The 69,881-nt window shown below is 40.9% G+C and overlaps 4 protein-coding genes across 5 annotated transcripts; 2 read left to right on the top strand and 2 right to left on the bottom strand.

Moving 5' to 3' along the window:
- Positions 1 to 2,777: 2,777 nt before the first annotated feature.
- CCR4 (C-C motif chemokine receptor 4) lies at positions 2,778 to 6,456 on the top strand. The gene is made up of 3 exons (XM_041466448.1): positions 2,778 to 2,807; positions 3,205 to 3,437; positions 4,690 to 6,456. The coding sequence occupies exon 3, from the start codon at positions 4,706 to 4,708 to the stop codon at positions 5,780 to 5,782; it is 1,077 nt and encodes a 358-aa protein (XP_041322382.1). The 5' UTR covers positions 2,778 to 2,807; positions 3,205 to 3,437; positions 4,690 to 4,705; the 3' UTR covers positions 5,783 to 6,456.
- Positions 6,457 to 20,187: 13,731 nt separating this feature from the next.
- On the bottom strand, positions 20,188 to 61,375 carry GLB1 (galactosidase beta 1). Its single transcript, XM_041466480.1, has 16 exons — positions 61,252 to 61,375; positions 51,141 to 51,310; positions 45,399 to 45,549; positions 45,042 to 45,102; positions 44,142 to 44,236; positions 42,724 to 42,904; positions 41,475 to 41,533; positions 40,470 to 40,591; positions 40,348 to 40,388; positions 39,773 to 39,885; positions 36,871 to 36,945; positions 31,324 to 31,413; positions 30,212 to 30,325; positions 29,028 to 29,159; positions 25,472 to 25,711; positions 20,188 to 21,743 (listed from the first exon to the last, which is right to left on the bottom strand). The coding sequence occupies exons 1-16, from the start codon at positions 61,303 to 61,305 to the stop codon at positions 21,483 to 21,485; spliced, it is 1,959 nt and encodes a 652-aa protein (XP_041322414.1). The 5' UTR covers positions 61,306 to 61,375; the 3' UTR covers positions 20,188 to 21,482.
- Positions 53,929 to 61,380, bottom strand: TMPPE (transmembrane protein with metallophosphoesterase domain). 2 transcript variants are annotated; one of them, XM_041466481.1, is made up of 2 exons: positions 61,252 to 61,380; positions 53,929 to 58,489 (listed from the first exon to the last, which is right to left on the bottom strand). In XM_041466481.1, exon 2 carries the CDS (start codon positions 58,398 to 58,400, stop codon positions 57,084 to 57,086), a length of 1,317 nt encoding a protein of 438 aa, XP_041322415.1. In that variant the 5' UTR covers positions 58,401 to 58,489; positions 61,252 to 61,380; the 3' UTR covers positions 53,929 to 57,083. The 2 variants fall into 2 exon arrangements, with proteins under 2 accessions (XP_041322415.1, XP_041322416.1); XM_041466482.1 differs by lacking the exon at positions 61,252 to 61,380 and adding an exon at positions 60,808 to 61,174.
- CCR9 (C-C motif chemokine receptor 9) lies at positions 61,304 to 68,983 on the top strand. The gene is made up of 2 exons (XM_041466504.1): positions 61,304 to 61,516; positions 67,823 to 68,983. Exons 1-2 carry the CDS (start codon positions 61,304 to 61,306, stop codon positions 68,981 to 68,983), a joined length of 1,374 nt encoding a protein of 457 aa, XP_041322438.1.
- The last annotated feature ends 898 nt before the right edge of the window (positions 68,984 to 69,881 follow it).

Below are 69,881 nucleotides of genomic sequence, written 5' to 3'. Positions count from 1 at the left end.
AAATGTTTGTCCATCTGTGACTTTGGCAGCCTGGATCCACACAATCAATCATAATACCAAGTCTTGCAATAGTTATCCCTTTTTATTTACTGTCATCTGCTTCTCTTGTGGGCCAGCCTCTTCCAACTGAGGACTTGTCTGAATAATCCATCCCTGGCCAGCGCTGAGATCAGACAGAATGGATGGTGCACTGGCATATCAGTGGTAAGTATCTACTATCTACTTAGTGGGTTAGGCAAATGTCTATCTCCAGTTCTTCCTTGGGCAAAACTCCTATGCCTCCTGTAAAATGGCAAATTAATTATAAGACTTGCCATAAAAGATGGGAGGGGCAGAAATAATCTTTTGGTGAAAAGCAAAATTTTTTATGGTATGGATTGTTCCATTTTGCTTTTATTATGTTCCTTCCTGTTGTACTTAATGTGCCCCCACACACACCATCCCATATAAAAGGTTAATCTCCTTCCAGGCAGGCCAATCAGGTTTGGTCCAGCCTGTGATTTATTTGGTCAGTGTCACATGTCCTGATACCTGTTAGTAAAGAGTAAAATGACTCCTTCTCTTCTTCTCTTCCCCTGCAAAACCTTTAGTTTTACAGCACCATCGCTGAGAATGCTTTCCCTTTTCCCCATAATCTTGCCATCTCCTGCCATTCTCCTTTTCTTAGTCTCTGCCAGGTTCTCCAAGAAGCATCTCAAAAAGACAAGCTGTTACAAGGGACCTCAGAGCTCCCCTACTGGAGACTACAGCTGTACTCAGTCCCTTCCACTCTCTCCCCAAGCAATTGCAGGACCTGCACTCACAAGATCTTTCCTCGATTTTCTGCATTGTCTCGTTTGCTCAGAGATTTTTTTTCCGTTTTCTCTCCAGTTTTCCTTGCAGGATCTCCCAGGAACTCTGTTCATCAGAAGCCATCAGAAGGTATTTCAGGATTAATTCACATCCTTTTGATTTTCATGAACTGGCAGATAAATTTTTTCATCTTCATTTCTGGAGATAATTTTTCAGATTTCTGGAGATAAATTTTCAGCATCTGTAACTGCAACCATTTTTCTCTATTTTTTTTTTTTTTTTGGCTGAGCATTCCTCTTTCTGCAGAAACATTCTTGCTCAGTTTCCCTATGAAGACAGCCCTTCCCATCTGGCAATTTAGCATGAAGTGAGTTGGTATTATGGAAGGTGCATTTCCTACTTGAAAGCCTTCCAAAGAAGGACTTGGGGCAAAAAGCACTGTGCCAGGTAGGTGCTTTCTTCAAATTACTGCCATATGGATCATTCTAAACTGGAATTCACATGGCTGCAGACTTTTTCCCTCCTGACAGTATGCCTCAAAGATCAGAAGCGTATCTGAAGTGCAGCATGTGTGCTAAGGATAGGTCTCGAAAGACTGGTGATGATGGTCAACACATCTTGCAAAATGTTGCTGCTGATGGGAAATCATTCCTTAACCAAACAGGGTTCTTAAAGGGTCAAAGAGATTTAGTATCTGGATTCAGTTCTATTCACCTCTTCATCTGGAAATCAAGAAAAATCCTCACTGATGAAATTCAAAGAAGATATCTAGTTTGATAGAGCTGAAAATAATGAGTGGGACAAGATAAGCATGCAGATGCATGGTGGTTTATTGAGGAGAAAAAATTTACAGCCAGAACTAAGAAACATTAATGCCTAAGAAAGCATTGTAAAGAGCAAGGGGTGTTTTCTTCCTGAAAAGCATGTACTCAAAGAAAGATTTCTGTCATAGTTATTGTGGCTGAAGAGCTGAACTTGTGGCTCTAGTGCAACAACATGTCAAAGAAGAGATTAAGGAGGCCCTTAAAGAGACAAAAGAACAGCAAGAGGGACAGCTTCTGGTTTCTGTGAGCAGAACTGATGAAACGGGTACAACATTGTTGTCTGCTTATCTGATGTCCACATCCTCTAAGGACTGCTAGTAAACTGAAGAAAAAATGTAAGTGATCCGCAGAGCAATAACCAGTGCAGGAGGAACATCTCCCAGAGACCAATTTAAAAATCTACAGACACAGCTTGTGAAAGATGACTGACAAGGTCCTTCCCACACAATTGTTTTATTCTGGCAAAACCTGAAACCAGTTGGTCCTGCATTTCATGCTTCAGGCTTTTCACATCACATTCACATCAATCTTTTCAGCCAAACAGAAGTTATTGGGCAGTGTAACAGTGTCAGAGGCATATGAGATAGCAGCAGATGGCATAACTGAACAAAAGCTATACCTGCGTCTGGAATAACACCAGAGAGCAAATAAGAAAACATATAATCTCCTGTGGACAGAGATGTCTGATTCTTCCTACTCTCACTACCACCTTCTGTAGATTTCTTGTTTCTGCTTCTCATTGTGTATTTTCAGTTTCTGCTGATCACAAGAAAGCAGGCTTCCCTGTTGAGAAATGGCTTGTACTTTTGCTTGGCTGGCCTTTTCTGGGAAACAGAGGAGACCAGCACCTGCCAGCTGCCAGCACAGCTGTTCTGTTGGCAGACTCACAACCACCCCGCTTGACTGCCACATGTCCTCTGCGCGCTCTTCTCCCTTCTCAGAAGCCCCCAAAAGACAAACAAGGCCCATCTCACTCTCAGGAGAAATTCATAGAAGCTGCTGAGCTTCCTACCATGACAGAGAGCCTTGGTAAACCTCAGCACTTTGCACGCTCTGCCCTTAGACCACACGCACGTGCGCACATCCTACTTCTTATTCAGTATTCTGACCACTGTTCCATTGTGTGCTGGGCAGTGCTAGGAGGTGGATTTGCTGTGTATACAACTGCAACAGAAAACATCAAGCAAAAAGGTAGCGTGAATTAACATGCCTTCGTTTCTAATGAAGTAAGATAAGCAGAAGTCAGGAAGATCAAGCAATAGTGATTAACTCTTCTACAATTACATAATGCAACTTGCAAGATTAGTTATCTGTCAGAGAAGGACTAGAAACACACTTCCCACACACCCACCAAGCGCCTGCCTCCTCTCTGCTCTCTACCGAGGATTCTTTCATAATTTTTTTTCTGAGATTAAGAAAATAACAAAGTTTCAGTTGAATGAGAACTGAGTGACATCTATGCTTAGTGACATCAGTTTTAATGATTGTTGGATGAAATGAAAATGCTTTAACTTAGTAATCAGTCTCCCAGTGGAAATTGTGGAGGTTTTTTTAACATCATGTGTTTAATTCTATTTCTGACTTAAAGGGACTATCTCTGATGAACTCTGAGGAGAGAAGTAGTTGTGATACAAGTCTAAGGAAGTCAAAGCTTCCGCTGAGAGACACAGCTACCTAGTGATATCTGCGTTTTACATCTGGTGAATACTGCTGTGTGGGTAACACCTCCCTGGCAGAGCTACCTGAAGAGGATCAAGAGATTCTGCACACTTAGAGCAAAGAAGATTCTTCATATCATCTGAGCAGAAAAGACGAGAAAAGGTAAAATTCATAAAATGATTTTGCTCAAACTTTGTTTATCACATGGACTCATGATATGCGTGAATGTAATGTTTTCTCATTTACCTTTTATAGTTGCTCAGGTAATTTTTTAAGCAGTTTTAAGAATTCTTGCATCATCAGAAGTGGGGTGTATTCTGTGAGCATATGTTTTTAAGTATTCAAATGTATTATGCTGAACCTAGATTAATTTCAGGTATGTCTGGGCGCAGTTGCTGTAAAGCTGTCATTTCTACACAACTGGTGTCAAGTAGTTCTGTCCTTTTGACTTGTAAATCACATTAAATTCCTCTCTGTGTAGAATGGAACAGAATTGTAGGCTGGAAAGGTGTCATGCTTGGGAACACACACAGCAGGTCTCAGATTAATGATAATTAACATTTAATGGTATGCAGCAGCAACACACAGGGCTAAGACAAGTAAAGCGAAGAAATTCATTTCTCTTCTGCTTTCCATTCATGAAATGAAGACAAAGGGGAAGAAAATAGCACAGGCTTAGAGTTCTGATATGTTAGGCTAAAAAAATGCCACTTGTGATGTTAATAACACACACAAGTAAGAACAGAACTCAGACTTAAATTTCTGGTATATTAGGCTAAAAGAATGATGCTGTGATGTGAATAACACATACACTCAAAAGTCAGCAAGATATTTTCCCTGTGTTCAACTTACATCACTTAAAACTCTGTATCTGCCTATTAGAAAAGAACATACGTATGAAGATGACAAATTCCTGTTATTCATTTAGCCACTGAAAATAAGCCCTTATTGAAAGCTCATGACAGCTTTCAGTAAAGGTGATTTCGTAAGAAAAGTCTGATGCATATTTATCACTGTCTTCCTATGGTGGGTGACATATACCTGATGGGAAAGGTGGGCGAGTGAAATTCTGAACTGCTGTGAACAGTGAGTTTGCTTTTTACTTTGCTCAGCATGGAACTTAACCCTCTCTGATCTGACACTTGCGGCCCACTTCTTTCACTCCCATTTGCTTTCCTGTCATCCATTTGAACATCCCTTTGTGCTTGACATGCAAGTTGCACAGCGCTGCAAGGACATGCATGCTAAGGACAATACTTTGTTCAATGCATCCATCCCATAATGCTTACATAATATCTGACAACCTGCAGTGAGTCGTGTCCCAAGCTGTCACTCGTGATTCAGGTCTGTGGAGTAACCATGAGGTCTTGACACACTGAAAGTCACTGACATTTTTATATTCTTGCCTTCTCAGAACTGGGGGAAAAAACATGAGTTCTTCAAGTACAGAGTCCCTTGAAGTCGAACCCTCAACCTTTTATGAATATTACGACAGTTACTACGATGCTCCAAAACTATGCAGTAAAGAAGGCGTCAGGAGGTTTGCAGCCTCCTTCCTACCCCTTCTGTATTCCCTGGTATTCCTGGTCGGGCTCACTGGAAACATTCTGGTCATCGTGGTCCTCTTCAAATACAAGAGGCTGAAGAGCATGACTGATGTGTACCTGCTAAACCTCGCCATCTCAGATTTGCTCTTCGTTTTGTCCTTGCCGTTCTGGTCTTATTTCACAGTAGACCAATGGGTTTTTGGAACTCCCTGGTGTAAAATCATTTCGTGGATCTACCTGGTTGGGTTTTACAGTGGGATATTTTTTATTATGCTTATGAGCATAGACAGATATCTGGCAATTGTTCGTGCAGTGCTTTCCTTGAAAGCAAGGACCACCTTCCATGGCTTGATTACTAGCCTTGTTGTGTGGCTAGTAGCTCTTTCAGCCTCAGTCCCCGAGCTTGTATTTAGAGAGTCTTTTAATGAACATAATTTTACTACCTGCAAGCCGAGATTTCCAGGCAATTTCACAACATGGAAGCTTTTTTCCACTTTGGAAGTCAACATTTTAGGGCTCCTAATCCCTTTTATAATTATGACATTTTGCTACTCCATGATCATTAAAACATTAGTTCACTGTAGAAATGACAAAAAGAATAAGGCTGTGAAGATGATTTTTGTTGTCATGATTGTGTTTTTCTTTTTTTGGACCCCCTACAACATTGTTATTTTCTTACAACTGCTGGAATTTATGGGAGTCATTAAAGACTGTCAAGTGAGCAGGAGTCTGGACTATGCTTTCCAGGTAACGGAAATCCTCGGCCTTTTTCACTGCTGCCTCAACCCAGTCATCTACTTCTTCATGGGGGAGAAATTCAAGAAGTACCTGAAGATGCTCTTTAAGAACTGGCAGTTGCCAGGGTATTTCTGCAAGTGGTGTGGAGTTCACATCACCTACCACACTGAATCTACCAGCTCATTCCACACACAGTCTACAGGGGACCAAGATGCTCTGTAACACATTTCAGACCAGCCACTGAACTCAGCAGCAAGCAAACTGACAACAGCAGGGACTTTGAAAAGCTAAGCAAATGCAGACACATTTAACAATAAGCTAGTGCCGGATAATTACTTCAGCTTTATTTGTGCCTCTAGATTTTCCGAGTATTATGACAGAAGGTGTCCCAAATGTGGAAGATTGAGGATGGATGCAAGCTTTCTCTGCTGTGATTACAAATCACTGCTCAGCTCTGTGCAAAGCACTGCACTGCGTGGCTTCTTTTTCACCAGCATCAAGACATTGATGGGCAGAGGTGAGAGAACACCTTGTCATCAGCACATGCACTTGGAAAACATATCCATGTATTCAAGAGGGATGATTGTAACCATACTTTTTTATTCTGCAGTTGATCTGTGTAGGACTTGTTCACTTGTGACTCTTAGGCAGCTATTAGCAGTACCTGCTACATTTAAATGTTTCGTTTCAGCGGGGATGATATATCCCCTGTCATTAAGAAAAAAGGACAAAATATATTCTCTATGTGCACAAAGACTCAAAGCAAAGACATTACTTTTCATTGTAGGTGCATTTTCTTTCAGGTTGACATACATGCCCATATAATGTGTATATATAGGCATTTTGAATTACTTTATCACTGTAATTCAGGATAGCACTTCTGTATTTTAATTAAAATGGAAAATATTTTGAATATTTTTGAATAAAAGTGTTTAAAAAAACTTATTTTCCAGCATGCATGAATAAATTTGAAGCATCTTGGTTAAAAGCATTTATTTTAAAATGAATATCCTTTCTTCCAAAAATACTTAACCCCAAAACTCGATTTTAATTCGCTGGAGATATATCTGGCAGAACAAAAGAAAGTAAAAACAGAGATTGTGTAGAAAGGGTCTGTCATAACTTAGAAACCACACACAGAGACCTTGCATTTGATAACAGCAAAATGCAAACAATGAGATACCCCAGTAGCCGCTCACAGGATATTAATTCATCAGAAATCTGTGACAGGAAGGAAACTCACAGAGCAGTGTTTAGATTTTGGCACAAAAATTATTTTAAAAGAGGCAAAAAATCAGTAATGTGGTGGCAAACAAATTAAGAGTTGAAAAATATGTATTAGAAGATGCTTCTGGTGTGTCTTTTTCCTGGACAACAATTCAGATTTCTTACTATAAACCAGATGCATTCTTTTCTTACACTGTCAGTAATAAAGTGCCTGCATTCAGCCAAGGCTGCAAAGAGCAAACAAGGCATTAAAATGCATCAGGAAAGGGCTGAAGAAGAAATATTAAAATATTGTAGTGCCATTGTGCTCATCTCTCTCAATGAGAGATGTAAGTTGAAGCTCATCTCCATGTGACCTCTCTCATGAAATAAGACTGAAGATAAAATGCAGTACTCTGAATTCTCACACACATGTGTATCCATCATAATTTTGGGAATGCACTACCATTTGCTGAGGATGACAAGCAAGGGTCTGCATTAATGCAGATAATCATAATAGCTGTGGAAGACATGACTTGAAGTAAGATAGAACCTTTATTTTCAAGAAAAATACTATAAATTCTTAATACTCAAAACCTTAGAATCCACTACGTAAATCCCTTGGGGAAAACAGATAGAAAGAGTGGGTTATGCCACCCATCACCTTTTTTGTAAAGGAAGACAAATTTCAAGTGTGAGGTGCTTCAAATTCTCCCAGATGACACTGAAGCCATCATAACATCCCAAGGTGGCACGGCACATCATCCTCACAGCTGGTGATGCTGACAGCAGAGGCACTGGGAACTGCCCTGGAAGCCAGACAGCTTCCACTGCAGCTTCTTTTTTTTTTTTTTTTGTCCTGCTCTGTGATCTCTCTAGTCAGCAAGAATGGTCCTTGCTTTCCAGACTAATGGAAAGGCTGCCTGTTCTAGGCTGGCAAAAATGAGGATCAACAAGGAACAAGCAAGCTGAAGGCTCTTGACAGCTGTGATGTAAGAGACATCCAGGGCAAAGAGTGTTAACAGGGAATGGATTGCAGGCTGATCCAGGTCTGGGCAAACTCTGTGGTGAGGAAGGATGCTGTGGAATTAATGGGGTGCACCCAGCAGCCATGCAGCAATGCCACAAACAGAGGCAGTGCAGAGCCCTTCTCCCACAAAAAACTCAAATGTGCCTCATGTCACCGCTCAGCTTTGTACCCCATGGCCTGTGCACGTTTCCCTTGGTGCAGAGAGTGCCTGGTGCAGCCAGAACTCCTCCCAGGAGAACGTTGTCTTGCTCCTCTGTGCCAAATAGCCTCTCACAATTCTCCCAGTAATATTCACAGCTGCTCAATGCATGTGCTGGAGAGCAACTGAGCTGAGCTGAGCTGAAAGTTGAGCTCTGAGCAGCTTTGCTGCGTTGGGTGCAAAGAAGAGCTCATGTTAAATTAATGGGTTCAGGAAATCAGGTCCTGAGGCTGGAGCTCATTGAACACGGGTGGCTTCCTCCTCTGTCACCTGAACAAACCCCCCTCCCACATGCACCAAGCTGCAGTGGACAATGCTACTCCTCTTTTGAGAAAGGGTTTTGAAATCTGCTGATGAGAAAGGACAAGATAATAGTATTAATACAGACAAAAATAAAGTAGGGATTTTCAAAATGTCACTTGACAAAGGTGTTATTTCAGCTGAACAAGAGTTTCCAGCAATGAAGAATATATGTACAAACCCACTGAACCATGAAAGACGATGGATAGACATTTGAGTGAAACAAAGCTGACTCATTCTTAAAGCCACATTTTTACATTAAGGTTCCTCAGAAGGCCACCCTGCATCCTCCCTTCACTTATGCTAAGCAGCCACAGAAAGGTAGAAGAAGGGGGAAATCAGCTAATTAGATTGAATACAAATAATGATGAAAAGATAACAACAAGTTGATTGGTTTTCATAGCGTGCTTAGGCCACCACAGTCACTCCCTAAACAAAAAGCTGAATTACACATTTGCTCTGGAGCACAGCTTTACCCCTTTTAATCGTGCAGAAGCAGCATCATGGTCAGCAGCCTGCTCCCAGACAATCTGCTCCTCTCAGTCTGAGAGCCAGTGAGGAATTGCAATTCTCCTCCTAGCCTGCAGCTGCTTGTCACTGTCCTAGCACCAGTCTGCACACCTGCTCTGAAGGGGAGTACAATTCCACAGGCACCATAATGCCCCTCTGTAACCAGGATGCTTCTAAACTGCCAGCAGGGACCTATATCACACATTTTCCTGCAAGAGCTCTTAATTCTTTGCAGTTTTATCCAACATCTCTCTCTTAACACCACCAGAGACCTGCTTCATCACATCCTGCCTCATGCCAACATCTCCATCTGCCTTGATTTACAGTTAGAATTCAAAGGCCATTTAATAATATCAATCAAAATAATCATTAAAATAGCACTTAAGGCAATGCCTACTGAAAGTTTAACTTTGCTACTCCAGTCATGAAAGGAGGAGACTGGAAATGATACAATAGTGGTGAGATTTGTAGCATTTGTATAACTGGTAAGACCATTCAAAGGAGAAGGAGTGGTGGTCGTATCTGCAATCATCTTACTGTGACACAGCAAGTGCCAATGGCAATCACAGAGAAATCAGTCTTAAAGCAGTGAGCCCTACCACTGAGGAGACACCAAGTTAGAAGCTCCCAGGATGATTTTCTTTCTCACAGTCATCCAGCAGCAACCCCCATCACAAAACTAGCAACATCCCACCTTATGGGACAGTCATTGAGTCAAAGACACTTCTCACAGAAATGAAGCTCAAAAACAAAGAAGCTCTTTGTCTGTTCCAGGCCAACAAAATCAACTCCTCCACGTTAATGTAGCCCAAATACATGATTGATGAATGGATCACACTCCTTTAGTTTTTGTACTTTTTACTTTTTTTTTTGTTTGTTTGTTTCTCAAGTAATGTTTGAAGGGTTGAAGTTTCTCTGAGTTTTAGTTTCTTGTTTCAAAACAAGTAACAGAACACATCCAGTATAAGTAGCTCTGTAACTGCATAATGCAAGCTCTTTGTGAATTCCAAGTGTTGCAAAATAAAACTACTAAGATGCTGGTTTTTAAGGCACTAAGAATTTTTTTAAATTCCAAGATTTTTGCTTGCTTGAATTAAACAACAATGGCAAGTAATCAAGAATCTGATCTGCAAGAACCAGATCTTTATCCATAGATATGAAATACTCATAAAAAGTATTCTTGGTGATGATAGCAACATGTAAGACAACAGAGACTGAATGAAGATTGACATTAGTAAAGGCACTCTGCTCCTCAAGAGAGACCAGTAGCATAAAATCAGCATTTTCCAAGAAGGTCCAAGCAGCCAAGTTCAGGAAGAGACTTTTGTATCTGGGACAGTGATTGGAACAATGGGTGGACATCCCTGCATGAAAAGCATACTTGTTTCTTTTGCACAGGAACTTTGCACTCCTTAAAGAACATCCATAGGAGTATTGTAGTTTGGGCAGGACAATGGAAGAGAGGGGCCCTCCCTGGCATTTAACCTGTCACCATTACTCACAGAGAGAGCAGTACTGACTCATAGTAACATAAAAGCATCTTAATCAAAGTAAGGAAAGACCACAACACATCTCTGTACTTGCTTATAACTGGTAAACTGAAATTTGACCTCAAGAAAGACCATGACTGCAGGCTGAGTGAGCGACTTGCCTTTTCTGCTATCAAAATACATGGGAAAGCTGCAAAAAGTGCATAGAAGGAATAGAAGGATGGATTTTGTGGTTGCTTATGCCCTCTTGCTCATTCACAAGCACTGGGAATGGAAAGAAAATGTCTGGATGATTGCAGGGGGCAATGACATGTTCTGCAGGCCCTGCAGACAAACAGCACTGAGAAGCTGCAGAGGACAGCTCTGCCTTTGCTACCAAAAATCTTGTTTATGCTTTCTAGAACAGTGAAACACATAGTACGAGGTGTCACACAAAACTCCTCAGTCCTACCGAGAAGGGGCTGAAGGGTTTATGAAGGGAAAGATTCTGGCTGTTTTCTCCTCAGTTCTGTTTTACCAGCCCTGCATAATGCAGGTCACTACTCGCTTCCTTTCCTCAGAAATATTAGGGAACCTCCAAAATCTCCCATGGGAAGGTTAGTGCCTGTCTGCTGATGCTCTGGCTTTTTGCATGAACCTCACATGCCACCACCTCATCTCCACAGTCACATGGAGTCACTCCATTCACTTCCTCACTGGCTTAAGATCACGTTCTCTGCACACAGAGGTCACGCAGTGGGATGACTGTCTTGTCGTGACACTGCAGAGTGTTTTCCTTTTGACAAGGCACTTCCACGAAGATGTCCCTGCTCATTGCAGGGGAGTTTGACTGGATGACCTTTAAAGGTTCCTTCCAACCCAAAGACTTATATGATTCAAAGAAAATATGGAAAGGGCAAATTTTTGATGGCAAGTGTGCTGGCTAATGATAAACATCTTTTAGCCTAAAATTTACTCTTCATTTCAGCTTCACATTAAAATGATTTTAGAGTAAGCCAAGCCTATTTGTCAACATTACTGCAACAAAGTATTTCATTAATTCTGCTCTGAATTCTTATTATAATTTCATTCTGATGGGGGAAATAATTTCAAAAGTCCTCACATAACCAAAAATTGTAGAAAAAAATTCAAGGATTTGTCTTATTTAAATAGAATAAGTCCACCACATTGCTCAATAAGTAGCTTATTACACATATCCATAGGAATGTACCAGAACTTAGGAGAAAAACTACCATTAGAAGCAAAATTTCAGTGAAGTGATGAGTGCTGAAGACTACTGAACAAAAGTATGAATTTTTCTTCTGTGTTTTTTGTTTAATCTACTGCCTATAGTGTAAAAGACTACAGTATTTTATAGACTCCATCAACATGAGACTGAATAAAATTTAAACAATCAAACATCATAATAGCATTTATGAAAGGTCAATTCTTAAGTGATAACTATTTACAATTTGCGTCAGAGACTGAGAAAGCAAGGTTAGTACTAGATACACAAGGTTCTGCTGAATTTTAATTTGCATGTTGTTTTTTTTTCTAATTCCAGGAACGGGTATGCACAGAGGCAGAGCAACTATTAATAGTGTCAGAAACAGTGGGGAAGAAAAAAAGCCCACCTTTTCTCTAAGGTAATTCACAATGAAGGCTTCAGTCATAATACAATACAACTGAATGTGACCTGAATTTTCAGGAGGGCACATGCCAAATTCTTGAATTGTCATACCAGCATAATTCAGTGGGTATATAGAGGCTTCCAGGTTCCTAGAGAAATGTGGAAAAAACCCTCTATAACTGTCAACTAATTGTACATAGATAGCTGTGGAAGAGCTGACACTGCCCAACAACGGAGCAAAGAGGCAGCTAGTATCAATGTTAATTTTAGGAACACCTAAAAAAGTCTGCCATGTTTTCTAGACCTGAGGCCACAAGATTCCACAAAGTTATTGCTTTTGCAAAAGCAAAATGAAACACAGTAAAAAAAAAAAAGAAATTAAAAAAAAAAATCAGTGGGATCCTTCACAATAAAAGCCCCAGCAGCCTGGTCAAGGAATGGCGCGGGGCATGAGTGTACTCCAACAAGAGCAGCGGCTGAGGACCCGGCAGGCGAGACCTCGTTCAGGCTGAGCAGCCAGACGTGACATTTGAATGAAAGTCAGTTTCTCCTCTGTGACTGCAAATGCAGAGTCCCACGCAGACAGACTGTGGTGGACGGGGGCAGAATGTAATTGTCAGCAGCTGTACTTGTGCAGATAATGGTCATGTTTAAAAAAAAACTCCATGTTTTATTAACACCACCTTACTAAATGTCCTCAACTGTCTGCACTGGCTTCCTTATCATGCTGGTGCAGACTTCAACCAGGCAGAAGTAACCTAGCCATATCAGTACCTCTCAATCTGAGTTAATATATCCAAACCAGACTGTAGTACCCTAGTCCATTACTTCTTCCTGAAAACAAAGGAACCAAATCTATTGAGGTTCAACTTTTAGCTTTGCAAGGGATGTTGGTCAATCCGAGTCTTGCATTTGCCACATAGAAATCAAAACTCTGCCTTTGTAAAACAAGGCATTTTGCAGATGAAAAGTACTACAATTAGATAGTATTACAGAAACAAAGATCTGTGTATTACTTGCTAGATTCCTTGCTTTTCTTGTCTCAAGACATCAAGAACCATGCACTCTCATTTACTCACAGCCCAGAAAGTTTAATCTCCTTCCACAGAAGATGAAAACAACTTCATAATGCGTTATTCTAAACACAAGTCTTCGTTTTTGGGCAATTTCTTCCAAACATTTCTCAGTCAATGGGTGATTGTCCTGAATCATGAAGGTTTGAAGACTAAACCCCTACCTCTTTTTAACTTGCTTGTCCAATTTAACTGAGGTTTTGACATTTGTAATCAGCAGGGGGTTTCACCAATTTGCATGAACACACTAAAACAGGTAACAGGAAAAAACAGAACTTCACAAGAAAGGATAGGAACATTCTTTCAAACCCAAACCAGCATCACAATTTTGCATCAAAAGGTCTACAGCCTGACAACAAATGAGCAACCTCCCAAATACACTATACACTATGAAGCACCAACCAAGACTCTTGAGCAGAACTTATACTTTTAAATTATTTCAATTGCTGTACTCGTTTGCCTTGCTGAGCTTTGGGATGTTATTTTTGCAAATTGAGTCATGGCAAGCGAGCAGCTGAATCAACAGTCAAAGCTGAGTCTGTTATACTGGAAAGAGCTTGAAAGCACTGAAATTCTAGCTCAACTTTGTATGAAAAAAAGACTTCACTTTAAATTTCCAAGTCTTGAAACTCAAAAGAAGATGATCTGATATGCTCTACTTCAAGAGAAGATACTGGGCTAGATGGACCTTAGGCAAACTCAGTGCCATTATTCTTATATGAAAAAAACAAAGTTTGTTAAATAAGATCAAATGCAACAAAAAATATGAGCTGGTCTTTGTGTATTTTTAAAGCCCTCAGCCTCTGAGACAAAAGGGTTCTTGTGAGCTGTGCCAAATCCTTAACAAACTCAGAGAGAGCATAAACCTTGGGAATCTCTGAAGGTTCCTTCACTCACCTTGCAGAAGTACAACAGCACGGTTAGGTGTCCAGAGAAGGTGCTTGCTCACCAGCAACCACGGTGAAAGCAAACCAGAGATCATCCAACCTATTGTTTCGTGAACTGAATAATAGATGATGCCTGTCAATGACTGACAGAACCAGCATGGTTTCTGCCTTGCTTGGATAAAATGAAAGACAAGATGGTGATGAGCAGGTGGGGAGAAAGTACCAGCAGAGCTGGTACTGATGGACATTCTCCATTCTTGCAGTTAGGCAGATTTTATTAGGATTTGGATGAATTTTCCCCACTTTCCACATCCAGCCAGGGGAGATGAACCTTTACTAGAGCTCACCTCACTTCTTTCATGTAAAAATTCTTCACTTGCAGCTAAGAAATCTGAAAATTACTACTACTAAGTAGCTCAGCATCATTCACCTTTGCCAGTTTAGTGAGATGCAAGGCCATAGCCTGCAGCTGGAGGTACCAGAAGGGGAAATTATTTTCCTTCCCCTCTCCAATGCCAACCTGCTTAGGTTAAAAAAAAAAATAAAACAAATACCCAAGGACAGCAAAACCAACACAAAACCAAAACCAAAAAAGAAAAGAACCCACTCTTTACCCAACATATTATTATGCCTTCCTCTGTCCTCACTAGGCTTCACATCCAGATCATGCTTTGTAACACTGAATATTCTTTTTTGCTTGTAGCTCCATAGTGCTTAAATATTCCCAGTTACAGCACTTGTTACTGTACCTACAGGAACAGGGGAAACAACCTTCATGCAAGTCAAGTAAGCTACTACTGTGATCTCTTTTCAGTATCTTTGCAGGGACTGAGTTTTTCAGAATTTAAAAGAAAAAAAACAAAACCACAACAAAAAGCCTTCTGGCTCATTTCAGCAAAGGTAGTGTCTGCTCTTGCATCTAAATTACCGGTATCTGTCCAAGTTCTCTTTATTTCCTAGGATGGGTGAAAAAACTTAGTTTTGGGATGGTAATGGTATGTGGTCCCTCTTATCACAATAAAAGACATTAAGAAGAGTACAAAATTTGGCTAATCCACACAGGATCTACCTTTTTATTTTTTTCCAGCACCTCTGAAGCCTTTGAATCAAAGCAAATAGACCTGAGGGGTTAGACTAGAAAAAGTTAAAAATAGGCAGCTTGCTGCTAGCTGCTTCTGCTAAACGTTCCTCTACTTCAACACAAGCTACGTGGACTCAATGCTTTAAACAAAGTCACATCTAAAAGTGTCTCTGGCCACAGTCAAAAGATTCACATTGTCTTGACTTCAGCTTTTGAAGTAGATACTGCTCTGGATCAAAGGATCAGCAAAGCAACACATATGGGGATGCAGGGTAGCAGAAGACAAAAGACATTATTTTGCAGGAAATCATGCTAACACTTTGTGAGTTCAGTATAAGGTTCTTGGGTTCTTCAGCACACTGAATCTACCTATTTATTATGAGTACAGACCACTTCCTAAAATTGAGGGGAAAAAAGCAAAACAGCTTAAAAGAAAATATGTAAAGTGTATGCAGGATCCAGACCCATCTCTTAAAGTCTTCCAGGAAGCCTTGATGGTACAGCAGAGTGTTCCAACATCCAGAAATAGAATTTAACATGGAAGACACAAGAAAGGAGTGCAAATTTTTCTTCTGCGCAGTTTCTATGTTATTCCATTTCTGTTTGCTGTGAAAAGAGCAACCAACACTTTCAGCACACAGAAGATCCAAAGCTCAGCAGCAGGCAAGGCATGAGAAAGGTTACGAGCAAGGTATCAGTTTATTTTTTTTCCTTCTCCTCAGCAGTTCATCCTGTGCTTTGGACAACCCCTTCTCCCATAGCACAGGAACAAAACCAGATCCCACAGCCACAAGACACAACAGCAGTTCACCCTCTCCCAGAGCAAGTGCTTTGGACAGCACTATTGGAGAAGTCCACAGCCAGGGCAGACTTCTGGCTAAATTTAGACTAGAGATCCATAAAGAGCATTCACTCAGTACACCTGACCAAGAGGAGTTTGAGAAAAGGAACCTCTGAAAGAAATTTGAAAGAAAGGAGACAGGCATAAGCAAGCTGGATGCACAGGCATCTTCATCCACCTTGCAAACTGCCAATGGGTGGGTGGAAGGACTGGAGATCAACTCCATTTTAGACAAATAAAGACATATTGAAGGAAAATTTTTCAGTTTCTCTACATGTAAGTGTAAGAGCCTGAATGAGAGATGCGGGACTCCAGGCGGCTCGTAAGTCTTCCCTACTGTGAGAGGAAGAACCAGCAAGTGTTCAGGAAGAATGAAACAGGAAATAGGCAAGAATTTCTTAGCTACAGCATCAGAGGGATGAGTTGTTAGGCATCTGCCCACTCTGGCCCAGGTCTGTGCTCTGGCCCACGTTTACAAACACTGAAAATGCTCAGTTAATATTAGTATAGAAGCATGAGCCCTGCAGAAACACCAATTTCACAAAAATAGTGCATATACTTACAGTGAAAAAGAAAACAGGAAAAACCTTTCAGAACATAGATACTGGCTGCAATTTCCTACTGAATTTGCACTGATACTCAACAAATCCACTCTACTTAACAAAGGTACCTCCAGTTGGAATTTCAAACTCAATTCTTAATTTCATAAGGGTGCCTCATAAGTTTTTTTTCCCTCTCTTGTCTACCAAAAGATCTTAAAAGGCTAAATTATGATCATGTAGCTGTAAGCACAACACCAAAGTGCAAGATAGTGATCTTACCATGATGCTGCCACAGGGTCTGCTATCAAAGTGTGCTGGGGAGCCTCAGGAACAGGTCTGTGCTTCCCAATCCAACTCTATGGAGTTAAATGTGGGACCTTCCTAAGACCCTGGCTTTGGAGCTCTGTATATACTTTCCTCCTGAGGGACAGGTGTATGTGCTAAAGCCCAAAACAGGAGTTCTTAAATATATCCCAAATTCCTTGGCCACACCATATATCCTAGTCAAAGGGGATTGCATTACTTGAAATAAGCTCTGGTTTTGTGAAATGTCTTGACCTAACACAGACCTTCAACATTTCCCCCAAAGCAGGGGAAGGTCACTACTCCCATATTTGATAATGTAACAAGCAACAGGAAACATCTTCTGAAAAGGGATTTTAAAACATACACACTTTATTCAGCAAAAGCATAAGAAAGATCCTTGTGATGTACTTTTCCAACATTTTTCCATTCAGCCCATGGCACCAAGTTCTAGGATAATCTATTTCTTCATAGTTTTGCCTTATCATTGAAGGAGAACCACCAAAGCAGACCCCATTCTTCTGCAGTTTCCAGTTTCTTTTGTCACACAATCTCCCAGCCAGGATTTTGAGGTTAACTGCTACGCCTTTAGGTCACAGCCTGCAAGACAACTTTCTTTCAATTCAGTAATTTCTATCAAAAAGAGATGCTGTAGCACCTGAACCAAGTCATTCAGGAGCTGGTTGCCCTTTCACATCTTTACTAAATCTTCTCTGTGTTACCCTGCACCTCTTAAAATTTCTCTAAATACAGTTAAAAGAGAGATAAGAAAGTAAGAGAGAGGTCACAAAACAGCCTCAGAGCACAAACACACTTTGTGTTGGCTGTGGGCAGTGAAAGTGGTAACTGGCTTACACACAGCAATGATGGCTTTGGTTACTGCTAACAAGTTTCCCAATAGTAAACACTGGAATAACTTGCCCAGGAAAGACTGGAGTCTTCATTACAAGAAATCTTGAAGGCTAGGTTAAAGAAACACACTGAGAATATTTAAGAATATTCATTTATAGAAATGATGTTGCCTTAGGGTAGAGAGACATAGGGCTAGATCAAACCTTTCATCATGTATTATCTGTTAAAATGTTGTCACCTTCTCAGACAGTACAGTAACAGCATTACCTCCTTCAGAGCACACTGCAAACCACAGGATTATCCTTCTTCTGTAAATGTAATTTCTGAACACCTGACACATATCTGTCAGGTAAATAGTGCTTGCTGTCCAGGCAGAAGGATTACTTCTAGTCACTCCTGCAAGTATTCAAACTGTGCAAACAAAAAATTAGTACTTCATCCAAAAAAACTGCAAAAGAAAACAACAGGCACTGTGAAGCTCCCTAAGAGATTGGATAGCAGGAGATTGGAGAGCTGTCTGCACCACAGAATTACAAAAGGCACACAGAGTCTGAAGGAGGACATGGTCAAGTCTCAATCCTGTCATTCAGGGACTAGAAAATGTTGACTAAACTTAGTAAGATAGTGACATTATGAAAGAGTCTCATATATAAGTTAAGAAATATAATTCAACTATATAGCACACTGCCAGTTTTTGTTCTTCTATTTGCTCATTCATCCCAAATAATCACATTTAAATACTTTCATTCATGCATAAACAGGATTATAGACTAAGTCTACAAACCCCACTCCAGAGCTGGAAAAAAAATAAATCTGTGCTAAGCTGAGACACTATAGCTACTCTACAGGTAGATTTCAAAGGGCATCCCCCTACAGAATTATAAGCATTTGCCTACCTTCCAGAGGGGATCAGTGTAAAACTTCTGGTTTTTATTAACTAATTCTGACCAAATACCATACTTGTACTGTCTGCCAAAATCAGAAAACACTGTGCTCATTACCCAGCTCCTGTGCAAGAAAAGCACTTACAAATTCCCAAGAAGATGCACCAGGAAAGATTTGAGCACCCACAGTTTTAGCATTAGGAATATCCCTTCTTGCCAGGCCTTCAGGAGGCAGCTGGCTCCGCCAGAGGGACCATCCTGCTGAACTCTAGCACTTGGAATAGTTCATACAACCGCACCAGATACCAGCCAGGAGTCTGACAATGCTTTCACACCTTGCCTTTCAAAACCAAATTGAAACTAGGCCCACCAGTGCCTTGCCCACTGGGTCAAAGTGAGCCAGGCAACTTCCTATGGCCCCTCTTCTCTTACTCATTTTCCCTCAGTCAGATGGTTTCATTCTGATTACATTTCCACCTTGGACATGGCTGAACTGCATTTGAGGATAAGTTAAAATCACTGACCTGCCCGAGGCTGCAAAGGAGGAAATGCCACGCTGTCCTGTTCTGCATCACACTCAGTCCCAGCAGGACTCCATGCCAAGGCCAGGAAACCTAAGGTAAGTCCCAGGCATGTGGTGTGGGCACAGTGCCCCAGTGTGGGCACAGGCAGGGCAGAACACTCAGCTGCAGCACCTGCAGACACATCCTTGGTAAAGCAGCAGCAACTGGCAAGAGATTCCTCCTGCTAGAGTTGTACTCTGAAGGTCCTTTAGTCACAGGGACCTCCCTTCTGCATACTCAAATAATATCTCCAGCAGCGTTTCCATGTAGGTAGAAGAGGATTAGGAATTCGGGCCACAACTTTCAGCTCTTTCCCATGGACAGGAGACCACTTCACTGAAAGCAGTAAATAGGCATGTATGCTAAAGAAGCTATGTAGAGCCCTACTTGAAACACCTGAAACACATTCTTTACACATTGTTATTGTTATTCTTAGAACTAACTACATGCATGTTTATAATTCTTGATGCAAAGCCTTTCTGCTGGTAATATTACACAGTTGTGGTGAAAAGTGAAGTCTCACAGATCACACTATGTTTTCACAAGTACAATGTAAAGAAGTTAGAGTGAGAACCAGGAGTTCCACTGCCCTTACAGCACTAACTGCCATACAAATAAAAATACTGCCAGCTGTAACAGAACTGAACTTAAATAATACATGAATAGTACTGTCATTCTGCACACTCCAAGCCACAAAACCCATTAGTTAAAAATGAATTCTGTTTCATCCTTTACTTTCAAGGCCTAGCTCTGAGGTAATGAATAACTGATAATTAACTGCATGCAGAGCACACTCCAGGTTCTCCATAGGGATGGTGCCAAGAAAGAAAAAAATCTGGAGTCAGAGCAGACCATTCCAAGAATCAAGCATGTCTGGGTATGGAACACACAGCCCTCAGACCCCGGAACTGACAGGAATGGAAATGTCAGACCCTGACATTTGAGGTCAGAATTTAAGAGCAGAACCGCTCTTTCCTGGATGGGCCACATTTGTCTCCTTTGAAAGCCCATCAAACACACCAAACATGTGGCAGACATGAAGTGGGTGGTGCTCTTTTACACCCTCTTCTCCAGCGAGAGTATTGGTCCTCATCAGAAGAAATAGCCAGGATCTTGCACTGGCCATCTCAGAAAAGGGTGGCACCTCCAGTGTATGTTCAGCCCATTATAGCTGCTTCAATTTTTATTTTGTACAGATCTTTGTAACAGAGAAAATAAACAAGACATTAACAAGAATAACTCCTCACCCACTGAGACTTTACAATCTCATTTCTCCCTTAATACTGCTCAAAATTCTCGTATCTTTTTTTTCCTTCTCAAACACACAGAGGAAGAATTTAATCTTTAAAGAATCACTTTAATAATGTCAGACAAAAATCAAAGGAAGAAATCACAGATTACGAAAATACTTGATTTGATCATCTTCTATTTTTTTAAATACCACCATGGAATTTGCATGACTGACACCAAAATCACAAGAATCAAAAAGAAGATTCTGTCTACAGGAAGTCAAATGTACTGATGGAGTTTGTGCATCTTTGCAAATATCAGGCACTTACAACGAGCATCAGTTTACTGAAACAAAACAATTGATGTGAATTAATGACTAAAAGAGAATTAAAATTCTTTAACTTAAAGCATTCCACTTCCAAGGTGATGGCCTATGAAAAGCAGGTACACCATGACCAATAGGGAAAAAAAAGAAATAAAACAAACAAACAAAAAAAACCCCAACTCAAACAAAAAAAATTAAAGAAAAAATTCATCATTTTAAAACCACATTTCGCAGGCAGGTTAGTCAGAGGTTGTGGTTCCACCAAAGCAGCCTAAATTTCATGTCCTTGTACTTCTTAATTTACTTTAAGTCTTCAGAGATAGCAATTGGGAAGCAGTAAACTGGCTTTCTGAGAGGGGACAGATGCAGACTCCATGTTACTGCTGTTTGGACCAGCTGGGATTTAATGCTCACTTCCACAGTTTTTCTGTGGAAAAGTCCTGTAAGAAGTCAACTGAAATTTTCTGAAAGTCACTTGCATTAAAAAATGAGGCCCGCTTAATGCTGGCAGTAAGCCCAATGAAACTAAAATGATGTTGATACTCCCATAAGGTGATTAAGGAATCTGAAAGTGTCTTGTTTATTGGCAGCTCTGACTTAAGTCCACTTAAATTAAACCAGCAAGGTAGAGGGGGCTGCACACCTTTTGTAGGCTCCTCTCTCCAGTTGCAAAACACAGTAAAAAATAAAAGCATAGAAAGGTTACTGCAGTATAAGCGGAGTACAAGGACTACATTTTTACTAGGCTGATGGAAACATTACCTTCCAGTTGAGTTCAATTTCACAGTCCAAGGCAAATTTCAAAGCTCCAGCTTTTATTTTTAAAAAGAAATTCAATATTTAACTGAGAGATTTAAAAAAATATGTCTTTGAAGAATTTAAGAAGTTGCCTCACCCAAACAACTTCCCTTTTTCGAAGACCCTGTGTTACACGGTATGGTTTTAGGGAAAGAGAAGCAAAGGCCTGAGGATGGAAGATAAAGAAATACTCAAATTATTATGGATGCTTCATCCATAGTTCTCTAACAAAGAGTGGGGGTTTTTCAGTTTCATGCTGCAGGGTTGCATTGATATTAGGTTCATCTACAAATTCTATTTCGCACGCCTGGGCGCTGCAAGGAGAGCGCTCCAGCTCCAACACCGTTATGTTGTTCGGCACCGAGGCAACAAGTACATTCCTTGGAACATAAAGGGTCAGCTGAGGACCACGGGCTGGCCAGTAGCGACCAAGATTAAAGCCATTGATCCAAATTTGCCCCTGTTAAAAGAGAAAGAAAAAATAACAACATTTTAATAATCTGTCAGAGGTGAAATGACAAAATCGACTTAAGCATAACATTCTTGATATAGTAACTGAACTCCCTTCACCTTTCAGTTTGATTGAACATAAGGATAGAAAATCTCTACAAGACAATGCTAATGACAGTCAAAATAACTTAAATTCCCTGAGCACTTAAAGCCATTGCTAATATTTAAAAAGAAAGTGGTAAAATACTGCAGTAATTCCAAATTTGACAATAATTAGAAAAACAACTGCAGGCTTCTTGCACTGACTTTTGCCCCAAGTTTAAGACCAAAACAAATCCAAAAACTGTATTTGCTTGAAGCTAATTGTTAAAAGGAGAATGAAGTCACATAAGAAAAAAGCAGATCATAAGGCTCTTATGGTTCTCTGTACAAGTATAAGACTACACCACCTTGGTAATCCCTGCTCTGTGATTGTGAGGACAAGATACAGCTTGTCTAGACACATGAAATTCTGATCTCTCTTTTACTTGTAATAGCTTGGTCGACAAAAATACTTGTGAAATCACACTGCAATAAAGTACTGTTGTAGTTACAACCATTAAAAGCCTTGGGATCTCCTAGTATTATTTGAAGTACAATGAAATTGTAGCATACAAATTTTTAAAATTGCTTTTTATAGTTCAGGTGGTCAGAACCTGTAGCTCAAAATACTGTACTAACATCATAAGTACCTTAAATGCAAAAGATTAAAAAAAAATGGGCAAGAAAAAAAGGAAAAAAGTCAAAACACTAATTTATCTATAGACACACTGAAGTGACATAACTGCAGATTTTTCCAAAAGTCCATAAATTGGCAGGCTGCAGAATGTTTAGTAAAACTGTAAACTGACTCCTACTGAGTTGAGCTGAGTCTTGGTTCTTAAGCAAGACAGAGGGAGGATATACTGCTGATTTGCATAAATAATTTGCTTTTACTCCTCCAGAGTGTCCTTTCACTGTATATCAAACAAGAGTTTAGTGCCAAGAAAAGGGATGGAAACAGATAACTGCATCCATGTTTCTCCCTCTTGCTTTGGTCTTTGGTAATCAAAACAAAGAGGAAAACCAGACTCATGGTATGGATGTACACTGATAAACATAATAAAATTGTCTGAATCAGTGGAAAGTAGGACTTTTACTGCATTCACTGATTTCTAAAGTTGTCTGGGATAGCTGAAATCAGAATATTTTAACACAATTTACAGAAGCATAAATGTAATATAACAAGTATTGCCATTCAAGCTGTTTTATAGTATTTTTCTAGTGTTTCCTTTTTCAGGTATTTATGAAAACAAATTTTATGAAACTCACAAGAGAAACTTTTTAAGGAGTTAGTAACATACAAATGCAGTTGAGTTATTTCACCTCTGTATCCACTTCCGTGGTATAAGATCCTATCTTGCACTGTTCTGCCAAGGTGTTAATAAACGCTGACCTCAAATGGTTGGTTTTTTTTTTAAATCAAGTTTATCTTTATTCAAACTCACTACTTTCTGTAGTAGGTTTAGAAGAAAACATGGCATGAATGCAAGCTCCCCACACACAAGATGGATGAGTGAGTGTACTCACTAGACAGTGGCCCTCCTCTCACAGAGAATGACAGTAATCTGTGGGAAGTAGGTGTTTACTGTGGGAATCAACTGCACTAGAGTTCTGATGCAGGAGATATCATCAGACAGGTCTCTGTTTCTGATCTGAATCAGTTAGTGGTTGCAGCCCCTTTTTCCAGTAAAGCTAAGAGCTTAAATTTCTCAATTCCAAACTGTCTTTATTAACCTTGCAGTTTCTAAAGACTCCACACTCAGGAATTTGTATACACCAAACAAGCAAATTATGACATTATATCTACTAATAAATATGCCCTAGACAAAATAAAAGAGGGAGGAACTTCATTTTCACTAGCAAGATTTCCTTTAGCAGGGACAGCAATTATAGCCCATGATTCCACAGAAAACAAGAACAGTTCTGATTCCAAATACTCTCTTCTTTTGAAGAAAAAAAAGGTCAAATAAATCTAAATATTCACTCAGTGGCACGTATGCTTAAGGGTATTGTGATTCCTCATGTGGAGGGTGGAGTAAGTTTTATTACTACTGAAGGGTTTAAAAAGCACTGAAGGCAAGCAAGCTACAGCATAGGTCATGACTGTTAATACTGCACCTTTCCTTCCAGGCTGTCTCTCATGCTACATTCCTTGCCTTTGCAAAGGCAGAACCATCATTAGGACTTTAAGTTTTCTTGGTAAGTGCTGCTTCTGTGGTTTTTCAACTACTCAGACAGGTGAATTTTAACCCCTGTTAAGAATCCCACTCCACACTTAAGCAATTTACACAGTGCCATACAAGGAACTAAGGCCCACATACAGTGAGTGGAATTTATACCCATCTACTTTAAAGGCATTTGCTCATTTGTAAAGTTATCTGAAAGTCTCAGTTTCCAGGTGTCTTACTTAAAACTCTCATCCAACCCATATAAAGCTTGAAGGATAAATTTAACAGCCAAACTTAAGTTCATCTAAATCTCTCCCCAGGACTGCTTTACAGGGTATACAAACTACATAAAACAGAGGTCTACATAGATCAGAGGAAAAGATTTCCACCAGTACCTAAGAATTCTCGGACTACCTTGCCATTTTAATAAGCCACTTTGCCAACTGGCAGGTATGGCCACCTCGCCTCCTGAAGAAGATTTATAACTGATAGGGTTCAGCAATTGTGTGACATGCACATATACAGGAACAGGGACTAAGTCAGACTTCCTCATCTAAGCTTAGTGTCAGCATCACCAAGAGCATGCAATGAATCACAGCCTTCTGCATATTGTGAAGTGCTTTAACCACTACAATACTGGCAGCAGAGACAGATCAAAAGCAGCTCCTTCTCCCACTTTATTTCAATAGCAGTAAATTAATTGTTTCAGAAAAGATCAATTTTGCTACCCAACACTGCCACAGGCACTTCCCTAAAGCCTGGAGTTAAACACTTAGGCTTCCAAGAGAGTAGCACTTCAGTGCACACACTCTGCTCTCTGTGCCTCCCACCAGGAGCAGCTGAGCTGCTCCTCACCCATTCTGCATGCCAGTGGTTTCAGACATGGCACTGTGAAAACACACTCCTTCCTGCTCTAGCTACACTCCAACCCTATGAGAAATTCCCACTGGCAAAGATCTGCCCACAAGATTCTCACAGCAGTGCTCCCTGCCATTCAGTCCAGGTACAGATAACCTTCTCCATGCTTTAGATCCATATCTGGGGCACACCATCAGCCACAGAGTCCAACACTCTTTATGCTTTGCAACAGGATCCATAGTTCCTAACACAGCACCTCAAATATGATCCAAGAAAACCTTGCACAACCAAATGCAACACTTCTAAACAGCCTGACAGTTAATCTCTCACTGTTGAAAAACTTGGGTGGATTGGTTCAGTTGTTTTGGTTTTGGGTTTTTTTTTTTTTGGTGATGCTCCACTTTCTAGATCAACACCATGTATCTTTTGAATATGTTTCCCTTTTCTTAATGTTTTATCCCCAGATTTACTTAAAGCAAAGAATCTATTTCTTAGTAATTTAAATAAATTTGAGACACCCACTTCTATGACCAACTTCTACCCATCTAAGAGAGGTGGACTTTGATTGTCCACAGACGTTTCAATAGCTTTCTAAGTGGACTTTGATGTTTTTACAGCAAAAAACTTGTACCTTTGTCCAACCAGGAAAATTGACATAGGTGTCTTGTGGCAAGTCTGGAATCCCTCCAGGAATTGAAAGAGTACCGGTGTAAAATGTAGGTACTTCGTAATTCAGTGCTTTGACAGCAGATGTATTCTGGTGATGAAGAAGATAAATAATGCCATAGTTCACTGCTCCATCTATGTCTAGAGGATAGATTTCCCATCCAACAAGTATATCTTGAGCAAGAGTTAAATTTGAAACTAGACCCTAGGAGGAAGAAAAAAAAAACCACAAAAATGTAATTAGCTGATGTTACTGAAGTTATTTGGGTGTACCTATAAATCAGTCACAAATAAAAACTGAATCAAAGTAACAGCTGGCTGCCAATCTGTGTACTAAGAAACCAAGCATCTGGTCTTCACCAACTTATAAGCTTTTCTTAAAAATAAAGGGCTTCATTTATTCTCTGTGAAAGATCTGTTCCTCTTCAGAGTTTCAGGCTTTCATTGATACACAAGGGTTTTTATCAAATTCTTTTCCTGTAACTGGAAAAATTTCTGTTTTGCTTTTACATGGATATGATTCCAAAACCTGAGGCTTAATAAAAAGGAGAAGCAATACTAAATGTCATTAAGCCTGAGATATCATCACTTGGTAACACTGAGTCACTAACCCAAGACATTAACTTGCGCAATAGCAGAGAAAGTGGTACTTGCTTCCCACAAATCTTGTCCAGATAAGACACAGTATCATAAAATCAATGCACATGCCCGATTCAGTGAAATACTTTCAGCTTACAGCCAGCTTCAAGCCCATGGAATCCCATCTCATTTCTATGGGACCATGTACACAGTGGTTCGCAGCACACCAGGGTGCTTGCACACCGAATGCCAAAACAAGGTAAGGTCATAATTTAAGAATGAAAATAACATCAAGTTACCCCTGCACACACCCTAATTTTGTTACAGTAATAGCTCCTAAAGCGGTGTTTCAATGCAATGCAAGGGGTTGTTTTAACTGCTTGAATAGAGCCTGCATAGAAGCTGGTTTTCAGTGCAACACAAATTATGTTGCAAACATCACATGTCAAACAGGAACAAGCAAAACCACAGTTTCCATGGCTTTGGAGAGCTGATACTATGTGATATCTCATAAGCATTGCACTGTCTCCAAAAGGCTCATCATCTGTACGAGCACTAAGTGGTTTTCTCTTCCTTTACCTAATGCCCACTTTACAGAACAGGAGCTTAGTTTGCTTATGTCAAAATAAAATATCTGCAAGTGTCAAAAGTTAAGTGACAAAACTTTTCTATACAACCTAGACTCTGTCTAGCAATCCGCTGAAGTAATGCACCATAACTTTATCCTGAACTTTCTAACCTGCCTCCCTAAGCTCATCCCAAGGCACTATGAACAGAGTGATTTTTCAAATTACATTAAGTACCTACTAAACATTCTTACTTAGGACTGCATAAGAATACACATTCAGTGATCCTTATCTGGAGAAGATTTGTAGGAAGTAAATACCACTTTCTCTGCTATTGTGCAAGTTAATGTCTTGAGCTAGTGACTCAGTGTTCCAAGATGTGGATATAAATTTTCTGAGTAAAACTGAGATATAGGTGGCAGTGTCTTTTTATATGAAAAGACACATAAAATAACAGAAACCACACTCTTCCTTCCTTTGTATCTTTTAACAACATGACTTAGATCAACAGGATGTTTTAAAACCAAAATCCTTTCAAGATTCCTTCCCAAAAGCTAGATGCCCAGGTCCATTTCAAGCTTAAAAGCGATAAAACTCCAGCCAAACAAAACCCTGAAAACCTATCCTCTTTGCTAAAAAATGCAAAGCTTCACAAGACAGGAACCTCTTCCCCTAATTGGATTTTCAAAAGCACAAGGATTTTTAAAACCCAAGGTATAATTACACCCAGTTTTCAAAATCAACATGAAGGAGAGCATGAGGGATGGAGTCTACAGACAGAAGCAATGCACATGGTCCGAAGCTACCCAAGCAAGGTTGCCTTTTCTACACAGAAAGATCCTACCTTCAGAGGATTATATTCACCATGGACATGTCTCTTAAACCTGATTTCACTCTTATATGGTTAAAAGGTATAAGTGTGAATTTCAGCTCAACCACAACAACTGAGCACCTCCTTAATCCAACCTCTAAACCTCTATTCTCTTACTTTAATTTAAAACTAAGTATACAGGTTTCCTTATCATCTGGCCTGTTAATAAATAAATAAATAAATAAATAAAAGCAATGTCTCTGCTGCCTCAACCTGAAGGCAAAACACTGGGGTACCAGCTTCCTTCTCCTGCCACTCAGATAAAGGCAAAGTACCTTGAAGAGACAGTGCGAACACAGTTGGCACTACTGCTACTTACTACATCCTAATAATATCAAAAATTAAACAAAAAAGACACGCTGTGAACTGTACACAGCACAAACATAATACAAGACTCACCTCTACAGCATTTCTGTCTTTTATTGACTGTATTGCAGCACTGGGGATCCCATTAAGTCTAAAACCAGAAAAGTTTACTTTTTGCCCCTGCCCTTCCTAGTGCTACATTAGTGGTACCTTTGTGGTATGGGGTTTACATGGCAAGGGTTTGTTAGCAAGGGGAGCTGCAGTGGGGACTTTTCTGAGAAGATGCCAAAAGCTGCCCCATGTTAGACAAAGACAGTTCCAGCTGACTCTTGAACAAACCCACTGCTGAGTCCATCAGTGATTCTGGGAGCATCTCTTTGATGACATATTTAAGAATTAATTGAGTTCCCCAGGCTGAATTTGTTTTGACCTTGACAGTAATTTCTGAGCGATCCCCTTGTCTTTATCTTGAACCACAAACCCTTCATTTTATTTTCTCCCCCTCTCCTGTTGGTGGAGGAGGAGTGACAGAATGAGCACAGCCAAGGTCAACCCACCACAGTCACTCATGTATGGAGGTGACAGTCCTGAAGTGTAGCACACACCCAGAAGCACAGGGAAGCTCTCTGATAATTATCTCTAACACCTGGTCAGTCTGGGTGAACTGGCACTTTTGCATGCTGAAGTGCTCATGGACAGCCTTTCCCAGCCACAATCAGAGTACTGCAAGGGTACACTGCTGACAAATGAAATGGGACAAGAAGAAAGATACAACAGTGTATTTATGTACACATACATACATCCCCCCAGCCCCCAAAAGCAATCCCAGGATTCACAAGCCTCAAAGTGCAATCAAGTTCTGGACTAATTTCCATCCCATTTTTGGAGTTTATAGAAACAATTTCAACATTGTTATCTACAAACTCAACTGAAGTGGAAAATCTTGTGGGTGACACTTTGGCTGACAATGTAAATGAACAAACAAATAAAGTTTAAAAGCTGTCTAGCAGCTTTTAATTTCACATTGATTTTGGTGTCCTGGAAAACACAGATGCAAACTAGTGACTAGTTATATTTTAGGTAAAGTTACAGCTGTCTAATCCTGACCTTTTTGCTCTTCCTAATTCAACTCTTTCTTATTAACCTGTGGAAAAGATGAAAAGCCATCACAATCCAATAACTCAATATATTTTACTTACCTTAAAGTCATTATTGTATCTACCAAAGTTGACTCGGCCCATATTCTCTACCAAGATGTCCAGATTCGCTCCAGCCTGCCCAGTTATATTTATCTTAAGTGATTTGTCCCTTTCAAGGACACCCTGAGGTACCTATATGAAATGCAACAAGAAGAAGAAAACAATAACCACTGAAAATCGAGAACGCCCTGTTACTTATTTTTTCAACTTTCATGAAAACATTAAAAGTGACACAGGAAAAGAAAAGAGTAAACAAAATCCCTTTCCTCTCCACCTCCTACATGTGAGCACATGCATACACAAAGGGTTTCTACATCAACATTCACATTTCAGTACATCAGCTGGATGTGATAGTGGGTTTTGATGCATCTGATTCACAAAAGCAAGTTCCCAAATTTAGTCCAGTGACTGAAAAGATTTTTGGCAATATCAGTGATTTAATCATTGGCTTCATCTTCCAATTATGTGTGCAACAATATTTAGCTTTATTTATTCCTATTCCCACAACACAAGGAAAGATGAGCTTGATCTGGACACAAAGGTGATGAGAGTCAATATGTGTCAAATATTAACTAAAAGATTGACTGTAGAATGCATGAATTTATATTAACTGTCATTAAGCAAGGCCAAAATCCTGCTTATGGAAAGAAAGACTAAGTTTACATTCTGTACAATAAACTTTTTTTTTTTTTTTGAAACTGTGGTTAGAAGCCAGTTTCATAAGGTAAGACATAGGCTCAGGCTTCCTCCTTCTTCCACCCTCAAAGGAAGAAATAAGAGAAAACTAATAAAAAAATCTTCACAAATATTGCATAAAGCCACCAACTATATATATCAGTAAAATATTCCATAAACCTAGAATTAAATTCCATAAAAAAAATTCCATAAACCTGCAAATAAATCCATTCTTTAAGACTTTTATTCACCTCAGTCATGAATATGTATCAACATTTAAATATGTCAAAAATGGCAAGACAACAGACAGCCATGTTTTCTGCAATACTAATTTGAACATCTGCTATGCATTGAGTATATATTTCCTCATTTCCCTTATGTGAATAAATATGGTCAGGGTTGCTTTGGTGATCTGGAGAAAGGAGGAAAAAAAAAACCCGAGTCTGCATCCTTGACTTTCATGAAGGGCACTGATGGCAAAAATGAATACCAGCAAACAATGACTTTACCCCATCGACAGAGACATAGGCTCGATCATGGACTCCATTTAAAGGTGAAGACAGTGGCGTTGGCTCCACACAGTTCTTTGGAAGTGTAGTTCTATACAGTACATATCCAAAATACTAGGAAAAGAAAAGAAAAAAAAAGCCCCAACAGAGTAATAAACCAAGTAATTCTGTTGTCTCAATTCAGGTCATGAATTAAAAATATTGCACATTTCTGCCTACATGCCTCACTGAAATGCTAACTTTCATTAATTTCAGACAGTGACTATCACAGACACCATTTCAGGTTAGAGTTTATTTTGACTCTTAAGTAATGGGTGACCTTTAGGTAAACAGTGAAAATCCCTTTATAACTGAGTTTGTTATAAAAAACTTGTAAGTTCACTTCTCACCCAGTGCCCAGTCATAGCCATTCCTGAGACCTTAGCAGGCTGGAGAGTTGGGTGGAGAGGTAAATAACAAACTTCAAAAAAAGGGAAGTGCAGGGCCCTGCACCTGGGGAATAATAACCCCATTACCAGCACAGGCTGGGGGCTGATCTGCTGGGAAGCAGCTCTGTGAAGAAGGACCTAGGGGTCCTGGTGGACAACAAGCTGTTCCTGAGCCAGCAGTGCCCTGGGGGCCAAGGAGGTTGATGGTATCCTGAGGATATTAGGAAAAGCATGGACAGCAGGTCAAGAGAGATGATCCTGCCCCTCTCCTTAGCCCTGGTGAGGCCACATCTGGAGTGTTGTGTTCAGTTCTGGGCTCCTCAGAAAGAGAGGACACAGAACTACTGCAGCAGATCCAGCAGAGGGCTATGAAAATTATTACAAAAAAAAAAAAAAAAGCCATTTAAGACCTGAAAATTAATGCTTCAGAGAGGAGAGAAATCAATGTGAAAGCCTAGACAGCACAGACACCTACATCCACGGGAAGAAGAAAACCTCAGTTGCAAAACAGGAGCACTTTAGAACATGAAAAGGCCTCCAATGTAAAAATCCAGGATACTTTTATACTATTACTTGTGTGCTAGATAAAGTGTAAGACATGACATAAGAAGAGTAATAGCACAGAGGATTGTTCAAATAAACTCCATAAAATTACTGCAAAGTGGCCACTGAAGGAATCTTCACCTGCTTTAGCTCAACAAAGGTCAATGGGTAAGTGCTTCTCACTGGTCCAGAAGGTGACAGTCCATCAAGAATCTCCAACACACTGCCTGCCTGCAGCACAGAAAAGGCAAATAAATGAAGGTCAGTAAGTTTCAGTCCCAATATAACAGCTTGCACATCCAGCCATCAAATCAGAAAGTTAACAAATCTTTACACCATCCTTGCAGATATTTAAAATACAATATAGCAGAGACAACTGATGAACTCTGAAAGAAACATGCCACATGGAGAGCAATGTTTTAATAAAAACAGATGCTCTAATTTTGCTATGGATTCATAAAAATAAGTGACCCTTTATTATTTAACTAGAACTACCCCAGGAGTTTCTCACAAAAGTTGTATAAGCAAACACAACTGCCCTGGATGACTAACACAAAGCAATATATTACCTAAATTTTGCTCAGTTATACTTAGAATCAAGCCAAAATGCCACTGATTCCCACTGAGTTACTCCAGAATCATTCTGAGCTAAGTAGGGATATAGTTTAATTCCATCAAGAGCCATCCAAGATGAATTTACCCTATTTAGTCTTAAATTATTTTAGAAACTCTAAGGCTGTAATTAAGATGTCATATGTAAGTAGCTGGAGTGGTTTTAATGAGACTGGGAGCAAGATTTAGGCTAGTCACACACATAAATACCTTGCTGAATAAGGACTTAGATATGTACAATTAAATTGCCTTTAATTGCCATTATGGAATATTCTACCCTTCTATGATTCTCTCTCAAACACCATCATCAGTTTTAGGTTAGTCAAAATGCACACAATATGCTTAGTGTCTTACAATCTCAGAAAATTAATTTCATGCAATTTTTCATGAAAGATGCCAGTCTGTTTCCTCAGAATTATCGTCACTGTTCAGTAGTTACTACATTTTAGACATTCAAATACCTCTCATATACCAGATTTACATACAAATGCTTAATAAAAAAGAAGAAAAAAAAGGTGTTTAAAGTCATGTAAAACTATACTATAGGAGTACTCACAGCAGTACAAACTTCTGAAGGTACTTCAATAACAGAAATATTGAACTTTTGCAGAATTTACATGAAAGTTGTACTGAAATATTAAAATGTACATACAGTACTTTGCAGTGATGCAACAGAAGCCAGCATGAATTGTCTATGTACACATAATTAAGTCTGCAATTTTGCCTGGGATACAGTTAATTTTCTTCACAGTACTTAGTATGGTGTTTTGGATTCCTGCTAAGACTGCTGAGAACACAGTGATATTTTGGTCATTGCTGAGCAGGGCTTACACAGATTCAAGAATTTTCTGCTTCTCTCAGCAGAGAGCAAGCTGGGGATGCTCAAGAAGCTGGGAGGGAACACAGCCATGACAGCCGACCCCCACTGACCAAAGGGATATTTTGTACCATTGGTGTCATGCTCAGCAATAAAAGCTGGAGGAAAAAGGAGGAAGGAGAGATGTTTGGAGTGACAGGGTTTATCTTGCCAAGACACACAAATTGTTCAAAAGGTGTGTGATGTGGCACTCTGGAACATGGTTTAATGAAGAACACAGTAGTGGCAGGGTTACTGCTTGGACTCAGTAACCTTAGAGGTTTTTTCCAACATTAATAATTCCATGAAGGAGCCCTGCTTCCCTGGGGAAGGCTGAGCATCTCCCTCTGCAAAAGTAGTAGCAAATGAGCTCCTTATTTTGCTTTACTTATGTGTGCAGTTTCTGCTTACCTACTGAACTGTCTACCTCAAACCACAAGTTTTCACACCTCTACCTTTCTGATTCTCTCCCCCACCCTACTGGGGGACAGAATGCTGCACTGTGCTCAGCTGCCTACCAGGATTAAACCACAACAACCATGTAGACACAGATCTAAACAGACTTCTGAAATGAGCTTGTCTTAACTCTAGCTAGGAACAAGCAAGTCATAAGTAAATAAAAGGTAACACTGCCCAGCACTGTCTGGAGGTTGGGTCAGCCTTACTAGCCCACAGCTAAGCAAGTTTGCAGTTGGGCAAGAAGACTGCTGGTCAAACATGGCCTGCAAAATTTTGATGAAAGTAGCTTGCTCTTGTGTTTCCAGTTTAAAAGTTGTACCTGAAATAGCAATCATCTTTCATACAGTAAAATTTCCCAAACATTCCAGACTGCATACACGGTCCAATCCTTATCTTGTGCTCCTCCAAGGGAGCCAGTAATGTTACAGAAATATGCAGGACTTGCAAGGCCACAGGAGAGATTTAGCTACCATGTCTTCAACAAGAACTGTGAAGCAAGAGATGCACAAACACTGAAAAAGGTAATTCATAGAATTGAACAATTCTATGGGCATTAATAGTCTTAGCCCTAGGTGGACAGCAAAACCAGAAACGAATACAAGCAGCATTAAGATGTGGTTGTCACTTGAATGAGCTACTGAGTGGCAATGAATGCTGCTTTGTGCCTTGCTGATCTGAGTATTAGCAGCTTGTACATGTGCCTGCTGGACTTTTTTTTTTTTAGTCCCTGCTACCAAAGGGGCTTCTATTCTGAATATGGTCAACCACGTATTATTCACTCAGGGATCGGGAGAAGGCTGTTTCTTTGAAACTTTGGTAGCTTATTTTTGTTCAGCTTTTCAGTCTTCAGTGGTACATAAAAAAAAAAAACAAAAAAAACCTTCAAGACAAGATCTGGAGTTGCTGCAAATTCCTGTTGACTGCTGCTTAGGGGACAATCAGTACCACAAGAGAAATTTACCAGTAAACTGAAAAATTACAAATACTGTCAGGAATTTTTAAAAACAACCTGTAAAACAACAGATGACTGCTTAAAAAAGGCAATACTTTTTAAATCCTCCAAAGCAAAGTCTTCAAAACACAAGTGTGTAAAGTCATGCATGAAAGAAAAAAGGAATGAAATAGCTCCAACAGGAATATCAACTACAGGCAGCTGTTCACTTAACCCCTTTCTAGCCCCAACACACACCAGCACTGCCTGCTACTTGCTATTGCTTGAGCTCACCACATCCTAAGAACTGAATACTTCTCCAGAACCTATAAATCTGCAGGCTGCTCTGCTAGGGCAAGCACCTGCTTGTGACCAAGCACTTCTCAGAGCCCCCCAAGTTTCTGGTAACCAGAAACTACCACCTGCTCACAAGCCTGCACAGCCACGTGGACACACTGCAGGAACTAAGATTCATTTACTCCCCTCTGGAAAGAATGCTTCCCAAGTTCGGGGCTTAAATCCTTAAAATCTATCATCTTGTTCACACTTCTGGAGCCCACGTACTGTGGTTCTGCCTTTGCTTGCCCTCATTCCTCATCTTCAACACTTCTCTTCTGCATCTATGCAACAAGATTTTTTCCATATCACCTGCTTTCCTGCCTTTGCTCTTACATAGCAATGTCAGTGTTTCCAGCATCTTTTAATAAACTGTATTTTTCCACCCAGGAGGATTCTTTAAAATAAATCAATAGCTCAAAATGAACAACTGTCATCAGGGGAGTTGATACTTAAGGACTGAACTACTACAGAATATCTTGAGGAAAAAAAAGATAGAGAACATCCTGCTCTGGTTACATGTACCTCTGTAAAGTACATCACATGGCCCCTGAAATACTCCAGAGTCTCCTTTTTCTCATCCTTTCTGCAAAAGTGTCAGGGGAGTTGGTTTCCTGGAGTAGACACAATGCTCTCCATGGCAGACTGATTGCTGGACCTCAGCTGCAGATTGAAGACCCACACAGTACTTGTATTAGCACTGACTCACTGCAAACGACATAGCTAGGAAGTTTACTGTTACCAAAGCTAAGTGCTATTATTTAGAATATTCCCTCCCTGATATTCACCAAAATACATTAAGGCTTCTTCACACAAGGTGCATTGGAACTGGTTCCAGCTGGAGCTAGAATGGAGTTGGGAAGGCAGCTTTGGGCTGGCACAAACTCTCTGTGATTGGAGACTCATCTTGTGTTGCAGAGTAACCCAGCAGAGCACACTGCTGCTGAAGCTAAGCAGCGGGTCACAGAGGAAAAGGCCACCTTCTTCACAGAAAACAGTTCCAGAGGCTCTCAGTGCAGATGGCAGTATATGTATAATCATGACAGGAACCTTACATCTGGCAGTTTAGACATGCCATCTGCATTCCTAAAACTGGTGCCTGGAGAGTGAAACAATTCCTCTCAAAAAATCACGAAGTGTAGAAGGGGCAGGTCAGGTCAAAGATGTAATATTTGAGCAAGTTTGGTCATCTGACTCTTCAGAGTAGCACTCATTTCTTGAAGGCATGAAACAGAAATTTCTTCATTCTACTGAAACTGGACAGCCTTATCTGAGAGCCATGACCCATGACAAGATGGGAGAGTCAATATCTGATAATTGGGCTGCCAAGTGCTCACAATCAAAGACAGCAGCCATGGTGGTGGGTGTAGCGATAAGAGCCTATATTTAGTCACTACTGCCAGCTCAGTGAAACCTCATATGGGAAGAAGACACTCAAAGGTTGTTGAAGGTGATATAGATCTCTTTCAACTTCACAGACAAACCACTTTTATGCAAAAAGCTCTTCTGCCTACCACTTGAGCGGAATGACTTGAAAATGCCTGCAAAGCCTTATCACTACTAAATTTTGCAATGCTTCAGCTGCAGAGATGAGATACATCACTAACTGGAAAAAATAACTGCCAAACTGAAATTACTAAATATAAAATCAGAGCATTAGGAATTACACAACAACTGCAGTAATTCTCCATCTCAAAACTTGTATGTGCCCAACAGAAAGAATACCATTCAAATTCACACTTGCAGTCTCCTCTGTTGCCCATTAAACCATCCACTCCACTCACTGCAGGAATCTAGTTCTCAAACGCATCTCACAAAAAATTTTCCTTGCTCCCAAAATGATGGTGCTATGGTCAAACCCCTGATAGTAGTGAGCTGACCAGCTACACCACTACTGTCACATAGGCTGGGTTCTCAGTGCTTAGTTCTGTGTGCTTTTCCTGCAGCAGGAAACTGATTTAATTTCTCTCATCAGCTACAGATCCAGTCAGAAACTTTATCAATAAGATTTTCAAATTTATCAAAAATGTTCCACATTCAAAATTTAAATGCCTGGAAGTATTTAAAATATGTATATCCTACTTTCCTTCCACTTTAGAGGCATCACCAGCTACAAAAGCACTTTGTTGTAAGTCTCATGGTAACATTTCCCCAGCTACATTACTGATACATGAATTATCTTTAACAACTATGAATCTGTTGTGTTAATAATATATTCATTTCAGTTCAGCAAAGCTTCAGGCACATACTGCATATTGTAAACACTATCTTTTTACAGCCAGGTAAGATGCATTTGATCATTTTCTAATACGAGCATGATTCCTAATTCCCAAACTCTGCTCCCTCCTTCCTCAAAAATTTACTTTCAAGGTATTCCTCTTTATTTTGTAGGATATCTAGAGTGTGTTGTTACACCCTCATAAATATTTTTTAATAAAAAGCAAACAGAGAGCATTATGAAAAGATACACAGTGTATTACAGATGTTAATTTACCTTCTGCAAGCGAACCTTCCCGTATGCAAATTTTGGTGTTGTTGGAGGGATAAGACCTTCTGGTAACTGCTTATACTAGAAAGAGAAAAAACACACACAAACAAGTTAAATACAAACACACTTTAACTGAATTCTCACTCTACACTTCACAACTTACAGAATTATAACTTTAGCTAAAAGTAAATAACCTCCCTAAAGGTTACAGCTGCATCTAGTCTTCAGATGGAGGGTTGTTTTTCAAAAGAAAAAAATCTGACTTGATCACATATGGTGAACAATTTTTAACAACCATTCAACATTAGGTAAAGGTAAAAAGTGTAATGAACAAAGTGAACTACCAAAATTCCCAGTGCCCTTGGAGCCCACCTGTGGCTACAGCCTGAGTTACTCTCTCCCACAGCCTTTCTGCAGTCCTCTCCCAGTTCATGGGAGCTTGAGTGAACCTTTACTAATCTGTAAAACAGTATTTCCATCTGACCCTGTGTGAACAACACTTCCTTATAGGAATTACTAGCCTCTTGTGCCTTTCCTTTCAGTGTTACGATATCCCACCACTACCACCTTCTACCCCATTACTGCCTGGGCTGGGGTCCTTGAGAAACAGGCCTGGATACCACAGTTCCATGAACCCCTGAGGTCCCACCTTTAGCTTCCCTCTGTTCCTGTTCTAGACAACTGTCCAGTCACAGGGAAACATGACAAAGAAATGCTCTGACCACCCATCTGCTTCTGGTTGCTTCTTGCCCTATACTTTTAAGAATAATCACCAGAAATCAGTAGAGAGAAGGGATGCTGGGCCTCCACTCACTCACTGCTTTCCTGGACACCTTTGAAGTGTGGCAGACCAGACAGTGGCTTTCTGCCCAGTACCTTGGCCTTCTCCTTTCTGTGCCTACAACCTTCTTTTCTCCTTGCCATCAACCCCTTCTCCCCCTCCTGCCTTTATTTAATAGCCACTCTTCCCATCTGTTCTTTCATTAACTAGACATGGCCTGTCTGCATATTAGAGAAAAAAATTCTGCAGATGAGATAACCATGTGAACAAGCAATCCAAGCCCACATTTTAATAAACATGTACAAAAGACCAACCTTGTGAAGAGTGTCTCCATCTGCAAATTTGGTGACTTTGGAGGGTTTACCTTGTCAGGGTTTTTTTTAAAAATAAATTTAGTTAGGGGCTGAGAGGGTTTTTGGTTTAGCTGGAGCTTTGTGTTTTGTTTTTAACAGACCACAGCAATAAATTCCCAATGCTACCCTGTCAAGTGTCAGGTATGGATGGATGAAAGCCTGATTTATACTTCCAGTAAGAAGTTATTTACTTCTCCTTTGTATTGCAACACAATCAAGATACCCAGATTTAAAGAAAACAAAAGTTGTGCTCACGCAAGAGGAGAAATCAAAAGCAGGAAATTTTAGCCCCAATAGTAAAAATTAAAAGAATGCTATCAGCAATTGAAAGAAACTGTAGACTGAAATTTTTCATTTCATTTTTTTAACTAATAGAAACTGTAAAGGAAGACTTGAATGATGTCCTTGTAGCACAGCAAACACATTGCACACAGTCATTTGTAACAGGTAACTTTATTTTCTTTCATCAGTTTCACCTCAAACTGCAACTGAGTAGATCAATTGTTACAGGTTTAGAATCCACAGGAAAACTTCACTGAAAATCTATGGATGCGCAAATTAAGAAACAAACCAAGCACGCAAAAAAATGACCCAAATGGCACATGAGGTCATAGTGAACATTTCACATCTGATTAAGGCTCTCTCACTGCACTAGAATACTACTTACATCTCAGACAGGGGTCTTGCACCTTGAAGAAAACAACTCAAAATCAGGAAGTTTGTGGATTTGTCTGGTGAGAAAAGCTGTATCAAGACAGGAAACTCCCCTTGGAAAGGCCACCAAAATTATCCCATCAATTTATCCCATCAGGCTTAGGGATAGTTGGTGAAATTGAAGAAAAAAAATCCACAGCAGGCCTTCCACAGTTACAGAGATAAAGGCATTCTCAACCCTAGAGAACGTGTAGTACACTTTGGGGAGATTTACTCTCAGAATAAAAATGTCTTCTAGTGAATAGGAATGTTGCTGGTATGCAACAGGATAGTTACTACACGCCTGAGCCTTGGGATTCACATGGATCCTGTTTTCAAGCCCCATCTGAACAGCCTCCAATGCAAGACTATTCAAAACCCAGACAAAGGTTCCATGTTCTACTTCAGTCTCCAGTTTGTGGAGATAACTGTGCATTCTTACAGCAAGGCAAAGCTGGTCCCACCCACTAGCCTTTGTGAAAACACAAAACAAAGATGTGCTCTTTTGAGTAAGCCTGGTCTTTCGCAGAGGCCCAAAACCTCAACATGAAGTTTGGGTCAGACAGCCAAAGCACTAAACTGCAGCATAGATTGGGCTGACATCAGGCCATCAGCCTAAGCTGACTGAATGGCTGACTGATGCTCCAAGGAAAAAGCTCTGTAAACTCCTCCTCCATCTCTACTCCCAGCCAAACCCTTCCCACCTCCCTCTGCTCCCCTTGTGGCAGCACTGGCTCTCATCCGACTGAGTGAGCTGATGCACCTTACAGACCTTGAGAGAAAAAAAATACAGCAAAAAAGAGAGCTGAACCATGTCAGTGTCAGACCTACATCAGTATCCTCTCCTTTAAAAGGAAGGAGGAAGCCATTGGGACAGAAAGAATAGCTAGAGAGGTGCAAGATCTGCTTTTTGTAATGAGAAGCAGTTAGGTTGGTCTAACTGTCTTGTTCCATTTCACTCCACCAGCTGCAGAAAATAGTATATTGAGGAGCAACTTACACCAACACAAGAACAAGAGAGTTTGGAGTACACCAAGGATGTTTCAAATAACCCTTCTAAAAATGTCCTGGGGACACTCACCATACCAATGACTTTTCTCAAGGTAAAATACTTTTCTGTCAGATCTCCCGCCTCGCTCAGGGGAGCATCATAGTCATAACTAGTGGGCTGAGGCATATAAGGCATATTAGCACCTAGGGAAGGAGGAAAAAGAAAAAGCAATAAAAACAGTGGAAAAGATTTTTTTTTTTCCCAAAGATATCAACTGTCAGAATTCTTTCTGATTACAGCCGGATTCTGCTACATTTTTAGATTCACTGTAGGCCTTAATGTTTGGGATTTGGCACAAAAAACTGTTCCTGAAGAAGGACAATGTCCTTATGAGCTTACACCACTCTGTGAAATATTCTGAAGAGTAACACATTTATCTGTGTTCCAACTGTTTCACAGCACCAAGTGAAGCAGAAGTAGCCTTGGAAAAGACAAATACCATGTGGGTTTGGTACAACATGTTGGCAGTAAACAAAGAACAGCTAGTGCAGTCATGTCTTTTGCCATGGGCAAGTAGGCACAGCTTACTCTTTCACAAAATATATTACTACCTAATTCATAAACAGCCTGCCTCCACCAACAGTATAATTTAAATAATTTCTTACCATTCCAATAGGCAAAGTTAGTCCCACCTATAAACATGTACCTAAAAAGAAAAAAAATCAGGTTTTGCTGAACTGGGAAAAGAAATCCCCCCAAAATTAAGCTCTACTGAACACGCACTTACAGGTTAACGTTAGCACCACGTGCCAGAATTTCATTAAGTGTTTTAGCTATAGTTTCTGCAGGCACAACAGAATGACGGTGCCCCCAGTGATCCAACCATCCAGTATAAAACTCAGAATTAACCTGAAAGGAGGAAGGGCAAAAGAGGAAGGGAAAACATGAAGAGGGAACAAGAACAGAATGCAATGTGAATTAAGGTTCCTAACTGTAAGAGGGAAGGGAAAAAAGGCACCTTGACTAATTTGAGCCATTTTTAAACTGCTATAAATACAGCAAAGTACATACTAGATCAGTTGTTTTCAGCAGACTAGAGGTCAAAGGAATTAAAGGATTGTTTCAATAATTGTACAGGGACGTTTTGAAAACAATTGCTTAAGCATCAAAGAGTATGGATTTCCTGGGAACCTGGCAACAAGGATGTGTTTCAGATGCTTGGCATTCAAATAAATTACGGAATAAACATATTCTCTGCAGAATAGCATACACAAACTGGATGTAATGAAAAATATTTCAAATTGCTTTCTAAACAACTCCTTAGCACAGAGATAACCTGGTACCCTCAATGGGCCTTCTCCCTTTCTCAAAATGGCTTCCAGTGTTCTCACATCCCACTATAGCTTGTATAAAACCTCTAGGGTAGCTGAAAACAGGAAACAACTTCTAATCTGCCCTTTTAATTCTGCTTTTAACTTCTACCTACACACATATCTCACTAACTTGTCTAACCATCCTTAGTGTTTCCGCTGCTTTGTAAACACTTGTCTTAGCAAGGAAAACTACTGAAGCAAAATCATTACTTTTTGAGACTAAAATAGCATTTTCAGAGCAGCAGTTAATGTGGATTTGACAACACAGAGAGAAGCTCCTCTATTCACTTTTTCAGACTTGGAAATTATGTCTTCGTCAACAGGTCCCTAAAATTGTTCAATGCACTGCTGTCAACCCCCCTCTGATTAACAACCTCAAGATTAGACATGATACAAAAAGTTTAAGTGAAAACACATACCAAAGGTCCCTTGGGTTCACTGTTCCTTTGAGCTAAGAATGCTGCTGTAACATTGCCACCTATAAACAGAAAGAAATAAAACTGAATTGCTATAGCCATGATTTTCTGGGTCCATCATTTTATTGAAATTGGTGTCTTATCTCCCTTCCAGCCAAGCAAAAATCATGACAAGAAAGCTGCTCCAGCAAACACAGGAATCAATACTTTTGATTCTGATTGACTTGCAAAACTTATTTTAAATATATACATGCACATATGCATGCCTGCGCATGGGTCTCTGCTTTTGAGACATATCTTTTGAAAACCCAGCTTTTCTCAGAAATGACATCCTGGTACAAAGAAGTCTGAGATGTGTCAGAATTGCTATTGATCATTGGAAAGTCTAAGTATGGGGTTACGTTACCAAGGCTACGGGGAAGAGTAGAAACCAGGCAATCTCTAAAGAGGTCTTTCACTTTTGATCACTCCTAGTGGCTCAAGCCACAGTGGCTGGAAACAACTTCTCTGGTGAGTGACTCACCATTGCATATAGGATACACATGAAGACACCCACAATTTCATTCAACTTGCAAGAAAACAGATCCCTGCTAAGCACATGTGTTTGGCTGTAGAGAGAATAATGTACAGAAGAGGCTGCACATTAAAAAAAAAAAAGAAAATATCTGTCTTGGAGTTTGTTTCTTGTGCCTTAAACCTATTTTGTCAAGTCCATGCAGTATACAAACATTTAAATCCTTAACTCTCCTATCAAAAGGAGACTCTCTGATCTGACTACTAATGCTTAGCCATTCTTCAGACCTATATCACAGCAAGTTGTAGTAGTGTGCACATTTCTAATGATGATCTTCAACAGTATTTTTTTCCTAATAACCTCTGGCATAAAAAGAAATGTATTTGGATGTCTGGATTCCAGGACAGACAGAGGACATTAAAAAACCTCAACACCAAAAAGGAATATTGAAAAAATACAAGGAATCAATGCCAACTATTATTGCAAATTTTTAGGAGATATGTGTTATGAGCAGCATAAATTGGTTATTCATGATTTTAAGGTGCAAGGAAGTGATCATGACTTTCTAACTGGGTGGTCACAGGTGGTTGTTGTATGTTTAAGAGTATGTCAAATACACATAAATGCCTGTTACCCCATTGAAACAAAGCAGGCAAGTTTGACAAGTATTCAAGTAAGTTTGTCCTGCCACAAACACACAGAGCTCAGAATTTTTGGAATCAAACAGCAGTCTCCAACCTGGAGCGAAGTCCACCGTTGCATAAAGACCCTGGAGAGCCCCACATTTCAAGTGAAACTGGCTTGCACCATCAGTTGTGAAGAGCACCACCTCATCCCCAAGATGCAGGCGAAAGAGCTTCAGAAGGAAGCGCAGGTAGTCGTAGTCGCAAGCAAAGTAGCTTCCGTACTCGTTCTCTACCTGCAGAGTAAAAGCAAGCCAGTAAAGCCATAGTCAATTCAGTCTGCATCTGATAACAAAACAGAAAGCACAAGTCAAACCATCTTCTTTCTTTGATAGCAATGTTGAAAATGTCATTTTAACTCCAGATCTGAAGAGTATGAGAAGACAAGACTCATTCCTCTCAACTGTACAGTGGAGCCATCTCTGTGCAGACCTAAGCCATTTTCCTTCAAAATTCTGCCCCCCCCACAAATTATCTACTTAGCTACAGTGATCATAATACAGTCACATGATTAAACTTTGAGATCTATAACCCACCTCCCAAGCAGACCAATAAAACCATAGAACAGGTTGTGAAATGATCAAAACTACAACAAAACTGGACATTCAGAACAGAGACATCTACAAAGGCCTCACATGAACCACAAAGCCCTGAAATGGACTCAAAAGGACTCAAGGAAGAACAACTGTGCTACTACTGAGAGGTACACCTCTTGCCCCTTTTCCAAGGAGATGAACTTTTCAGCTCCAGATACAATAGGTTCCAATCCTGAAGGTTATTTCTGAAAATCCTGTTATTAAATAAGCATCTTATTTCTGCCAAAGAATAATTTTGCCCAGTGTTCTGCTCAACAGACAAAACACACTGTTCAACAAAAATATATTGGGCATATTACAAGAAGGGTCTCTTAACCCAACCTGTGCCAGCCCGGGAGTTTAAAGAAACTGAAATAAAGCTTTATTATGATCAAATACTACAAATATAGGACAATTACTCCCACACATCTATCTAGAAGGAGTTTAGGACAGAAACTACTCACCATGAACATACAAAATTGTGCCCTGAAACATTTACAACTTAAGTTAGGTGCTAAATTAGGCTTACACTATACTGCTTTTGCTTCTATCTAAGGGTATTCTTATTCCCCTTTTTCCTGTCAGATTGTTTCAGGCAACTGTATGCGTTTTGGCTTTATGTGAGAATTGCTACAAACCTCAGATCTAAAAAGCTACACAAGTTCCCTCTATTGCTTTATACAGCTGTGGGAAACAACTTTGACCGAGCAGATGAGGGCTCTCTGAGTCCTAAAAACAGTGGATTCAGTTCTTTAGAATAAGATATTTCATCAGAATCTTGCAGCTACCTGAAACTTAAGAAATACCTGTGATACCACCACCCAAGACCCATGGTATGTCTGCAAGAGCAGCATAAGCATTCATGCTGCTTGGGTTCATCTGATTTTGAGAAAGTTACCTGCACCATGATGATTGGACCTCCATTTTGATAGAGATAAGGCCTCATCTTTGGCAAAAGGACACCCATCCATCTCTCTACTGCTTCCAGGTAATCTGTGATACACAAAGTATACATGTTTCACAACTTTTCTGCCTTTTACTAATTTTGTTTTAAATTATATATGGGTCATCTTTACATAGGGTTCTAATTATGTAAATTATGAACAGCATTTAATGAACAGATTGCTCTTATACTTGAACAAATGTGCTCTTCTACTTGTTCATAAATGCTTCCAGTACAGTTTACTAAAAAATAAAACATTTAAATACTGATGAACTTGGAAAATTATCAAAAGACTTTATTATGTCTCACAGGTTGTCTCAATACATTTCAACAGGAAGACAAATTCAACTGTTGATCTATGTACTATTTTTAAAATAGATAATTTAACCACAATCAGCAGAACTGAAGTTGGATATGATATCTATGGATTTATTCCCTACATTCACTCCAATAAACACATTACTCTCCTGTCTCATCTTATTCTTCCATGTCTGGTCCTTAAACAGGAGCACATGAGAACGCTGTAACTCGTTCTGGATTGCACACTGACCAGCCAAGAAGGATCCCCATTATGAGTGGCTGTGGCAGATCCAAAAACCTCAAAGCTGAAGCTGTATTTTTCTCAAAAATGGTGACAATGATTCTCCTCTTGGCACCAACTTGACAATACCTCGGAAACTTCCTCCCCTACTTTGATCTACACATTTTTTGAATGCACACTTCTAACTAAAAGTATTGAAGATTTTACTCACAAGAAAACTTGAGCTGAAATATGAATTATCTAGTAATGGCCTCAAACAGAAAGTCGCCTTGCTGCTACAGTGTATTTTTAGTGGTCTTTTCTGATGCCTCTACCTGAATCAGAAGACCTGAGAACAATAGATTTCTTTTCCAACAGCCATGCAGGAAGACCTCCCTGGGAAAAGAAAGGGAAACAGTGACATATTTAGGAATCCTAATAAGAATTTAGCCTCTTATCAAGACATATACTGAGACAGGAAAACTGATTTTCTATAAGAAAGTAGTAATTCCTAACGAAAAAAAAAATACAAAGTAAGTTTGTATTGTAAGAAGTCATTCAGGATGCATGGATTTTAACACACTGCACCAAGACTGTTGCCTAAGGATACATCAATGAGTAAGTCTGTCTACTTTAAGAAATACTTGCACTACATTTACCCTAGAAGTGAGCTGTTACAAAAGGTTGTATACCATGTCCCATTCTGCACAGATGTAAGGTCCAGCTCTCAGGATAACAAGCAGTCCAGTGTCATTGGCAAGCTGCAGGAAATACTCTAGATCTTTGCCACCAAAAAAGTCATAGGTGCCCATCTGGGGTTCATGGTAGTTCCATGGGACATACCTATTAAGAGAGGAAAATCACCTTCCATTAGGAAACTGAGACTAAACCAGAATTCTGGAAAGCCACTATTTGCACCACCTGCTCCACAGATCAGTAACGCTACTGATCCTTCTGATCAGTAGAAGTCAGGAGTAACTCTCTGGCCTTTCTCCTGTCAGGTATTTCATATGGCAGAAGGCATTAAAATTAACACTGAAATTAGGGTTATGTCTGCAGGAGTCCCTATCAGAGCAAGAACAGGTTCTGGTAGTGCCATTGTGAAACCATGATGCCTGTTCCGAAATTAAATAAACAGTTTTTAAGCTAGCAAGGCAGCTGGCAGCTGTATAGTGGTGGGAGGCTGATGAGGAGATGAATGTGGTAAACCACTCATGAAGAAGGAGGCCAAGTACGAGAGCAAAACAACATGTGACCCTGCATGAATGGATCACCCAGCCTGCACAGGGAACACCAACCAGGCCGACAGGTCTATGCTGCTGCCACTGCAAAGAATTTGAAAAATGCCTAAGCCTCAAACAGTATTGCATCTAGGCCCCAAAAGTTTTCATTGACCAGGAACAATGCAAGTTCTGGAAAACCACCACTGGAAGAACAATTAAGTTAAGAAATGTTAAGGTGCCCAAGAGCTTGGACAAAGTAAAGCTTGATTTCAACAAAGTAATAAAGGTGCCAAACAAGCAGATCACCGTTTGAAAGAATACCTCTGTCCTACCTCTAGGACTCAGGAGACCAAAACCTCAGCACAGAATATCTCACAGAAATAAAATTTAAAAAACCCCACTAGGTTGCAAGACAACAAAGAAACAGTAATCTACCAAATACCATGAGCAGTGTTGTAGCTGATGATCCCTGCTTGACAACCGTGTTTTGTTTGCCATGGTACTAAGTGGCAGTCTAGCACAGACAGACTAAAATCAGGGATTAGTACAACCCAAGCAAGGATTCAAGGGAATGTGAAAACTCATTCCTCTAAAATTTCTAAAATTCCCAAAACTGTGTCTAGTCAAGCAAAGATCCTCTAAGGCAACACTCTCCTTGCTGCATGGGTTTGTTAACATGTTCCACATTTAATTTTGCAAAAACCACCCAAGAGGGAAAGAAAGTCCCTAAACCAATGTTTTCACTAAGGAAGAAAAACAGGAACCCTCTCATGAGTACACTACTAAAATGGCCATACACAGACAGACATGCACATGAACATCAAATACCAAAATTATAATCTTTCGACCTTTGTGAATATTATAGCATCTCAAATGCCAGAAATTTTAAGCCTCTGTTTGAAAAGATAAAGCTTAAAATTTGAGTGCCAGGATGGAGTCAAAGCAATGCACTCAGACATCAAAATGCAGATTTTTCCCTCTGTGTGGTATATTTTATTTCTGTGTCAAGCTGCTCTAATTGTTTCTGAAGCATAATTAACTCACTTGTAAAAAAAACGACATGTGCATTTAATGAATATATGAACCATGTGAAAACATACTTATTGAAAAGTTTTATGAACTTGTTCAGTAACAAGTCTTAAGGTTTAAATACACTTAATACTGCCTGAGGTGAGGATGAAAGGGTTACTCCATCTCTCTTATGCTCAAGAAGGAAGAAGATAGATAAATTCTTCCAGAAAAAGTTTTCATTGATGTCACATGCTTGACCACAACACTGGAAAAAAAGCAGATTCTAGCAGAGGAAAAGGGAAGAAGAATAAGAAAAAAAAAAAACAATTTGAAACTGTTGTTTTATATAATGAATCATGATAAAAATTTATTTTAAACACTGGTCTAAAAATTGTTACTAAGACACTTTAATCCCCCAATATATTTTCTACTGCTAGTGATGGTCTCAAATGGAATCATTGAAATTGTTATCTTTAATGAGTATATTTGTTACATACCATTGTCAAAATTTACGGTGGGTTGTTAATCCTGTACTGCTTTAGCTACAGAATAATGAACTTATAAAAGAAACTCCCATCATTTTCCAAACTTGAAATATGGTATTTATTCTGTATTTGAGTTTACTTTCCATTTACACACAATTTCTAAGCTTCATGCTATAACCTTCCTTTCTTTAGAAGTCACAGCTTTCCTCTCCTATGTCAGAAATTATAAACAGGTAAAAAATCACACTTTAACTTCCTTAATGTACAAGATAATTCTCTCTGCAATACCAGGGAGGGGTTTTTTTTAGTAGTGTAAAATTAAATAAATTGTACTACTTTCATCAATGAGCATGCTAGTTAAATTACTCATATATGAGTCCTTAGAAACAGTAATTTGTGTTTAAATTTTAAATATTCCATATTCTAAACAGCAGATCCTTCATAAAAGGACTTTGTACACGTTTACACCTTTCTGTTTATTAGTCAACAAATAGAGTAAAACAAAGAAAATGCTCAACACTATTTAACTTTCTATGAGCCTGGATTCTTCCAGGAAGCATCTCCACTCATCCTGTATACATCTTCTGCCCCATCTAGTGGCAATTGTTTATCTGCTCTGTGCAAAACAAACCTCAAACCTCCCGTGCTTTCCAGATGTCTTCACACTCATTTCCAGCTGGCAGATACTGCTCAGAAACTGAAAACAAGGACAGTTACCTGTGTGACCAGACACCTCTGCTGAGGTGGGGAGTGAGCTCCTCAGCATCCTCCTCCACCACCTTCTGGGACATCACACCAACCACAACATTAAATTTCAACCTGCTCTTTAGAAGGGGTAAGCCTTGATCTCTTAGGCTTTAATATAAGATCAAGCTTACTGTTATCTGTTTTCTTATGTTCTGTTATTGCTTAAGATGTTACCAGGTGCAGACAATTACACTCATGTACTGACTTCACCTATTCCAGAGACCAGGAGGAGCTGCTGCCTCAGTCATGAGCTGAATGATGCATCAAGGCACAGACAGCCTTTTGGAAAAAAGGCTGCAGAGAACAAGAAGGAGAACATGTCTGGTTGGCTTTATCCACAAGGTATTTACAAGCACAATCCCATAATATAAGGATCCTGCTTCCCTTGAAGTGGTAAACCTCACTGGGAATGCCTTGATAAGAACAAGGACGGTTCCCATATTTCAAATTATAGCAGGACCATTCCCTGTCTTAAGAAAAAAAAACCCCAAGCAGCAAAATCACAGTATTCAGAAGGAGTCTCAAAACTGGGAGTCCAACTACCACATTCTGCCATAAAGTCTGGCAGTGCTGCTGCCAATTCATTCCACAATAACTTCACAAAATTTGTATCTCTATCCCTTGCTAGCAGTATTACTGATCCAGGAACAAGTATGCAGAAGCAGAGAAAACAAAAACCCAATCACATAGATCGATTTCCATTTTTTTACCAAAATCACAAAAAATTATGGAGGATTTCTTTGGGATAATATGAATACTTATAGCTTTATCTTAAATAATCAAGAGCAGTAAGACTTGATTATTGGCAAATTTCAAAGAAAAACAAAAGGGGTTTTTGGTCAGTGGGGCACTTTTTTAGCATCAGGAGAGAGAGTGATTAGTGTAAAATGGAAAGACACATGGATTTGATTCTTGCAGAATATGCAAGACATAGGAGCACTTTCTGCTTCTAAAGTACACTTTCAGATTTATCTTTCACTATGGTAGAAAAAATCCAGATGTGAGCAATAATGGGGCAGAAAGTTAAAGATTCAGTCGGCTCTTAGAAAAACAAGAGGAGACTAATAAAGCTGTTATGATGTGATCCAGCAGCAACACCTAAAGCCACAGTTGCCATAAACACTTGCCAGCTGCACAGCACCTTTTGTGGCAAAACAGACACAGCCCAGCTCTCCCAAGACCAACAGAGTTCAGCTGGCACCAGCAAAACAACAAATCTTCACGCCTTCCTGCACAGCAGAAAGATACTAATGCAAAACAGTAAAGCAGAGTAAGAGGTCTCAACAAGGGGAAAAAAACAGAAAAGAAAGAAGGAAAAAACCCACCTTGATAGGGGGGGGTTACAAATGAAGAGGGAGAAAGCAACAAGAAAAAACCCAAACCAGCCCTGCAGCAATTCTGCCATTGAACAAAAGTGACGAGGGAATGGAAAAAAAATATTACTATCTCAAAATGCCAGTGATGCATCAGAGACATGAAAAGGCAATTAAAAAAATAAAAAGAAAAAAAAGGGATTGTTTGAAAAAGCTGGAAATTAACAAAGGGCATTGAAAACACATGGGTGTTGGGAGGAGGAGGAAAATTAATCAGAGACATAAGGGAAGTATGAGACACTATGAATCACAGGAGTCACTGATCATAGGGTCAGTCACAGGCTGACCTTCTAGCCAGACACCAAAAGGCATAATTTTCAGGTCCACTTTAAATTACTTTTATTTCAGCAAAAAGTAATTACTTGGGCAAATCCAGCAACCTGAGCAAGTGTGCTACTTAATCCCCTTGCTCTTATTAATGTGAGCAAAGACAGAACTTGATTCCTTAATAGAAAACAAAAAAAACAACCACAAAACCACTCACCAGAGAGTGACTGCATCATCCCAACACCGGCAAGAGTCTTAAGATATGCAAAAAAACAGAGAACCCTAAATTTGGAAAAATTCAACTTTTTTTTCTTTCCCTGCTGTCTGTTCTTCACCTAACTCTGACTAGTCTCATCCCCAAGTGTACAAAGCAACCATGCAACTTGCAGGTCTAACAACAATACAGGTTTCAAGGGTGAGAAAGGAGTGGTGGTACAACACTCTTACTGAGCCTACAGGCTCTGCACTGTCAGAAGATGAACTTCTTACAGCACAAAAGCAGGTGGTTTCAAAGAGAAGCTCTAAGCCTTGCAATGACTTAAGAAAAGAAAAGAAAACAAACCTGTTTGGGAATTACAACAAATTCCTGAAAAGACTGTGCCTTACACATGACCACTTCCCTTGTCAATGAAGCTATGGCAAAAATAAGAGAAAACCGATTTTTTTTTTTTTTTTAATTTGTGCCTCATCTGTTGAATGAAGTACACAACCAGGTAGAAAAGACAAGAAAAATGGACTAAGGGTTTTGCACACACACACACACACACACACACACACAAATTAAAGCTGTTTAAGCTTTATTTTTTTTAAAGAAGTACACCTAGTTCCCCATCTATTTATCTAAATTTAAATGCTTCTGGTGAAATATCTTGAAATAGCTTTTAAGTGTTACTGCAGTCTTCACCAACATTTTCAAGGCTTCTGGGTGATACCAACCCAGGCTGTACTAACAAGTTATTGTCTCCTCACAGCTAGTCTGCCTTTTGACCAGAGAGTACAGTATCCCTGGCAGAGGCAGAGCATGTACAATTGTTCCATAGTTGCCAATGTTCATAGTCCAACAATTTATTTCAGGTCACATTTGCACCCTAGGTTGTGAAGCCAGAGGTGTTGCCTATCATCAAGGAAACAGACTGCTGGTTACAACCTGCCCAGCTGCCCCCATTTATGTGGTCAAAAGTCATCCTGTATCACACTTAACTTCTCCAGAGCTTCCTCACCTATTACTGGAAAAATAATAAACAAGTAACAATGGCAGCATTCCTCTTAATGACTTCTCAAACAGCTCCCAGGACCACAAATCACCTGGAAAGTCAACAGCTACTCACGTTTGAATGGCATCAAGCCCTGCCATCTTCATCTTCAGCAGGCGGTCTTTCCAGTAATACGAGGGCACCCGCGAGTAGTGAATGCTGCCGGAGATGTAACGGAAAGCTTTCCCATCCTTGACAAAGCAGTTGGAATCATAATCAATCCCAAAACTCCTCTCAGGTATATTCTGTAGACAAAAACAAAACAAAAGACACAATATAATTTTTTTCTGCCTTGAAAGACACAGCGAACAGGTTATACAACATCTGTGGGTTGTCTACAATAGAAGATACAATGGTCGTAAAATAAGAGATGGTGAATGACTTTCCTTTAGCTATCTATAGCTCACCTGAGCCTTAGCACAACAAATCAGCAAAAGGGAGCCAGTGTAATGTGTCACAGGATTAAAGAACAAGGAAACTAGCAGATATAGTTCAAAGAAAACACACTCCCTCCTGAAAAATGGAGGACAAAATTGCTAAGCCAATATGCCTATCCCTAGACTGTCATTAAAAAGAGCAACTGAGATAACACTTTACAATCATTTCAAGACTACAAACTCCAAGGAGGAAGACGACACCATGTTCCATCTGCAACAAAGGCATTATTTTACAGAAAACACAAAAAACGTAGTGGAAAATGTCCTAGATACACATAGGAATTCAAAGCATTTGCTAACAGTGAACAGGTGAAATTGTGTGGTGGATGTGTACCAACAGGTATGAGAGGATACAGCAAGAAGCTGGCAGGGAAACAAGAAAAGCAAGGAGCTGCCAAGTGCTGCACAGCACAGGCTTTTTATGCTCTATTTCCATAAACATGGATCCATTCTTAAGATTACTTAACTTTATTAAGATAAATAAATCTTGATTCAACAAAGGTGTGGGCCTGTCAGGTCTCTCCAAAATCAGGACCACACAGAATTTGGAAATACAAACCAACTGCTCTGGAATACATGTAACTCAAGGGTTGGGATTCTCCATAGGAAATTATGATGCTATAGTAACTCCAGGCTGTTAGACCTCAAGCAAACTATTGCTGCAAAGGATGTACAGGTACGGACAGCTGCTTACTTCCTGTTCAATTTAAATGTATGTGACTTTTTCCTGATCTTTCATTTATAACCTGCATCTTGATGGCTGGGCATGCTGCACTAGGATGGAATTGTTCCATGTGTACCCATGAAGGAAACTATTCACCCTTACAGACACCAAGCAGATGTTTCACATTCTTCAAACGTTTTTACTCTAGGGTGCTGTGACAAGTGCAGAGCTAAGTGCTTCAAAATGATCATGACTACGTGGAAACTGAAACCAAACACAACAACACAGAAAAGAAACCAAAAAAGTCACCACTATGGATAGAAGCACCTTACACATTAAAAGGCCATTATCCTGGAAATAAGGAGAGGCAAAATAAATTGCTGTGGTGTCCCTCTGTAAGGGGATTTTAACCTCCTCATTCAGACTAACCATATCAAGACGTCTAGGGAAAAGACCGTTCCATTCATGGCAGAGAACTGTTGAGATCAGAAACCTAGGAAAAAACTGTTTACATGCCCTCAGGGACAGACACTCCTGGCAGAGAGCCATGGCTATCTTAAAACAATTAAAGGGAGGTGTTAATTATGAAAGTGGTAATCATTGAACCAGTTACCATTTAGAAGTCAGGTTTTTTAAGCTGTGACCATAGCTGTAAATCACCTTCCCAACACATACACTTCCTGACACAGTGGTACTACATGGCTGAGGAGAGGGAGGAAGCTACCAGAATACTTCAAATTCACCTCATTCATCATCCATTGTAAACAGACTTCCTTCATGATCAATTCCTCAGCATCACTTCATTGTCAGTGGATGATCCAGGGCTTGCAACAAAAACAAGAGAGTTCTCCTCATGAATCTAAGTCTGGATCTGCCAATACTGTATACTCACCGTTGTGAATATGCAGGGAATTCATTCCCACTTTGTCTCCCTAGAAGATGGGGTAGTGGCTTTGCTTGTTTGGTAAGCAACACAAACAGCACTGTTTGGGGTCCCACTGCCTTCATACCAAATCATATCAGTGTCCAGCTGAAAATTCAGATCCTTACAGGCAATGGTATCATGTTGCATCTTACATGCTCAGAGCATACTCACATGGAAATGAGAAGAACTAAAGAATTTGTCCTTGCTTAAATCAAGCAAGAGTTTATTTTTGCAACCTTAATGCTATTTCAAAATTTTATAATGTGCATGTCTCTTGACACAAAATTTTTCTTCCCATCTTCAACACATGACTATTTATCAGTAGCAAAAATCTGTCATTCTGCAAATCTACAAAACAGGGGTGGGTTTTTTTCTTATTTAGAAAGCAAACAAATGCAGGTACAAATCCTCTGTCTCTGAAGATTTTTAGCCTCTCTTAGACCAATCACAGAACACCTCTTTCTCAACCTCAAAGCTTAAGTATCAAAATTGAGTACCATAAAACACTAATTTTCTGTTCCTCCCAAAATATTCTCTTAGTAACCTTTCTGTGCCCTCTCAGTGGTCCTTTTCTCTGCATCACCCTCACCCCTGCTGTCTGCACCTTTTTCTCCTAATAGGCTTCAGGCAAACGTAACAGTGGCCTTTCCCACTTTCCACCATGACTCATTTAGCAGTAGGGGTGTAAGAGTTTACAAAACTAGTCAGGTTTATTTTTGGTAGCTTTTTGTTGGTAAATAGAATGAGTGTGTTAAAACTATTCAGCATGACTGCTACAATACATACTGGCACAAAATAAAAGGTCATTAGAGGCCTCATAGTTGATTATAAGAATAAAGTTTTATTAAATCCCAACATTTAAAGCATTTGTTATACCACAATTTACATATTTTCCAATCCATTCTATAGTAATTATATAATAAATATAATTTTCACAAAGTGACAATACTATTATATTCTGCTATTAATTCTGACATTAATTAACTTCTCCTCAGCCCCCAATGAACTGGCCTTTTATAGGACAAAATATATATGTTCATTTAGTTAAGTTCTCCAGATTAAATACATTACACACACACATAAAATTTACAAAAACAAATTTAAAAATTAAAAAATAAGGAGCACAGCAATTTTTCTTCATCTGAAATACTGAACACAGGTCTGCGTTGAGTACATTCAAATCAAACTGGAAAAAGTATAGAAAGAACCTTGAGGGACAGATAGAGACTGCTGATTAGAGAGATTACAGAAACGGTTCATTCCTTTTATCAAACAGAAAGTTGATCTAGGATACTTTCCATTCATAATTAAAAAGCAAAATAAGAAAAGGCTTTGAAGTCTTTTGGCACAGAAAGAAAGCATTTTAAGTATGAAGTAATCACCAGCAAACAACCTTTCAGAGGGAGAGATACAAAAAAAGGTGCAAGAACTAAGTTACATCAGGAGAACTCAACAAATGTATGAAATGACAATATGACCACTCCTAAAACGATGCATATCTGCTTCTGGAAGGATACATAATTATCTTCCAAGAGAGGCACATACAAAGTAATGAAGAAATTCTGGGATGGAAGGACCCCTTCAGCGATGTTTTTGCAGACACTTGATCAGAATGAAGAGAGATATAAAAAGGGCAGGAAAAAAAATGTAAATAATACTAGCAACTCAATGAGAAACTGACACGATCTAAAATCAGTCCCACAAATGCCTCCTGTTGAGGAAACTGGCTTAACAATTAGCCTTCTTAACACGGTAAGAACATTCAGTGCAACAAGTGTAAAAATCCTCCTGGACTACTGGCCAGGTGAGAATACTCTGCACCACTAAACCCAGAACACAGCTCTTAACTGAAGGCGAGCTGACAAGTAACCAGAGGGTTACAGGCAATCAAAACTCCTTCCTTACTCCTTCCCCATGTGACACTATGCCACCAACTGCAAAAAGCCTCAGATGGATCCCACACGGACAGTGGGCAGTGTTGAATACACATGGATACTTTAGTATACTTAAGCAGATATTATCACACAATCATAAAAAAAAGTTTACAAAATTATAAATGGTGGGAAATAGAAATTATCTAATCTGGCAAGCAGAGAGCATGGCTGGTAAGGTATTCAGTCTTTCAGAAGAGGACTGCCTTCTCCACCAATTCCACTAACCTTTGTGACACATTTAGAGTATTTCTCATTATTCCTCAGTAAAAATGTAAGATGTTTGTACAGAGGAGTAGGATACAAAACCTAGCATAGGAATTAGAAGCTCTGCCTGGGAGATGTTCAGAGTGGATGAACCTGAAAATTTAATTTACAAAACCCCTACACTTTACAAAGCCTACAGTACTTCTCAAACACAACCCTACTTATCTCCTTCAACATGAGAACAGAAGCTGAAGAATGGAACCAAGTGTATATGGTTGTTTGGTTCAGGATCACACAGGAAGGCAGGAAAAGACTGAACACCACAGCTCTGGTCTTCCATCCTCAGTTTCCTGGATAAGAACCACTCTCTTTTGTCCCATGCTGCGGGTCTGCCTGAGGGAAACACGGGCACTGGTGGCCAGAAAGGCAGAGCAAGGCAAACCCTGCGGCTACAGCTGCAGACTACAGAGGCAGAATTCCCTGGCTCTAATAGTTTGTGGTGTTTCATGCAGCAACAATGAGGTGGGAGAGAAGGGGAGAGAAGATGCACAGAAGTAAAGTATTTCATTAGCCTGGACAAAAGTCACACATTGTTTTATATCCTGGCTTTCTTACGTGAACACAAAGATATAGAAACAAGAATGTTCGTATCAATTATTCTCTAATACCTCAAATTTCCCATAATTATGTTAATTTATGACAAGCTTTTCTATGAAAGATGGGAAGAAATCCTCCATCCCTCATTATCCTGTAGCAGTTACTCTCCTATGTGCCCATCAGACAACCAGGACACTGACATGCAAACGTTCTTAGGGAAAGTCACCTGCTGCAGAATTTAGTCTCATTAAAAGAGGATATAATTTACTTAAATATTAAAGCCTTTAACAAATTTCAAGCATTAACTCATTTGCATTGTTTTCAAATAGCATCTACTTGCTCTTGCAAGAGAAAAATAATGGAGGAGAAATTAGGCATAAAGAAAAAAATACAAAATGAAGACAAAAGACACTGAGTATTTCAGCTTTGGAATTAGGGCCTTATATAAGGAGGTACTGTATGCTCAGACAGCAACAGATGTTAATTTTGGAATATTCCTCATTTGCTTTTATTATAGCTATTTTCAGTAAACAATTACTTGATGCCCAGCTATTCTGGGAAAAATGCCTGAGAAAGACAGCTACTTTCACCTTTTAGTGTCAGTCTCACCAACTTTTTTAACTGGACAAAACTGAATTTCAGAACTGATGCCTGGCAACTTATAGTACTAGTAAGCACAGACTTGAAGCCCTGGTGCATGCTGCAGACAGTTAGCAGGATGAAAATATCCAGCCTCAATTAAAAAAAAAAAACAAACCCTGAACTATTAAACTCTTCCTTTCCCAAGCCTCCTAGAGTTTACATACTCAGTGCACACACTTGCAGGCCTTTCTGCAAAGCATGCATATTGACTTCACTGCACAAGCTCAGAACTTCATCTGCCTGAGATGTGATAAGGCAGCTGCCTGATGGATACCAAACAGTGGAACATGAAGTAGCTGCAGGACACAGGTATTACTAAACATGCACAGGACACATTATCTCTGTGACATCAGTGTTATCATTAAATGCAGAACCTCAACAATAATGAACTCAAAGACGTAATTACTTGTAATTTAACATGTCCCAAATTTGTTTCATAGGCCCAAGATACAGTTAGTGTTTTCTGCTCAAACTTAACAGAACCTGCTGAAGTTCAGCCCAACACATCTTCTCTGGCTTCCCTGAAAAAGGATTTGCTTTCATAGTAGAAGAGCCAATATACTGGCCAAAAAAAAAAACAAAAAACAATTAGAAGTCTGTCAAACGGAAAACTCCTCAAGGAGAACGTAGAATAATCTCTGTTATTTCAGCTCTGCTGCCCAGCCTCATGGGTATTCCATAGTACATCGTCCCCGGGCTGACGTAGACGAAGGTATTCTGCCCAACTTGGTACAAGCCAACAAAGAATGGATTCAGAAGATAAGCTCCAGCATTTAGAGGGAAAATCTGCCCTCCATGAGTATGGCCAGAGAGAATTAAATTTATGTCTGGTCTCTCCTGAAGGGCCCACTTTGCAGCAATTGGCTGATGAGCTAAGAGCACTATTGCATGCTCACTGCTACAACCTCTGAGAGCTTTTTTCAAATCCATGCCATGTCCCGAATAGCGCAACACATCTGCTTCAATATCATCCACACCAGCCAGGCAGAACCAGTCAGAAGTGCTCTTTGGTGAAACAATCTTCACGTTCTCGTTATGCAATGGCTGAATGTTAAATGATTTTAACAGCTCAAACCAGTTGCTAACATCTGAGGTGTAGTACTCATGGTTTCCTGTCACAAAGTAAGTGCCCAAAGGGGAATCAAGTTCTCCAAGAGGCTCAACAGCAGGTCGTATGATCTTTGCCTCAGCATCAGATAGATCCCCAACAATCACGGTGATATCTGGTTTTAAAGCCTTAACCATTCTCACTATCATGGCAAGCTTGGTCTTCCCAACTGTAGGCCCCAGATGGATATCTGAAAGCAACACCACTTTCAGGTTGTTCATTGTTGAGGGCAGCTTGTGAACTGGAATCTCCACTGAATTCACCGTAGGGGGCTGGGAAGCATTTAACAGCCCAACAACAGTCAGCACAACAGTCAGCAAGACTGCCAGAACTGGTTTCAGTGCTGTTCTGTTCTTGTTGCCAGTGCCTGCCTTAGCGCCTCTCCCAGCCAAGAGCTTGTAAGCCTGCTCTACAGTGCCTAGAGTGAAGAGGAAAAAGATCAGAATAATATAGGCCCCCAAGCAAGTGTAGGCAGCTAAAGAAAAGAAATAGGGCTCTTCTGCAACAAGAAATAGCAATGTAAAGAAGCTTGAATGAGCCAAAGCTAGAAACATGAACACAGCTAATTTCCACAGCATGAAACAGAAGGAGCTGGCAGCTGAAGACCTGGTGAACGTGGTGACTGTGCTTCTCCAAACATGAAGAGATCCCATCAACATGAGTGTATTAGCAAATAGTGCCATTTGCAGCCTTAGAAGCCAGCGCCGTGTCCTGAAATCAAGTTTTTCCGCCAGGTAACTCCGTGATAGCATCATGGAGAAGAAAACCACTCCTGCAGCCACTGCAGCCTTGGCTTCAATGGGCAGTTGCTTGAAGGAGATCATCTTTGCTTCCAGACTGTTCCCTTCTGTTCTGCAGAAGTCTCCAGAAGTCAACAATGTGGTTATGAAGGGATGCCTTGGGTCAACAAAGCCTGCAACCAGGAACCAGTATGAGCCGCTTTAAAATATTACACACATTCCCTTTTTCCCAGACTGCAATAAAAGACTGTTACTCTACATAATACACAAGATACTGGGTCATGCAGAATCACTGTCACAATGACATAAAGGAGATGTCCTTTATGTCATTGTGATGAAGTGGAGTAAACCAGACAACAGAAAAGACTGGATGCTGGAAGCATCCCCTTCCAAGCTCCTTGTCTGCCTCCCTCAATCATTTCTCCCCCACACCCCCTCTTCTTTTAAACACTTTTTTTCTCATCAAGACTTCCTAATGGTAGATGGCAATACATCACAATGTATCACAACAGGGATGCAATGAGTCCTGGGAAAAACCATTATAGCATTTGTAAATCCCACACACGTTCTGGGACTAAGTTGCTTCTGATATTAAATTAATACATGATTTCTGTTCTTCTTGCCAAGCAGTTGGCTCCATCTGAAAAGCAGGCATCGCCCTACATCATTCTTACCAAATGCAAGAGTTTCTACTAACACATGCTACAACAGCAGTGAAATCCCCACTGCAACAGGTGCAACTGTGGTCCCAGAAACTGCAGATGATCAGCAGATATCCTTGTCTGCTGTTGTGAATCAGATTTCTCCAAAGCCCTGCAAATCAGTAGGATCAGTGAAACTCACACTGTGTCTTGCTACTCACTTCCAGCTCACTTCCACTGCATGTAGTTTTCCAAGACTCAACACCTGTTCTAGTATACCCTGGTCTAACAGGATGCAACCAAGTTGAAAAGAGATTAAAATACCACACCCTGCTCCTTTAGAGGGGAGCACAGAATCTAATGCACGACTGGTCACAGACTGGAAACAAACAAGCAAGCAAGCATTCAAATCAGTTATGTTTGAATGGTAGCAGAATTCCCTGGTTTGCTCTGTATTTTGCTCAATCATGGTATTTCTATTAATGCTCAGGTTGCACATTTCTATTTAGAAGAAACCTATTATTTTATTTTAATCATAGATGAAAAGTTTGGGTAGTCTTTCATAACATACAACAGAGACTGTGTCTGACATAATAGTCCCATAACAGCACAATTATTTTCAAAACACTTCCTGTCTCTCAATCCACACTTAGAGAAAGCAAGCAATCATTACAGCCAAAAATATCCCAGAACTAGGGCACAAAAGCAGCATTGTAGGGCTCAGCAGTGAGCCTAAGCCCAGAAGTCTACAAACCCCAGTTTGCCTGGTTACTTATCTGCTGCATATGTCCTCTCAAGCTAATTTAAAATAACATTAGCACATCTGTGATGACAAGACCCTGATCTACTTTGAGGACTAGACCAAGTTTCAAAAAAACCCCTTCCCTTACTGCTTGTGTCAGGGAACTGTGGGCTGACAAGGGAAATTGTGCCTGCCAGCCTCAGCTCCTCAAACCCTCTCAGTTGTTACTAAACTACTCTTAAGAAATAGTGCTATTTTGCACATATGTCTCTACAGGAAACACACAGAGCTAGGAAGATAAGAGCACAAGAAATGCCCTACTGATTCAAGTCCATAGGTCCTCCAGGCACCATGCAATACTCTGTCTGGACAACAGCAGTTAGAAATGCTGTTTAAGGAAATGACAGGACCCTGGCCACAGTCTGTGGTCTGCTCCCTCATACGTGTTCAGCTGACCCAGCTGCTACACTAGGGATGTTAGAGGGAAAAATCCTTGCACAGTCATTTCTTGTTAAAAACGGATGTTGGAAAGTCTTGGATGTTGCTTGTGAGCCTGACATATTTAAATGTGGCAAATCCATTTTTTTCATCTGTTGAGTACTGTCTGGTTCTACAACCTCCCATGGCAGAAAATTCTCAAAACGATGTATTTTTACAGTATTTTATCTGCTTGAAACGAACCTATTAAATCCCCCAAAAGTGCTAATACTACCAAGTTTGAAGAGTATTTGTTCCTGCCTGCCACCTTCAAAATTTTGGAAGACTCAGCAACAACCTCACCCCTACGAAAACACACTAACTGTGACCCAATCTTCCCTTCCATAAGGTCTCACGTGATGTTGCTCTATTTTTCATACATCTTTAACCACCCGTGCCCCATCCAACTACAACATCTACCACGGTCATAGCATCACTCTGCCTTCAGCTCGAGGCATAAACCACGAGAACTGCGGAGCATGAGGATTCATCCTTAGGCTGTGGTATTGTGTGCCCCGGGACAAGGCGGCTACAACAGAATCTGTGGAGAACAGGAAAAACCTCTTTCCCTCCTCTCACACACCACAGGACGAGCATGTTTTCCCACGGGATCTACCAGCAGTGTCCGTACCGGTTCCCCCACGGCCCCGGGTTGCTCAGCGAGGCCTCCGCGATTCCCGGGCGCGCAGGGAGCCCCGGCGCCGGCAGCACCGCTCCGGCCGGGCGGCCACGCCGGCCACCACCCCCGTTAGGCGGCATCGCCAGCCCTTCCACACCTCCAGCGGGCCGGGAGAGGCCGGCCTGCTGGGGAGAAGGGCACCGACCCCTCCCTGCCCCGGCTCCGGGCTCTCCCCCTCGGCGCAGCCACAAGCCCGGCACCCGCGCCCCGTGCGCCGCCCACGAGCCCTAAATCGCTCATGCTTTAAAAAAGGACCGAGGCGAAGCGCCTTCCTCCAGCGGCGGCAGGAGGCCCCTGCCAGCCCTCCCTCCGCCACGCCGGCCCCCGCGCCCCTCAGAGCCGGCCCCCGCTGCCCCGGGCGTCCCTGGCGGAGGGGGAGGCGAGGCGGGCACTCACCGCCGCCCGGAGGAGCGCGGCCAGGGCGGCCAGCGGGAGCAGGAGCCGCAGCATGGCGGGCGGCAGCCAGGAAACGGCGGCGTCAGCTGACGGCTCCGCCGGGAAACGGCCGGCGCAGGACGGGCATCCCTCCTCCTCCTCCTCCTCCCTCCGCACCGGCACCCGGCAGCGGCGCTCCACCCCTCCGAGCCCGGCCTCCTCCTGCCCTTCCCTCCCGGGACACCCCCTGGCAGCCCGTCGGGTGCTCGTGAGGCCCTGCGGCTGGGTGCGCTGCTTGCCGTGTGTCAGCACTGCCTGCACAGTCAGGAGCTCACAGGAGACTTTGGGATACAACCTCCGATGCTGAATGCATCCAAGCATTTCTCCCATACAGAAGTTTCCAAGATGGAAAGGTCTTGCTGACTTTTACCTCCCCTGGGCAGCCCATCGTCTTGATGGGAAGCACTGGGCCTGGGACCTCTCCTTCCCATGTTAAAGCACTGTCATCCTCTTTCGGGAGCCCTGCACTGAAATCAAGAGACAGCCGCCAATGCTGAGTACATCTCCAAGGATTGCTCCCACGCAATAGGTGCCAGGACAGAAAGCTGATTCTGGCCTTTACCTCCAGTGGTAAAGGAGTGGTTTTAGACCATCATCTGCAGCACCACACACACTCCGGCTGGTCCAAAGCCAAGGACTTGCCCCAGCTCCCTAGAGGAATGACAGAACAGCCACAGCCTCTGCCACCTTGGCTGGGCAGAAAGGCAGAAAGAGGCATTTTCCCAGGGGACCTCACTAACTAGTTCCCAGAGCGGCCTGAATTTTGCTCATTTCATATCCAGAGTTGAAGTTTTGCTGGCAGTTTTCCTCCTGTCAGCAGAGATTTTAAACTTGATTGCCTCATGGTTGCAATGGCCAAGAAAGCCGCAAATCATCACTCAAGAAAGTCACAAATCATCACTTTGCCCACAAGTCCCTCTCTGTTAACAAGCAACAAATCAAGGAGGGCACCTTTCACAGTCAGTTCTCGTAGTACCTGTACCAAGAGGTATAGGTGTTTCAGGAATCCTATGGACCTGTTACCAGCTATTTTGATTTACAAGTACTTAATTGCTTTAAGACTAATTTGTTGGTGTTGCCATCCTGGCTGGGTGGCCTATAGTAGACTCCCACAATCACACACACTTTATTTGTTTTGTCCTTTAATCCTTACCTGGAGGCTCACTTCTGCCAGTGACTGTGCATCTCTGGGGCTGAGCCAAGGCTTCTAAGCTCCTCTTGCTTGCTCCTCATGCTGTGTGTAGAAGCACTTCAAATGCAGTTCTTTGTACCCAGTGCCTCGTGTAGCCAGCTAAGGATCTCACTGGCGCATGGTCTCTCAATCTTTGGTGTGCCATTCCTTTGCTCATCCCAGGTGAGCCTCATTTTATCCCTTTGCCCAGCACACTTCTGCAGGGAGTTAACTCAGGAGTTAAAAGTATGAGCCAGCCTGCAGCATGAGTTACAAAGCCATTGGTTCTTCTAAAATAGTAGTTGGACCTGAGATCTGTGAAGTTTTTCTATCCCTCAGGAACAGATGCAGCCAAAAGGATGTTTACTCTAAAATGGGTACTCCAAACTAGGCAAGCAGACACAGGCAGCTCCCAATTTAATTAAGAATACACAGCACAGGAATATGAAGACCTGACAGAAATGAGAATGTTTAACACCAGCCTTTGGGGTCTCGTTTGTCTGTCCCCGCTTGCCAAGTGCCCTGTAAAAGGAGCTGCTGGTGACATGGCTCTTTACAGGAAATGCTGAAACAGTCCATGCAAGCAAATAGGAATTGGATTCACAGAAATATGTGTGTATATATATATGTGTATATATATATATATATATATATATATATATTTGTGGTAGAAACTTGATAACTGTGTATCTTCAGTACCTAGACTTTGAACCTGTCCTATTTTTGTGGAGGAAAAGTGTTGCTGCCCTTAGGGTAACATAAATAATCCTTTTTTTCCTTCAAGCTCTGTGCTTGCAACCCATCCTTATAGCCAAAACTGTCATTTCTGCTATTTTTAAGAGTTTACCTGTGCAGGCCTGGGCTGATGCATTTTTGTGATGGATGTTCTAATTGCCAGGACCATTCAGAGAGTTTTCAAGCTGGTTTTTTCCTTTAACTCTCCACCTTTCTGAAGAGAAGGAAAAGTTTAATGACTGTGGACCCATGCTGGAACAAGAAGACCCTTTTGTTTCCTATTTATGGAAATCCCCAGGGACCCCTATGGGTAATCTACATAAACAAGTAACCTGTCTGGAATTGCAATCAGAGGCACTGATCTCACTGACTGCAAATATCCTCCTTATAGAGGACAGTGAGTTGCAGCCACAACCTCTCTCCTTAATGGATCATCTGAGGAGTTATTGAACCTCTCAAGCAGCCTGCTTGGAATGAAGCAGCTTAATGTCCTCTTTTTACCCAAGGAAAGGAAAATAGGCATGTTAAAAGATAGATTTACTGCAAACATGGTGCAGTTTTCACTGTGAAAAAAGGAAACTTAATGGTCAGGCTCAGAAGAGGATATAACCCTAAGTTTTGTTTTGTTTCTGCAAAATCTTTCCAGCTAAGTAAAAACTAATGTTAAATGAAGTACTTCTCTGCCTATAGTACCTGCAATAAATGAAGAGCTTTAAAAATTATCCCCAAATTATGCTTATGCACCTCAAAGTTAAAAAGAAGACAGAAGAAATGCTGGTGGCTTTAGTTTTCTCACTTTAAACAAAACAAAAAACAGTGTTTCACTTACAAGTTCTCTTGATGAACATGAAAGCAATATATTTGTAAGGAAAACAGAGATTCTTAGTTTTGCATCAATATGAGCTGAAGGGAAATCACAAGTTATCTCACAGTGCATGCTGATACTGCAAGAACTGACTGCCTTGTCTCTGGTTTTGCTTGAAAGGATTTAACTATGGATGACATTGAGTGTGCATACAAGTCAGGAACCAGTTTGGCAGAAATTTGGGAAGAGGAGCTAACATGCACACTTTTCTGCTTCTGTTCGGATTCTTGGGGGCAAAAAAAGCTGCTGTTGTCAGCAACACTCGCTTAACAAATGTTGTGTGGCAGAAAAGTGATGAACAGGATGAGCAGCTGCCTGTGTTCTGGTCTGGAGGTTTATCTACCCTGGGGGCTTTTAGTACAGTGGGACTGACTCTGTAAAGTGGTGGGTTAAATTATACTTATTACTTTGCTTCCAGGGAGAATTAAACTAAGTCTGATTAAAGTCACTTAAATCCTGAACGTGAGGGTTCACATTCATGAAGGAGAGAGCAAAGGATGTGAAGATCCTTTGCATCAGAGGCTTTGCTCATGGGCATGCCTTTACCCTACTGCAGTTAATGTAGCTCTCCCAATGCTGAATCAGCTTGCATTATACCAAGGGCCAAACTAGCTTGAATTAAGGATAATTGCCATGGATCCACCATCAGGCAGCCATTTGCAAGCTCAGAGTAACTCGTCCCTAATCCCAGAGACTATGCCTGTGCTTTCACATGTGCTTTCCTTAGCAGGTGCCCTGGGTTTGGCTGAGATCTACTCCCCCTCTTCTGCTTTTCTACAGGATGGCCCAGGAGGTAGAAGAGGCCAAGTCCTGTACAGTGGTATCATTATACACACCTATTCCTGTTTCATGAGGAGTTTCAAGATGACAACCAATTATTAGAGATATGCAGACACCTTAGGGGAGATTTTGCAGTGAAGCATCCTGCGCTCCTTCATCTTGGAAGGAGATGCTTTGCTGCTGACATGAGCATGATGCCAAGTAACAGCAGAGCCCAACCCAAAACCTAGCCAGAATCACTGTTTTCTCCATAACTGAAACTGAGTCTGAACTGGAATTTGGAAATTTCCTTGAAGTCTCAGTCAAATGAGCATTGGTCACAGCTGAACACCATGATTAAAGCAAAACCTCATGGTGCTCAGACTTCCTGCAGAGAGGGGAACTTAAATCAGCATCATTTGCATGCCAGCTTACCAGAAAGAAGACATAAGATGTGCAAGTTCATACTTTTATTAACCGCTTCTCACTGCCTTTTCAAAGTCTTCCCTGCCACACTCTTCTGGATGGTTGTCACATAAAGATGTGCCACCAGTAGGGACTTCATGGGACTGCCTGCCATCCTGCCCTGGGTCTCCCCACTTTCTGCAGCAGGAATAGCCTGGCCTTTCCTCTTGAAGAAGGTATACTTTTGGTTTGCTCCCTTTTGCTGTTGTTTGCAAAGCACCTGGTGTTGCAGGTCATGAGACAGACCCTGCGATCTTGAGTCCTGCCTGCTGGCAGCCTTGGCAGGCAGCAGTGGGAAGCTGTGACCTTGGGTCAACCTGGAGAGGGCAGGACTAGACCTGGCTCCTCATTCCTGTCCCCCTGTCTCCTAAAAAGACAGAGGAATTCAGTTCTTGTTCAAGGGTACTTTTTCTCCCCAGTGAAAGTGTTTTGCAGCAGGACACATCCTAAGAGCAACATCTGATTTGCCCTGTGCTAGATGATGTGCATGAGCAGAAAATTGATGGTATGAGACATGGTCCTTTTGGTATCAAAAGAGCTTACAGGAAAAAAAAAAACCAAAATAAAAATAAAAGAAAGAGAAGATTACCACATGTGTTCGAGCCACCTAATACATGAAAACCGCAGAGTAAGCAGTCTGTGACAGGTCTAATCAGGCTGAGGCCCCAGGAGCACACACTTAGCTCAGCCTACAAAAAGGTTAATTGTAGGTGTAAAGAGCAAACATCACATGCAGAGTGACTCCTGCGTGCCACATCCAGGCTGGCCCCCCTGCAGCAACTGTCCCCTCACTCCTCCACTATTTATGTCTCTTTCCCATGAGCAGCCTCCATGAAAAAGGAACTAAATTACAAATCACCTATTTTTTTTTTTTCCCCCACCAAAGTGACCCAGTTACAATGATCTTTTTGTTTGCAATTTCAGATAGGTCTGACAGCTAGAAGAAAATAACATAAAAAAGCTCCCTGGGGATACAGAGCTCTGCACCCTTCACCAGATGCTTCAATGACATGTTAGAAGTGAGTTCTGGGGACAAATCAGGAGTTCACTGACTTGTGCCAGCCATAGCCACAGGTACTTTTAGTCAGCCCACAACGAGAGGGAAGTCAGAGCATGAACATGGGCCATTTCCCCATGGAGGAGGTTTGGCTCCATCTGCTTCTGCTGTGGTTTCTGCAAAGTAACATCTCGGTTACGTGAGCTGCTTTTGAAGGGTCTGTGCTAGTTGAAGGTCCCCAGTAGCACTGATTCACCTTGTGTTGTTACCAGGCTTCATCCCCAGGCATTATTCTGGACAAGCTGGTGCAGAACATGTGGAATACTTAGGTGCATTTTTCTTGCATCGAGCTCACCAGGCTCAGCTACCTTTTGTGATGGTGAACTGACTAGAAGAGCAATCTACAGCAGAAAAAGCTCAATATTTTTTTGTTTACTGGGGCTTAATGATCAGCTTTGCAAGCCAACAGCAATGTGCACTGTGCCTAAACTCACAGATAAGAAAGAGAAGTTGCAGGTAGAGATTAATCACTTGCTGCAGAGGATGCAAACATTTAAGATTGCAAAGTACTACTAAAGCCAGGTACTTTTCCTTCTTAGTTGCTAGATAATTTAAGATGAAAATTTCATTTTTTCTCATAAATCTTTTGCAAGATACAGTACTTTTAGATTACTTTTTACATGTGCACACTTGGGAGCCTACAGCTTGTTAAAATTAGATTGCAGTGACTGTAGTGCATCCAAAGACTTAATCAGCACAGTGACATAGAGAAGCTGCAGACCTAATGTAGGCTAAATGTAAATTTGTAAAATGAAAATAAGTAAATAATTCAAATCAGCATTATCAATTTCTGTGTGGTTTGTTCATCTTCCGGCCAGAGTTGTTTCAAAGAGCTGAGGTTTTTATTAAAGGTAGAAGAAGAAGAAGTATAAGGAAGAGAGTCACAGTCCTGCTTCAGAGTTGTTTCAAATCAGTTATTTTCCCCCATCTTTCCTCTCCAGGATACAGAGCTTCTTTCAGGACTGAGGAGCAATCTGGCTGAAGATGGCAGCTGCAAGTGTTGTGAGTATAGAGCTATGTCACTATTCATCCCCTTTTCCTTCCCCCCCTCTTTGTCTCTATCAGTTTTCTGCCTCTTTTGAGCCACTGGTCCGTCCCAATGTAGCAGTAACACAAAGACTTCTTCACCTCTTTCCAAGTTGGGCATTTTGCCTTTTATTATATGTTTGAAGCCAAGCAAACTATTGTTTGAATTATCTGACAGACATAATGCTTTCACCACCTGCCATTTTAATAACTGAAGTTGGCTGGATGTCGTGAACTGCTCTTTTGTGAGTTTTTCACTCAATGGGTCATTTTTAAAAATCTCTGCTGTGCTGCATACTTCAAGCAGTCAGAAATGACCTGTTTCACTGGTATCCTTTGCACTTTCTCATTTAAATGGAATACATTAAGCATCTTCAATTGCATCTGGTGGAGAGGGGCAAATGTATGCTTTACTGAGCTTCTCAGCACAAATTTACTAGATGTCCTATTGCAGGTCACACATCCTGGCAAGAGTAGCCTGGATTACTACAGGAATGACAGCATGGTGCTATCCCTGTGTGAGAACCCAGTGAACAGCACAGACTTCATGTGTGACAAGAGGCAGGTCAGGCAGTTTGCTCAAGCCTTTCTGCCAGTGTTTTTCTGGCTCATGTTCGCTGTGGGCACAGTGGGCAACACCTTGGTCATCCTTGTCTATTGCAAATACCACTTCAGGAGGAGCATGATGGATCTGTACCTGTTGCACCTGGCCATCGCAGACCTCCTGCTCCTTTTCACCTTCCCCTTCTGGGCCAAGGCTGCTTCTGATGGATGGATCTTTAAGGACTTCATGTGCAAAGTTGTCAACAGCATGTATAAGATCAACTTCTATGGCTGCAGCTTGCTTCTAACCTGCATCAGCTTTGACAGGTACATCACTGTAGTCCAAGCTATGAAAGCTAAAAATTGTAGGCAAAGGTGGCTCCTGCGCAGCAGGCTCATGTGCCTGGCTGTCTGGCTGACATCTGTGAGCCTGTGCATCCCAGAACTCATTTACAGCCAGAGCACACAGGTGGGTGACGTAACAGTTTGCAAAATTATGTACCCACCAAATGTCAGTGTGATCTTCAGAGTTATGGTCCTGGCCTTGAAAGTCATCATAGGATTCTTCCTTCCGCTCATTGTCATGGTGATTTGTTATGCCCTTATCATCAACACCCTCCTACAGGCCAAAAGATTTCAAAAGCAGAAGTCACTGAAGATCATCACCATGATTCTTACCGCTTTCCTCCTCTCTCAGTTCCCGTACAATATTGTTTTGCTGGTCAAAGCCATCAACACCTACACGGGGGTGGTGCACAGTTGTCAGGCTGCCAACCAGCTGGACATCGGGCTGCAGGTCACCCAGATCATCGCCTTCCTCCACAGCTGCCTCAACCCCTTCCTCTATGTCTTTGCTGGCGAGCGGTTCAGGATGGCGCTGGGCAGGATGATGCAAAGCTGTGGCTGCTGCTGGAGCAGGGGCCAGGAGCCCTCCTCTGCCTGTGACAGCCAGGAGCACAGCTCAAACTGGTCCTTTGCCATGCTGGGGGGGCGGCGGGTCAGGAACTCCCTGATCCTCAACACTCACTGGACCTCCTCTGTTATGTCCCCTCCTTGCAAAGTCATCCTGTAAGTTAGACCTCACCTTCTCCTCTCCAGAGAAGCACCAAGCTCTTTGGAAACCATTTGTATACCCCAAAGATTATCCCAGAGGGGCAGAAAGGGTTGGAGGCCTGCCCTTGACGTGTAGGACCTACTGAGGGTTGCTGGCTGAGAGAACAGGAAATCTTTGGCAGATGGGAGCAAAATGGAACCAATGGAACCATTGCTATAAACAGAACTGATAGATGTCAAAAACTATCTTCGTGACAGCTGGCCCATCTGCAGCTCAGACCACAACCTGAAATATCAAGTCTCACTGCAGGTGATAAACCCAGCTATGGAAGCAACAGAGGCAGATGAAGCATTCTGTCCATAGGAAGCAGCAGAAGGGGCTTCAGCCTTCATTTGCTGTCACACCAGGTTCCCCTATGAATGTGGCCTGACTTGGGAGCCCTGCCAGAATCCTACACCAGATCCTGTCCTGTGTAAAGGAGAATGGCCTTTAGCTCTGACACTGGTTTGTAGCAGTGAACAAATGCTGCTCTCTGTGCCTGGGCAAATGCAACTCTGTTTGGCTGCACAGGTGTTTTTTCTTACAAAGAAAAGCCAGTTATTCATGTACATAAAGTGGGCATTGCAGAATGTGGTCTGTCTTTCTCCTGTATTTTAGCTGTGTGATGTCAGGTACGATGGCTCCTGTTTTGATACTGGAGTCAAACCCCTCATAATAACGAATTGAGGGCTTTGGAGACATTGAGTTGTCTGTGCTGGAGATATTTGTTGTATGGTGCAAAGCTGTCATAAACCAGACCACAAAAGCCAAACCAATGGTTCAGCTGACCATCAGTTATGCACCAATGTCTTTGGAAAATATATTCAACCTAGGACCAGCAAGACAGGGAGTAATTAAGTGTCAAACCTGATGAAAT

The sequence above is a fragment of the Pyrgilauda ruficollis genome, unplaced genomic scaffold (assembly GCF_017590135.1).
Source record: "Pyrgilauda ruficollis isolate IOZ18807 unplaced genomic scaffold, ASM1759013v1 scaffold2, whole genome shotgun sequence".
NCBI lineage: Eukaryota > Metazoa > Chordata > Aves > Passeriformes > Passeridae > Pyrgilauda > Pyrgilauda ruficollis.
Note: the sequence above shows the minus strand (reverse complement) of the source record. Positions and strands in the feature narration are given on the sequence as shown.

Coding starts and splice junctions, on each gene's coding strand:
- CCR4 (XM_041466448.1), top strand. CDS start 4,706: ATGAGTTCTTCAAGTACAGAGTCCCTTGAAGTCGAACCCTCAACCTTT.
- TMPPE (XM_041466481.1), bottom strand. CDS start 58,400: ATGATCTCCTTCAAGCAACTGCCCATTGAAGCCAAGGCTGCAGTGGCT.
- CCR9 (XM_041466504.1), top strand. CDS start 61,304: ATGGCGGGCGGCAGCCAGGAAACGGCGGCGTCAGCTGACGGCTCCGCC. Junction 61,517..67,822: donor TCGTGAGGCCCTGCGGCTGG/GTGCGCTGCTTG, acceptor GTCCTATTGCAG/GTCACACATCCTGGCAAGAG.
- GLB1 (XM_041466480.1), bottom strand. CDS start 61,305: ATGCTGCGGCTCCTGCTCCCGCTGGCCGCCCTGGCCGCGCTCCTCCGG. Junction 36,946..39,772: donor TGAGAAAAGTCATTGGTATG/GTGAGTGTCCCC, acceptor TTCTCTTTCTAG/TATAAGCAGTTACCAGAAGG. Junction 21,744..25,471: donor ATTTTCCTGGTTGGACAAAG/GTACAAGTTTTT, acceptor CTCTTTTAACAG/GGGCAAATTTGGATCAATGG.